Here is a 72,089-nt window from a genome sequence, read left to right on the forward strand (position 1 = left end):
ATGCAAAGTTGGTTTCTCAAATTGAAACAGATTTGTCTTTTTTCCTTAATATATTTCGATTTTGAGCTTCATGTGTTGAATATCAATTCACTGGAGTTCAATCAATGCAAAATTGAGTAAACAAATTAAAAGTTATCTCAAGAGGGAGATGAAATATGTATATAACTTGTTTATCAATCTCAGGCTCTGAATGCCTTCAAATACATGCATGGTTCTTCTGCACATGTTTCTGCATGCATGATAGAACAAAGGTCTAGGAAGTGCAGTCATGGCGGCAGGTACAAATCCTTAGAACAGTTCCGGGAACATCTTCACAATCTCCCCGTGGATGAAAAGAACTATGGTTATTATTGCACAATTTTCTACAACAGGCATCATCACAATTTACGTTGCATGGACCTAAGCCATCTGTGCATCTTTTAGGCGGGTCGATTGGCGTAGAATGTGGATAGTGTTTCACCCACGCCATGACCGTTTTGTTAGCCGTATTGTCACCACAAAAAATCATATACTGAGGTTAGCCAATTTTTGATTTATTGCATTTCAGAAAAGAAAAATGGATAAAGAGTTAATGTTAACTACGTATGAATACTCATAAATCATTCTTTTTCGTTTAAGATACAGACGGGTGTAGAAATTGCTACCGTATGAGTCCACAAGTAAAGCTATATCGTCCTGAGTTTGATTCTTTCTATGAATATTTTGCAAGCAATGTTTTTATACATAGCAGTAATTTTTGTTACACCCTATGTATGTGTATTGAAAGAAATGTATACATCACTACTAGAAGTTTGAGCAAAGTAATTATATTCGAGGTTACGGAGAGAAATAAGTAGAAAGAAGGAAACGTGTATTGTTATAGATGTGTATATATATATATATACACACACACACAAACGTGCACGCGCGTACACACTAAGGAGAACTAGAGAGAGCTAAGGGATCCAAACGTTAGTGTGTTTGGATTGTAAATTATGTGAGATTTTTTACTGTAGCACTTTTTGTGATATGATATAAGTGAGATAAAACGGTAATTGGGAAGATAAAAAGGTATATTGAAAATTGTAATAGTGATGTAAGCAAATAAATTTAGACAAATAATCTCCTGTCCAAACACACTCGTGTCTTGTTATTAGCGTTAGGATTGTCAATGGGGTTGGCAAATCTGATCTCGACCCCGTTCAGTAAAAAAAAGAAGTCACTGAGTCTGAACTTTAATTAGCTTGAGAAGAGTTTAGATTTAAATATTAAGACCCAACTAAATGTGAACTGAATTTGGGTCATATTAAGCACACAAGTTCGATTAAAGTCCGGCCCATATATAAGTGTGTGTGTATATACACACACACATACACATACACACACATATACATATATGCATACTCCTTCCATCCCATTTTATATGTCATGGTTTTTTTTTTTTTTTGGTTCCAAATTGCTTGTCATGATTTAAAATAGAAATAAATGGAATCCAACTTTTTCTATCATACCCTTAATACAAGTCCCAAGGTAAAGCACTTAAGTCATATTCTCTTAATAAATCATGCAACAAATTATCTTTGTTTTAAAGTAGTTGTGACTTTTTTAAAATTCCAAACTCAACTTACAAAATTTTAAAGTTTAATTGAAGAGCAATAACAGAAAGACATTTTTTAGCCTTAGTCAAAATTTATTTTTCTTAAACCGTGTGCAAAGTTGACCATGACATATAAATGGGACGAAAGGTGTATAATAATATTATAATTATACATATTACGACATAAAATGTTAATAATTTTTATATAAATTTGTATTAATTCGTAACTATAATATATATTATATTTAATTATGAATTTGGGCCAAACCCAATTTGAGGCCAAATCTCATATAATAATATGAGCTGATCTTGAGTCTTTTAATATGAATTTGCAATTCAAAATTCATATAATTTGTGAGCCGAATTTGGCCTTATGGAAACCTGATTCAAAAAGCTCAATTGATAAAGCCTAATTAGCGTAGAGAGCCTTAAGGAATTATCAATGACTATTGAGCTGATTTCAGTGGTTATATGCATAGATTAGTTATCATAAAAGAAAATATCTTCTTTTTCCCAGAGAGGCAAAGAATTTACCTGCTGCGCGCAAGAAAAAGAACAAGGACAATGCAGAGGGTAGCTTTCGAAATAGCCATCTCCAAGGAGCAATAAACAAGCTACCAAATGCCTTGGAATTTTTTTTTTCTACTCATGCCACTAAATATAATGGCATGGGTATTAAATAGCTGGGGTATGGTTCATAGTTTCAAATTTTCATTCAATATGGTGGCGCCATGCAAAGCATTAAAGCCAAATTTGGAGCATAACTTTACATTACTGTTTGATGAGGTTCTGTCATTAATCATCATTATTTAGTAAACAAATTGGATTGTAGACAGTGAATTTTTTATTTAATTTATTTAGTTAAGATAAAATAAATTGGTCTTCATTCAATTCAATTAAATCATATCAAACCATGTCAAATCCATTGATTAAACAATGTCAAATTCTTAGAAATAAATAAATTAACCATTGATTTTTTACCGAGGGCATACAAACAAATTTTTGTTTTTTGGCGTACGATTCAAACACTCAAATTAAGAGGCAAAAGTGTAGGTCATTTAACTTGGAAAAAAAGCAGGCAAATAAAACTACAAAAATTAAATTGAATTTGTCTAACAAGTAGTGGGCATTCATTAAGGGGGCCTTGAATTTTACATTTTTGTACAAAATTAAAATTAAATTTAAAAATTGCCTAAATGTTGGGGGAACATTAAATTTAAGTATGTACTTAAATGGTTAGTTTGGAGTACCCTTTTAGATAACTCCAAAATAATTTTTTTTTTGATCAGAAAATTCATATGATATTACATGAGTATCAAGTCTTAAAACTGTGCGTTCGTTTTATAACTTGGTAGTAATTTCGAGTAATATCAGTGCAACAGCGTAAATAGTTGTGGTTAATTTTATACCTCAAGAAAATGGACAAGGAAAATGTTTTTGTTTAGGGCAACGACAATACTTCTACACCTGAATTTAATCTCACATAGGGCAAGACAATCATCTGAACTCCCAACCTTGCTACTCAAAAGAGTCTTGAGTTCAGCTTGTTCTGAGTTGTTTATTTTCTTGATTATAAATTCTGATTTTAGATTACAAAAAAAAAAAGAGTTAAAATCTAGAGTGTGCCAAGTAATAACTTTAGCTAATTCTCATAATCTTTTACAGCCATTTTTTAAAAATCAAAATTTGTAAAATCTAAAGTAAAATAGAACAAATCCCAAATGCTCCCCCTTAGCCGATTGGATTAAGCCACTCCGAGAGAGAGGGTAGAGTCTTCTTTTTTTTTTTTTTCTTTTTTTTCCGACATCGGTATTTTTGTATAACTTATTCTATCTTATTATACAGGAGAGGGAAGTCTAAAGAGATTGTAAAAAGAGACTAGCAGATATACAGATTTGACTAAACTAAAAGAATACTCTGGCACCTCCTTTAAATATTTTCTTTTACTATAAGTAGGATTTGAATTTCCGATCTACAGTTCAAAGAAGGACTTTTGGATAGCACAAATATCTCAAATAATATTTCGCTTGCATCATAAACACATTTCTCAACTCATTTTTTTATATTTTTAATTATCTTTTTATCTCACATACATCACATCACAAAAAGTGTTACAGTAATTATTTCAAATAATACTACCATATCCAAACAAACCTTTAATTTCTTTTTTTATGGCAGCCAAAAGTCAGAGTGGTTGCGAGAGGGTAGAGTCTCACTCAAGTGCTTTCCTTCCTTCTTTTTGTTTTTTTTTTCTTTTTGGTTGTTTTCTCAAGTGCTTCCTCTTTGACCAATTGCATTAAATTACTTAATTAATGAAAAGGGGTTCCAATTGCATCATGACAAAATTCAGATAGCGAAAGGATTGATAAGAGAGAGTGGTCCTGCAAATGAGGGAGGACAAGAGCCAAAATATTCTTTGGCTGATAGTCACAGATGTGCAGATCTTTGCCAGCAGCAGATGACTTCACGACAGTTTGTTTGAATGTGGGACTGCGGCGGTCAGTCTCTGCTGCTGACTGTGCTGAGGCCACAGTGAGTGAGTGAGCGAGCGAGCGAGCGAGGGTGCCAGGCAGGCCAGGAGAGCAGTATCAGGACGACAGGACCCAGTGGTGAGAGCTTGGGGATATCTGCCTGTGGGGGAGTGTCACAAGGCGTGGTCCCCTTGTATTGACTAGCATTCGTCATATAGGCGTGGTCTAAGGGCTTTCTTTTTTTTTTTTCTTTTTTTTTTTGGGGTAAATAGCATGGCCTGAATTTAATCCTCCAATTAGAATTCTTGCAAATTTGCAATCCACATTTTTTTCAAATTTCAGGTTTAGAATTTTGATAAATACATATATCTTGAAGAAAGACCAATTAAAGGTCCAAATTTCAAATGGAGTTGAGTCATATTACCACTACTATTTCCTTTAAATCTCTGAGATTTAATAAACTTTTTCGATTTTGATGTATCTGTAACGTGTTTCAATATATTCTTTTGTCATGTTCAATGTATTTTTTTGTTGTTAATACAAACTTTTAAAAAGCAACTCTAAAAATTATTGAGTTCAAAGTTGACTTGAACGCGTTCATGCTTAATGTATTTTTTTGTCACGTTCGATGTATTTTTTTTGCCATTAATACCGACTCTTAAAAAGCAACTCCGGAAATTATTGAGCTCAAAGTTGACTCGAATTTAAATCGAGCATTGAAAGTATGCAACTCAAAGCTTGATTTCAAATTGAACCAATGGATTTAAGATTGCGCCCCTTGATTCAAAACTTGAAACACTTAGAACTCAAAACTCAAGTCAGCTTTAATCAGTGGCCTTAATCACAGTTGAAGCGATAGGTAAACTAGTAACCTTAATTAGACATTAATTACAGTTCGTGCGAAAGGTAACCAAACCCTTGTTCCAATTCAGTTCAAACAGGCAAGAAATTGTGCACACCAGACAAAAGCTACAAAGAAAATAAAAGCAGGGGGAATGATTTTGACACACTACAAATTCAAAACTATGATCTTCCTCAGATCTAGTTTAAGAAAAGAACCCAAATTCATGGCTAATTTATTCAACCACCTTGCTTCTAGTTGGTTTCTCAGTGATCGTGACATTTTGCATCGAATGGTCAAATCTATTGCCTACAGCCTCTTTAATCATGAGCAGTTAGTTTTGAATTGTAAGCCAACAATGATAGTGTCTTCTAGCAGACATAAATAGACCCTGCACCCACTTAAAAACACAAATCTCCAATTCCATGGACTATAGGCAGGCATAGGTACGAATATAACCAGAGGAGAATGCACGAGAGCCAGAAACCAAAATACACCACATGACTCCATTTATTTCTTGTCTGTTGAGGAATTTTCTATCAGAATCATGAAACATAATCATGACCCACAAGAAAAAAAAAATAAAAGAATTGAAATAAACAAAATTATGGGTAAGGACCAGCCATTAGGCCTTTGTGGGAATTATCAGAAACCCCCAAAATGGCCCATCCTATGAACTTGGATCAGATTTCTCAACCACCTTGGTTCATTTTGATGCAATTGAAAAATGGAAGGCTGATTGAGACCCCAAGGCAAGAACACATCATTCACACGAAAACTAAGAGTATTTCCAAGCAGACGTAGGCAAAACACATCATTCATACGATAAAACGAGTACTCCATGCACGCACGCATGGAAATAGATAGGCAAATAGCTACTCAGGCCATAACCTGTTAAACAAGTAATACAAGGTTTTACCAAAAGGAAATTACAATAACTTAAACTGACGGCTAATGCCGGTCTTAGTACCTAGTTGTCCTTACACAAAAGACCAGTTTATAAACATGAAAGCCAAGCAATGGTTGGAATCATCATCATTGAGAACCTTCCAGGCCACAGCTTGTTCATATGATATAGGTCTCCCCATGCTGGATGAACATACTCCTGCTGGCAAGTAGGCAAAGCCCTGCAGTAAAGGCAAGTACATGTCTCAAAATTTGCTCTTTAGAATGCTAAAATGACTCAGCCCCTGTAAGGTAACAAGACGACTCAAAGGTAGAATCATTTCGATTTGATTCTGGGAGTTGCATAAAATGCCAAGTACCATATTTTGAGACCTACATTCCACTCTGTCCTTTCAATTCTTGTAGTATACTTTATCCTATGATTCGTGTACATAAACTAACCTGCTGCATTATCTTAGAGAACTCTGAAAGGAGAACCTTTCGCCCAGCTTCATCAAGAATCTTATCAAGCATTATATCCTGAAGGGCCACGAGGGTAGTTTCAAGCATGTCAAGGCCAGCCTGGTTTGCAAATGTGAACACTGCAGATGCCTGCAATAACAAGATTGAACACTTGATGACTGCTTGAAAATTTTTGAGCAATCTTTTAATGGAATCCAAGATTTAAATGCGACAGATTTTAAAATGCACACTAAAGCTGAGGAAAAAATTAGCAAGACTAACATTTGCTTTGACAGAACAGCACATTATAGCGTCAGAATGGTGCCACAGCTGCTTCAGAATGGCATCACCTGAATTAGAGTCCACCTGAAGTAGCTCTCCCCCAGTTTGCAACCTTAAACAAGGCAAGCACGCATGTATGAGCTAATAGACAATTGAATATCGAGAAACGGAGAGGCTTAGTTTACATGGTTTCACTTTCAACTTTGCACAGTGCAAGTTGAACCAAAGTAAACTATATGTTAGCCCTCAAACACACCCCATCTTCCCAAACAGTTTACACTGAAACAGAACATGTAAGTTAGTGAGAACCAAATACTTCCAAATGCAACAAAAATTTATTTTTTGACAGCCACTAGGAGTTTAAATGTTGCTATTTGAGCATATGAAACAACAGTATTCGGTTTATAGCTCTCCAAGATAGAGAGCATTTCAAAACCAATGAACCATCGAGCAGGTTAAAAATTAATTGAGCCCCCGTTACCTATAGCTCCTCCAGATCCATCGTGCCAAAGTTACAGCCTCAGGTGAACCAGGTAGCGACTTTGGTACCATCTGGGAGCTCAACCGAGAAGGCGCGATAGCCATTGCAACTCTCTGGACAGAGCCAACAATGCTGCGGATGTATTGGCGTGCCATCGCAGCCACATTCTCGCGATAGTGATTCTCAAAAGTAAACTGGAATGCAATGGTTAAAACCGATCTAAGGTTGTAATTCTTTGGGTCGGCTTCAGCAGTTGAACGTGCTCCACCAGTTCCCACTTCAAGTGCAGAAGCCAAATCCAATGTTCTAGTTGCTCCAGGTCCATCCTGCACCATGCATCAATCTTAATCAGAAACAGAAGAATGACTTGTTACTCATCATGGAGCTTCAAGAAGGAACTTGACACGCAGAAAATGTGCTTTGTTCAATTTCCAGAGTTTCGAAGTTTGGTAAGCAGAATAAAGTGCACACAACAGAAATCTATTTGAAAGAAGATATGAGAGGGCAACACCAGACCAAATGATCTCAAAAAGTAGCAACTTCATTAAAAAGCCTGGCATCACTTTGTACGCTGAAATGATTTACCATTCTGAATGAGAAACAATAAAGAAGAGTATAAAATCTCTTAGAAGAGTGCAGAGATTAAAAACACTGAACTGATTTAGCATCCAATGGTATGACTCGGAAACCAGATGGCAGCAATGGTGCATCATCACCAAAAGATTCATCTATGGGCGCAAAAACAAGCTGAGCACAGGAACTTGCAGCATTCTCATCAACCCCACTGCAAAGCTGCCAATGAAGATAAAAGAGAATTAGATACAAATTTTTCACAACCCACAGACTACAAACCATAAATTCAGATTAACAGACTTGTGCAAAAAGAGAAAGATACAAAACCTGTAATAAGTACATATCACGTGACAGAGCTATATCTTCTGGGGAGAATGCATGACCCTCCAGTCGGACCACCTCCAGAAACTAAATCAGAAGAGAAATAGAAACAAACTTTAATCTCAATCGCAAGATCCCAAGATGGATCCAAAGACAAAGAACCAAAAACTTGATTACCTCCTCATGCTCCACAGTTTGAGCAAGAGGTAAGATGACTTGGCTACTGGGAAAGCTACCAGGCCTTGCACAAGGAATAGCATATGGACTAGCTTTAAGGGATGCAGCAGCATAAGCATCAACCCCATAATCAGCCCACTCAGATCGATGCTCCCTCAGGAAACGAACAAGTAAAGCAGGAGGAACATTCTAGAATACCAAACCGTAGTTAGTTCCCAGCAGATTTTGAAACAACACAGCTATTTAGAATTCTTTACCACTTATATATTGAAAAGGAAATTGGAGGGGAAATTAAATGAATTTAAAGGAAGAGAGCTGAAAATGATAGAAAACTGGAAGAGGCGCATCTATGTTGCTTCAAAACGAGTAAACAACTGATGAAATTCACCTGAAGGAGCATTGATGCCTTGGCACACATGACCCCACCAAAACTGGGAAGCATAGACAGGGTACTGTATTGGGAGCCAAGGATTTTGCTTGGAGAGGAATTTATGGTTATAGTCACATCCTCCGCACCATCACTTCCCATAATTGACCAACCATCATCCACAAATCCATTAACAGCATCATTGAATCCCCTGCAATAAATTCCTATTGTTTTCAGGGACTTTTGGAACGAGACAAATGACAGAACAAGACAAAGAGATCATAACAACTTAGTCTCCCCAGGGCTGCAACTGGACTTCAATAAATAGATCCCTGCCAATTGGCAAAATTGCTTGTACTGACTCCAGTAACAGTAGAAAGACTGGGCGGAGTTATTGCCAAAATAAATTTTAAAAGATTGATGGTAATAGTAGAACTCTACAAGTGAGTTAGTCAAGTCCCTTCACCTGCACAATCTCTGACTCAACGCCCTCAAAACAGCAGGCTGGCGTCCCCCACTGTAGTGAACTTCTCCACTTGTTTCCTGAGCAATTTGGCGTATGTGTCGCAATGCCTGTGTGAAAAAATATAGATGTTTGTACAAGTCTAGAAAAGAACACAATCAGTAAAAAGATACTAAAAGGTACAATAAGACATACTGCCATAGTCATCTTTTGGGCAAGGATTTTGGATGATTCATAAAGGGGTCTCAGAACTTCAGGAACACTCCAAACCTACGTCACGTAGCAGATAAGTTCCAGGGAAAGGCCTAACAAAGAAACAAGGAAATAAACAAGTTGTTGGATCACTCACATCCAAGTCAATGTGATCAACAATGTGAACAATGGAGCCACCACCCTCACAAGGCCTTATTAGGCATCCACTTGGCAGCATTTCAGCTCTAACAAAGCAGGTAGATGGAGGTCCAGTTGGGCCACCGGTAGAAGATGTCAGAGACCTCTCACATATCTGCAGAATAATGCTAGTTACATGGTGCTCTTAAAAGCTCAAGAGTCTAGGTATGAACTGGCCCAAAAGAAAGGAAAAGGAAAAGTGGACAACATAGGACGTCATAAAGGAACTTGAAGACATGCATACTATTCAGCACTGGATAATATGATATTGAACTATGCTTGTCCCATTACCACAAGACTACCATCTTCCAAGCTTGTAGTATATCTCAATGTCCAAAAGTCACGAGCCGACGCCAATGTTGTTGGTGCATAAGTCTAACAAAAGGAAATCTCAAAATCAGCTAAATACTCGAACATAATAAAAGGAACTGCAAGCTTCAGATTGCTCAAAAGTCCGCAATATTTCTGGGGGTCACAAAGATGGCAAACCTGCATATAGATGAGCTCTATAGTCCCTCCATTTCCTGTAGGGATCACACTCAGTACATCAAGGCAACGGCAATCGCGAAACCAAGAAGGACGATCTTTGAGGATTTCAGCGACCTGAAGCAAGATATACAATCACCAACAATAATAAGGAGATTAATGCATTCAAATTTTGAATTGCTTTTGTTCTCAAATTGAGCCAAAATTGGTCGAAACAGTTGTAAGTATACCTTTGTGGGCTCTAGACTCACAAGACCGCAGGCACGTGCTGCTACACCGCTACAGTTGCGGGAAACTGCAACAATGCCAATAGAATCCGGACCAGGCTAGAGATTGCAAGGGATAAATGAATATCAATATTTGCAACTGTACCTAGTACAACAACACATCTAGGAAAAGAATTGCAGTTTCATGTACACATTGAAGCTAAATACCTTCATCCCAATCATCTGGACCCAGTCGACAGCAGTTCCAGTAGCCTTTCCAAGGAACTCTGCCAGGGTCTCCTCAGCCACAGCGAGAAGACTGAGATACAAGAAAGTTGTTCGATTAGCTGAAGAGCCAGCAAGCAATTAAACCAATCAAAACATTTGTGCTACCCAAGAAAGAAAGACGGAAAATATAGGCACATTACCCAGCTGGGTTGTTTGCATCCCTTTGGGGATGTTGAGTTGGGTTTTGTTGTTGCTGCTGACCAGTCATGACCACAGACTCACAGCTTGTATCTGTGGTCGCTGTGCTTACCTGTAACAAAGGAAAAATTTACAAGTATTATATCCAGAGGTTCTCAAAACTATTCTACGCACTGAATTAAAACAAAATTGCATAACAATCAATGGCATTATCTAACTCTAAATGTAGATTCAAAATCAAAGGTTGTCAGTCGTAAAATTCAGAAAGAACAATCAACTTTATTAACAAAAAAATAAAGGATATACAGATACTTTTGTTTACTGTAACAGGATAAACCTAACATGGCCTAGAATTGCCTTTTCTGGCATCCATAGCTGAGATCAACTTACAGTTTGTATCTGCGTACGCATGTAGCCATTCTCGTAGACCAGCTGGGATACTTGCTTTTGTAAGCGGTCATTTTCTTCCATCAGCAGCTTGTTCATGGCAGTAAGCTTCCTGTTTACAGTCTGTAGCCGAGAAGCTTCCTTTCTTTGCTTTTCACGGCACCTGTACAAGATCAGTAAATAGATTACCTTACATTTTCTAGGCAATCTACCATACACTTGTGCCTAAGGAGAGAGAAAAGCAGATAGTAATACTTCATGCATAACTCCATTTCCACAACCATTGTCAAATATATTGAACTCAAACACCTTGCAGCTCCATTTCATGGTTTACCTACCATCTCCAGAGAAAAATTACAGGCAGCTCATAAAATAATTGCTAAAAAGGATCCTTAATAAATACAACAATTCAACTGCTGATGCTATAATGAAAAAAAACAAGGCAACTAGCCTGCTCATAAAAAGATGAACAGTTGAAAGCTCAGAAATCACTTGAGAACATAAAAATTATACTATGTCACGGATTGTACCAAATATCAATTTTTACTAGGACGGAGCAACACGAGAAAACCACCGTGCAAAATTTAAAAATCCAAAACCAATGTTAGCAAGAGAGAAGAGAGCCGCAAAGAATCAGCTAATACTGGAAGCAAGCGAAATGAAAGTTATCTTCTTTACTTCAAAACTCTATTAGGATCATGAAAGAAAATGAAACAATTATCAAAAGCTCGTTGGAAGTTAAAGTTCTGAACAATAAAATGACTCCATTAAGAATCAGTTAGCACTAAATGTGAAGCAAGAAATATATACGATTTCGAAAGACAAGAAAAAAAAAAATCCTAACCCGAACAAGAACTACCATTTCTGGTAGATTATACTCGGTACAACACAAGTTTAGCTTATGACATAAAAAAAATCAGGACAAAAGGGTGAAGTACAAGGAACCAATAGAACAAAAAAAAATCCCAGTCTAGCTCAAAGAAGAGCAGACTCATAAGGAGGGCAATCATTATTACATTAACTTTTTTCTGAAGGAGAAAATAAATTTTTCTCTTGAATGCGAAATCGGAAAGAAACCTAATTAAATGAGGTAAAGAATCTGAAACAAAATGCTCAAGAAAAAACCCCAAAGAAGAATAGTTCCCTTTGCTTCATTTCTGTTAAAGAAAGCAAACCATCCGTTTCAAAACACTAGGACATTCTAGTGACAAGCATACTTATCAGCTCTCCCTTTCCCAAAAAAAGATAACCATAGTTCGAAAAATCAATTACCAAGAGCAGAAAAGAACCAGATACTGACTAATGCTTGTCAAAAAAATGCAACAAAAAAAAACAAGAAACTGCTCATTCTCCGAGAAAAGTACAGATAAGGAAATGTAAAAGCAGATCCATCTCCTATCTCTCTTTCTTCCAACAAAAAGCTACAAAAAGAAAAAAAATTTCACCAAATGGAAACCCTTCATAAGAAGAAACGTAAATTGCAGCAAAAAATTAGCTTACTTCCAAAAAAACTCATTTTTTTTTACCAAAATACTAAAAACAGAAATTTCTGTGCACATGCAAGACAGTAAATGCCAAAAATGAAAATATATTATACCTTCTGTTCTGAAACCAGACTTTGATCTGCTTAGGCTCAATATTAGAAAGAATAGGACACTCCCTAATGAGCTGCTGCCTTCTCAAAGAACTGGGCTTTGGACATTCTGCATATACCCTTTCAAGAGCTTCAACTTGCTCAGGTGTGTACCTCACGTACTTGCTATTATCCATCTGTTGTTGCTTGCTTCCACCACTGATTGAATCTCTATGAATAGAAAGAGCCATAAACAGACAAAAACCACAACAGAACAGTACCAAGAACAAAGTTTTTCTCTTTTCTGCTACTAAAATTTCACTGTTTCACCAAGAAACACACAGAATAGTGAAGATTATGACGATAAATTTTGTGGGTTTTTTCCTTTCTTGCATGTACAGGCAGGCTCTCTCCTCATAAGAGAGCCTCCTCTCTCACTCATCAAGATTTGATCTTTTTCACTCCTCTTTTCCTCTCCTTCACACAATGGGATGGGAAGAAGCTCCAAAGGCTAAAAACTACTGAAAGAAGATGAAAAAAGAAGTCCCTTTGGTCCTTTTATCTCAAGTTAACTCCCCAATCTCGAGAATTTGAGGGAAAGTGAAATTTGGAAAAGAGAAAAAGAGAATGCTACTGTGTAGATATACAGATAGGGTGAAAAGAGCGAGACAGCCTACAAAGGCAGAAGACAAAGTTACAAGACAAACCAACCCACAGAATAGAAAAGAAAGAAAGCAAAGCAAAGCAGAAAAAACAAATAAATCAACAACAGAGGTCTACTGTTAGTCTGTACTCTTTTTCTTTTTTTTTTTGTTTCATAAAAAAAGCAAAATACAGAAGTAATAATAATTGTATGAGAAATTGTTTAGTAGTTTTTTTTTTCCCAAAAATTGAAACACCTGACAATTTAGCTACAGTCATATTAATGCCAGAGCCTCACTCTTGAAACTTCCATATTTTGGAAATTTGTGTTGCAACATTTTAAAAACATTTTTTAATGAATTTTTCTCATAGAAACGCTTTTAAAAAAATATATAAATTATTTTCTGCAAATTTTCTATAAAAACAAAAAATCCTCTGTCACGTGTATGCAAGACACTACAAATGTGTGTTTGTATAGTATAGTCCTCCTACTCCATTTGGTTTTTTCTTGACAATAAATAAGGGTCATGGGCATTTATGAGATACTAATTTAATGAGATTACACAAAACAGTGAAAAGATTTTGATGGAGAAGAAATGGAAAGTAAGGGGCTGTTTTTATTGGAACCAGACTGATCATCAAACTTTTTTAGGCAAAAATTGCCAAGTGGGTAGCTGTTCCCTGTTACTGTTTTGGACTTTGGAGGCTGTAACTCTCTCTCTCTCTCTGTAGCACATTGTAAAAGAGGAAAAAAGTTCACAGCTGCTGCTCTTATTAGTCATCTTACCATAGACTTTCTTTCGCCTCTCTCTCCACTGTCAAACAGTATCATGATGCATGATGTATGGCAGCATGGGTTAAAGTGGTCATTATTCATGAATGGATGCATGCATATGTATGCTAAGAATTGTGTGCATGGTGAGCATTGGGGAGAGGCAAAATTGTACCCCATAAAGAACTACATATGTAAGCACAGTAGATACGGACGAACTTTACGTTTAACGGTACACATGATACAAACAGCAATCTTGTAAGTACAATGGTTGGCACTCGTTATCCTTAGAATGCATTGAGTCATATTTGCAAAAAAAATTTTGATTATATCATAGCACTTGGGATCCTCGGTGACATATTTTCTATGCCAATCCAATGCCATCTATAATATTGTGTCAAGTGTCTTGTTATTATTTACATTTTAATTTTCTAATAATTCAACTTGATTTAATTTAACACAAGTGTAAATAATAACAGGACACTTGGTGCAATACTATAGGTGGCATTGGATTGGCATAGAAAAATATGTCATCGAGGATTCCAAGTGATATCATAGATACGTTGTTTAATCATCTATTTCTCTTTTTAATCATCTTTTTATTTTACGTTTAATTAGATTACAGTATTTTCTTTGAAAATATTATTCCAAATAATATTCAAACATACTCAGCATTTTTCTATGGATACAAAATGTTTTGTGGGGATTTAAGGACTTGGAGTCCTGTGGAGTCAATTCAAACAAGTTTTAGCCTGAAATTGTCACTTATGTAGCATTATTATGTTTGAATGGTGAATATGGGGAGTTTCATTACATGGTATGGTTTTTGAGCTTGGATACTAAAAGGAAATAAAATTTGAGAATTGGGATCGGAATATCACATTTTGAATTATATTATTGACCAAAATACATTTTATCTCAAACGAAAAAACACCAGAGGTACCTCGCCTTTACCTTGCACAGCCAGGTCCCCAAGAAACTTAGTTGAATATATGGTAACAAAGTTTTTGATACATAATGAATATAAATATATGAGAAAAATTGAGTATTAAAATAATTAAATTTTGCTGTGAAAAGAAATTCCATTTATGAAGTTAGCCTCCTATTTATTGTGATTTGAACAAAGATTTTTTAACCAATATTATGTGCAAGTAATGATACCAAAAAAGAAGAGAAAGCAAATCTATTAGGAGTGCATTATCGATTTAATAGTAGTATAGTTTTAGTTGTAACTAATCAAAAAATAGTCATAATGTTTCTAACACTTTCATAATTAGAAAAAATTTAGAAAACCACCAAAATCTATCACAATCTTCAATATTAATAAAACATGCAAACTTGCACATTTTTCTTTCTTTTTGAGCAAAAAAGCGAGTTAATCCATCCATTTAAATCCTGCTTAATAATATTACAAATAAGTGAGAACATTATCTCACAAAATAGCTCTAGAATACAAATAACAATTTTAAATAAAAATATGAATTGTCATGTTTCCAAATCTACATATAGAAACTTGAAACCAATGATGTATTTGATTGCAAAACTGTCTTTTCAATCAAAATTGAATTTTCTAATTTGTCGAGTTGTACTCTAGGTTGAAAGCCTCAATACTAACTTTCACCGCCAACTGTGATCCTTTGATAATCGCAATCATTTTAACTAGTTAAATTAATAAAATATTACCAATTCCTTCAACCAAATAGTAATGATATGTCCAGTTCCATGCCTAGCAATCATTTCAAACTCTAATTACATTATCTATCATTATGAATAATAAAAAAGGATAAGAGTACAAAACCATATAGAACCAATTTAAGCAAAAGATTTTGAAATCTAATTTTATATTTCTTTTACTCTCAGCCTATCATTTGTTAAAACTAAAAATCATGAAAATAAACTACCTATCATGGATACAGGTTAGTAATTCAAAATGAAGAGATACGAAATATTTTCTTCACATCCTAAATTGCTCAACAATTATTTTACACATCATCCACCTTATCTAGTAAATAAACACATGTCACTATTAAGAAACTTTATATAAATCAAAACATCAAAATATAATTATCTATCCATAAATTAAGAGATTTTGATTAATTTTTAATTCAACAGACCTCACAATTTCCTTCCTGATCATTGTTTACCCTACACTTTCACTTATCAGATTCTTCCTCCTCCACACTAGAACTATCACCCTATTATCAAATAACAATTTTAATAAATAAAAAATAAAATTGGAATGAACATGTATAATGGCGTTTATTATTTTATGGGGGGGGGAAATTAGTTACAATTCTTTCATCACTAGTCTGAAGATTCTTCATGTAATCACCACCCATCTTCTTATCAACCTTAGGAAATTTTTTTCCAACAATAGAAAGGCCAAAAAGTAATTTCAGAATAAATAAAATTTAAAAACTGTAAAAAAACATGTTTCTTTAGATTTGGGGGGGAAAAGTACTCACAACATCACATGCAAACTTCAACTTGACTCTTTTAGAAGGAAAAAAAAAGTAGATGAAGGAGAAGGCAGTGAGAAAAAGAAATAAGCAAAAGTTTCTAATCAAGAGGCAAAAAATGGCCAAAAAAAAAGTACATACCAAAGAAAGACGGCAAGGACAGAAAATCATTGAATCATGCTTATTGGACTAAGCAAGAAAGGAAATATCAAACCCATCCTTGATCTCTTGCAACGAAATCATTCATTTAGTTAATTTATGAATTAAATTGAAAGAAAATGCATCAACTAATCCAATAGAGAAAAAACAAAGTAAATGATTAGGATGAAGGAAAAAAAAGAAAGGAATACAAATCGGAAACTAAACAAGGAAGCTGCAATGTATACGAGGGTTTGTTTAGTTATCTTTAACCAAAAAGGTGAGAAGAAATAAGGTGAACAAAAAAAAAGGAAAAAAAAAAGAAAAAAAATGAAGTGTCAAAGGAGGAATGTGCCACGTGTCAAGATGAATGGAAGCCACTTGGTAATCAATGAGGTTGTTATACTAACTCCACTTTCTTCTTATACTAGGAGGTTTTCAACTGTGCTAAGCACAGCCTAAGCCCCCTATAATCTGTTGTCATATATTTTTTTTTATAAGATAAGATTAACAGTAATGTTTGTGAAATATCATTCTTAAAATCATAAATTACCGATCAAACACGTGGCTAACAATATAAGACTAAACAAAATCCGAAAACCATCAATATTGCAAAAGATAAGAGAAGATGACAAAAGATTGGCAAGTAGTTTTACAAATAGTTTGATATCTTCAAGTGCAAGTTAGTCTTACAGAAACGGGAGAAGACATGCTAAATACTTAAGATAAAGTATGATAAGCTGCAATTACAAAATATCAAATATTGAGATCCATTAAGTTGCACAAAAGAACAATTTCTTAATGGATGTCAATATTGTGTCAAAAGATGCAACATTAGCAATTCAGCTTAAAGTGCTTCAAGATTAGCAAGATTAGCAATTCTAAAGGCTTCAAGCAAGTTCAGAGTTCATTATCACACTGCTTCTTCAAGGGACTTCCAGGTGCAAGATTAGTTGGAGCAAAAACTGAGAGTGCATTGGTGGGCAGTAAGGTAGGTGTAATAGCTTCAGCAAAATTTGATCCAATTTCAGGAGGTACAGTTCCAAAAACCAAGGCTCTCTTTGCTGTGGTCACTAGAGGCGGCACTTTGTTTGCAGTAGCAGAAGTTTCAGCGATGGTATCAAGCAGATTTTTGATTGATGGACTGAAAAATTCATTTTTGTTAGCAGACTGCAGCACAGTAGCATGAAGGTCTGGAATTTTTTCATTCGTTTCTGCAGCCGTGATCGCCATTGGAATGTGAGCTGATTCCTCAGTAGTGTATGCCTTGACAATATTATACTTGCCTTCCTTCTGGCCTTAAAAAAATTCTCGAGTTAAAAATTCTTACTTAGCTCCTCTGCTGATATATATGAGTAGGTTTATACAGTATGCCGATATATATATATATATATATATATATATATATATATATATATATATATATATATATATATATATATATGAGCTCTTTGTTTGTTTTAATAACATTTGACCACTACTAACTTCATCAAACAGACCATCTATTGAATTTGAGTGTTCGCTTGTCTTTTTTTTTCACATTCCACGGCATAGCACAGAGGTCTGACTAATGATTAACTAACACAATAGCAACTAAAAGTGCATACACAGTCAGTTTTAACCTGAGCCAAACATATCATGTATAGATACCAAGATAATAACCAAGAACTCAAGCACATACAATAAACCAAACTTACTATCAGATTTTAGGGAGAATACTATATTTTATGTTTCTTAATGGTTATTAATGTTAATAAAAGCTAAAACTTTCCAACAGAAACACATGCGGCCTCTAATTTAATCAGTAACATAACAGTTTCAAACCTCTAAATACATTAAAAAAAAGTGCAAATCAAAAGTATAAAGCTTAAATTTGATCTTGAGTTTTTTAGACAAACCACATAGCAACGTATGCAGACTTGCAAGAACAACACACAAATAGCCTACAACAGAGGCAACTTCAATTTAAAAGAAAATTTTGGTTTTGCAATTAAAACAAAAAAAAAGAACAAAATTCAATGCAGATAAGGGAGGAAAAGTTCAAAATTTAAAAAAAAATATTAATAAATCAATATAAGTAAGCAAGAGAGAATGGGTAATTTATTGTTTTTTACCAGGTGAAAGATGAAAAAAAATAGCAAAAAAATAAGCCATAACATGTGGGGAAAGTGAAGCAACAAGAGCAAAACACCAATTGTTTTTTTTTTCTTATCCTTCTTAAACCAAAAAAATGATCATGATTACTTGTGAAAAAGGCTTAAAGGAAGCATCAAATCTATCAATGATCTCTAGGTTGATCAATGGTTTACAATTGAGAGGTACAATAAAGGTTAGAGAAAGATGGTGTTTTCTCTAAAAGCTTTTCATGCCCTAGACAAGTCTAGACTAAAACGAAACAACAAACAAGGCACACACTAAGTTGCTTAATCAATAGTCATTTAGATGACTAAACAAGTTTTGCCAATAATAGCCTTTCTGCATTGACCTTAAAGTTCTTTGAAAAATAGTTAATCATTCCTATTCCTCATTTAGAACAACAACAGGTCACATATCTCATCTGAGATATTATAACTATAATTCATTCTAAGAAAAACTATCTTAGATTCTGTATAACTTCTTATTTTTATGTATTACCAAATTGTCCATTGTGATTAAAGAGAAAAACACCAGTAGCAGGAGGTTGAAATTAGTTAAAAAGGAACTTGTCATGTAATAATAACTTGAGCATAGCAGCCACAGCCCCAAAATCAGCACAAGCAAAAGTTTGTCTCACAAAATATATTGTGCTAGTGACTTTGACTCACAAAATCTGTTATTGATGTCCATTACTACAATTTTTTTTCTAGTGTATATAGCAATTTGACTGTTTGATAGTACATTGATTATATACAAACCAGTTGGCCAGAATCACATCAACAAATGGATCTCTCCTTTTTGTAGGTATGCCACTCATAATATATTGAGAGCTAAATTGGTATCTTTACTTTTGACTTGTTTTTTTAGGTGAATGGATAGCTGAATGGGTTGCAATAAGACATAAAAGAAGATTACCAAAGGGCTGCAGCAGCAAAATTCCAAATGTATGGGTGAGCAACATTTGGACGGGATCACTGGACTCTTAAAAATGTCATCAACCATTGGAGTTTGGAGTGGATGATCAAGAATGTTTACATCAAGCTTTAAGGTTTTACCAATTTTCTTCTTTATTTGTTGTGCGTTATTTGCAAAAACAGTATGACTGTCAATATTAACAAAATTAGCTACTCAATAAACAACTATTTGTTTCACAAAGGATCACACAAAACAAAAAACACCAGTAAACTTAAAATAGATGAAGCAGAAACTGAAGAAAAACTACTAAAAAGAAAAGGGAAAGGTGAAATTTTACTTATGAAAATATAGTCACAGAAACAAAGAAAAGCTGCTCATAGATTCAAGAAGGACAACAAACTGACCTTCAAGTTTAAGGATTCATTGATTGATGATATGAATCGTAGTAAAAGGAACCTATCAATTGAAACATACGTGTATATTAGAATTTGTTAATCTGTCTATTATTCATACAAGGAAATTTTGATAAAAAAAGGGAAAGATTTTTTTCTCACCAAAGAGACTCCAAAGAAGAAGGTGTAAAGACCAGGATGCTTCTCCTTGCAGTTCATTAGGCAGAGGAGCTAGCGGAATGCACTGATAAATACCTCTATTACACTTTTTTGATTTCATAATTCACTGGAAAAACTACAGCCTAAATGAACAGGAAACCTATTTCTAATAATAACTGTAAGGAAAAAATCATATCTGAAAAGATATTTCTCATCATTATCGTACAGCTAATCAGAATTGAATAGAAAGCATGATTTGAGCAGAAAATTGAATGGCAAAGCTGATGAGAATAGAATGCCATACCTAATCTAACAAAAAGTTCCGAATTTACCTCCTTTGAAGTACAATTATCACGTGAGTGCCCAACAATTCTTGCAACATGAAATCAATATAGAAAGAGTTAATTTGATATTAGAGGAAGAGGAAAACACGGCAAGCGTAAGCAAGAGTAGTTCACCTGCTCGCAATTTTCCTCCTTTGAAGTACAAACACCATGTGAGTAACCAGCAATCCCTGCAACATGAAATGAAGTGTCTGCAGGAGTAGCAATTGACCTACTGGTCACAAATCTTCATAAAAAATCCATCTCCCAAATCATGTAAAAATTCAAACTTTTTGGTCGGAATAGACGTTTCGAACTGGGTTTGGTAGAATAGGCACTTGGAATTGGATTTGGTCAGAAAGGAATTGGAATTGGGTTTGGTAGAACAGGTGCTTGGAATTAGATTTTTGCTCAGAATAGCCATTCGGTAGAGAGAAAGGAAGAAAAAGCTTCAGCGACAACTTGAGAAAGAAACGATTCAATTGGATTTGCTGAGAAAGGAATTGGAATTGGGTTTGGTACAATAGGTGCTTGAACTTGGATTTTGCTCAGAATAGCCATTCGGTAGAGAAAGGAAGAAAAAGTTTCAACGGCAACTTGAGAGAAATGGTTCAATGGCAAAAGAAAGAAAAGGTTTCGGACACTTGTCAAATAATTAAGAGCCACGTGGTAAAAGAAAGAATAGCCATTCGGTACAGAGAAAGCAAAAAAAAGCTTCAACGGCAACTTGAGAGAAACGGTTCAGTGGCAAAAGAAAGAAAAGGCTTGGGACACTTGTCAAATAATTAAAAAGCCACGTGGCAAAAGGAAAGGAAAGCAGTAAACCTTCCTCTTTGCTTATATACAAGGTAGATAACTAGAATTTTGCATGTGTATTAGCACGATCTTTTTATTTATTTATTGTGAATTTATACAAATATAAATAATTTAAATATAAAAACTAACAACAATTCTACATGTTTATCCACTAACTTTAAAAATTTAATGTATTCTGTTGACCTTGGTCGATCAATCCTTGGTTTTGATGATTAACAAACCAAAATGTAGATTTGGACTAATGTTTTTATGTGAGTAATTTGTTAGAACAGATTTTTGTGGCATAAAAGAAGAAGCAAAAACAGGGCACTCATGTCGGACGCTATCGGACGTCCGAAAGAATGAAGAACATTAAGAAGGAAACTCTGTCGGACACTCGTGAGGAAGCATCGGACGTCCGGAAGGATCGGACGCACGCCTCGGACGCACATCGATCGCATCGGACGTCCGAGAAATTTCGCAAAGATTTGATGACTCTCTGCCTACGTTCGGACGCAGGGTTCGGACGTCCGACAGGTGGTTTGGACGCAGGGTTCGGACGTCCGACAGGAGGTCTCGGACGTCCGACAGGCCAACGGCTAGTTTTGACAGCATTTAATATTTGACCGTTGGAGAGCCTTTTGAAACCATTTCTCACCTTCTATAAACACCCCAAAGCACAAGAAGACAAGGGACTTTTGCCAACACAAAATACAAGCTTACAAGTGAGATTTTTGAGTAGAAAGATTCTTTGTTGGTTGTATAAGGGGTTGGGAAAGTTGGGTTGTGAGGTTGCTCAAGTGAAAACCTTGGTGAAGGTGAACCTATCACTTGGAGTGGTAAAACCTTGGTGAAGGTTGCCTCATTTGTATAAAATAGTTCTTAATTGGGTGAATGATCTTTCAAGTGTAGGTTGTTGAGGGTTAACTAGAATTGTTGTAAAACTCCTTGGCTCAACCAAAGAGTATTTGGGGTGAGGAAGGAGTGAACCTTCACTTGTACATCTTGGTTAGCATCGCCATCAATTGAAGAGACTATTGGATTGATATTTGGTTTGCATTTCTTATCTTTTCTCTTTAATTAAGTTTTCTTTATTGTGCTTAAATTTGATATATCTTTGTGCATCATTGTGAAATTGTTTGTACTCATTGGGTTGCACCGGGCATTACAATTGGTATCAGAGTTTGGTCTCTTTTGATCAAGCTTAACCGCTTAGAGTAAAGATCATGGCAACCATAAAAGTTTCTTTTTTAGAAGGGCAATCTATTGATAGACCACCTATGTTTAATGGTTCTCATTTTAGCATGTGGAAACAAAGAATGATGATTTTCTTACAATCCGTTTATATTGAATTATGGTATGTGGTAGAAGATGGTCCTTATGAAGCTAGAATAGTTGACTCCACCACCAATTTGAGTAGATTAAAGACTAGACAAGAATTGAATGAAAAAGACAAGAGATACCTTTCTTTAAATGCCAAGGCCATGTGTATATTGTACAATGCATTAGATGTAAATGAATCTAGCAGGATTAAAGGTTGTAAATCAGCTAAAGATATTTGGGATAAATTGTGTGTATTTCATGAAGGTAACCAAGATATTAAAGAACAAAAGAAATCTTTGCTTGTTTCTCAATATGAATTTTTCAAAATGCATCCTCTTGAAAATGTTGATAAGATGTGTAGTAGATTTTGTGACATTATTGAAGATCTTAAATTGCTTGGAAAAGAATATTCTTTGGGTGAGAAAAATAGAAAGATTTTGAATGTCTTGCCAAAAGAATGGGAAAACAAAATAAATGCTATAGAAGAGGCAAAGGATTTAAATTCTATGTCCATTGAATCTCTTGTGGATACCCTAACCTCTTATGAATTAAAGCTGAAATTCAAAGTGCAAGAGGAAGAAAATGCAAGAATGTATAAGAGAGGCATAGCTTTTAAAGCATCTCAAGTGGGGGATAACCCATCCTTCATGGGTAATGAATTCATGGAAGTGGACAATGATACAACTTCTCACATCAAAAGTTCCAAGAAGACCTTCAACAAGAGATGCTCAAGAGGAGATTGCAAAATTACATGGGATGAATGCAATTCAAAAAGAGAAAAAGAAGAGTTGGCCCAAATGGCACTAATGGCCGTTGGAGAAGATGAGGTAAGTTCTTATCACTCTTCTTGTGATGAAGATAATGAAGATGATGATGTGAAAATTCTTATGATTAAAATGCATAAAAGTTTGAGAAAATCTTATGCTAAAAATAAAGATTTGAAAACAAAAATAAATGATTTGTTGGAAGAAAACTCCAAACTGTTTCAAGAAAACAAATGTTTGAGAATGGAAAATGATGATTTAAAAAATCAAAAAAGTGTTTTTGATTGCAAAAATAATTTGAAAAGGAAGTTAGAAGAGAAAACAAAGTTTTATGAAAAAATGTTGGAGGAACAAAATGTGTTAAAGAAAAGAATTAATGACTTGAACGAGTTTCTCCAAAATGAAAAACAAAAGTTTTCTCAAACAAAAGAAAGCAAATCTTTTCAAGGCACAAATAAGTTTGCTATGATAAGAAGTAAGAAAATTAGTTGTATTAAATCCACCTATGTGCAAAATACTTCTATCATGTGTAATTTTTGTTGCAAATTTGGACATATGCAAAATGATTGCTATGTAAAGAAAAATATGAGAAAAGACATGAAATTCATGTGGATTGCTAGATCATGTCGTATTAACTCCCAAGGACCCTATAAAGAAAGGGTACCAAATGAAATTTCTCATATTTAGGCACATCATGATGATTTGATCCAAGAAGTGCTATATGGTTGTAAGTACAATTGAAAATTTTGATATTCAATATGGTCTTGATTTGAAAAATAAAGGGGGAGTTTGTTTTTGATTGATGCCAAAAGGGGGAGTAGGATTTATTGAAATTTCTTTGTATGTTGGCACTTTCTAAGGGGGAGCTTTATTTGAACTTATTTGATAAAAGAAATTTTCATTTTGTTTGTCATCATCAAAAAGGGGGAGATTGTTGACCTTGGTCGATCAATCCTTGGTTTTGATGATTAACAAACCAAAATGTAGATTTGGGCTAATGTTTTTATGTGAGTAATTTGTTAGAACAGATTTTTGTGGCATAAAAGAAGAAGCAAAAACAGGGCACTCATGTCGGACGCTATCGGACGTCCGAAAGAATGAAGAACATTAAGAAGGAAACTCTGTCGGACGCTCGTGAGGAAGCATCGGACGTCCGGAAGGATCGGACGCACGCCTCGGACGCACATCGATCGCATCGGACGTCCGAGAAATTTCGCAAAGATTTGATGACTCTCTGCCTACGTTCGGACGCAGGGTTCGGACGTCCGACAGGTGGTTTGGACGCAGGGTTCGGACGTCCGACAGGAGGTCTCGGACGTCCGACAGGCCAACGGCTAGTTTTGACAGCATTTAATATTTGACCGTTGGAGAGCCTTTTGAAACCATTTCTCACCTTCTATAAACACCCCAAAGCACAAGAAGACAAGGGACTTTTGCCAACACAAAATACAAGCTTACAAGTGAGATTTTTGAGTAGAAAGATTCTTTGTTGGTTGTATAAGGGATTGGGAAAGTTGGGTTGTGAGGTTGCTCAAGTGAAAACCTTGGTGAAGGTGAACCTATCACTTGGAGTGGTAAAACTTTGGTGAAGGTTGCCTCATTTGTATAAAATAGTTCTTAATTGGGTGAGTGATCTTTCAAGTGTAGGTTGTTGAGGGTTAACTAGAATTGTTGTAAAACTCCTTGGCTCAACCAAAGAGTATTTGGGGTGAGGAAGGAGTGAACTTTCACTTGTACATCTTGGTTAGCATCGCCATCAATTGAAGAGGCTATTGGATTGATATTTGGTTTGCATTTCTTATCTTTTCTCTTTAATTAAGTTTTCTTTATTGTGCTTAAATTTGATATATCTTTGTGCATCATTGTGAAATTGTTTGTACTCATTGGGTTGCACCGGGCATTACATATTTTAAATATTCAATTATTTACTAATTTTTTAAATTTTGTTTACATATTTTCACTATAATATGATAGTATATGTCAAATAATGTATCTCATATAAACAAACTTGGTAGATTTTTTTTAATTTAAATATAAAAACTAACAACAATTCTACATGTTTATCCACTAACTTTAAAATTTAATATATTCTAAATATTCAATTATTTACTAATTTTTTAAATTTTGTTTACATACTTTCACTATAATATGATAGTATATGTCAAATAATGTATCTCATATAAACAAACTTGGTAGATTTTTTTTACAAATGTTTTTTTAGACAATTTAAATTTTTTAGCATGACCATAAATCCAGAACTATATATTCACATTTAATTAAGTAGAAAAACTCAAAAATTCATTTTTCTTCATTAATAAATATTCAGTTTTCAACAATATTGGTAAATCTGTCAGTGTAAGAGTTAATTTTCTTTCTTACACTAAGTTAATTCAAAATTAAGGGAAGAAATGATAAACAATTTGAATACTAATCAACGGTATGGTGATGAAAGGAAATAATTTAGGTATGTAAGATTTTAATAATTGTGATTAAGAAAGTAATTTGGAATATGTAAGATTTTCAATAATTGCGATTTGCAAAAGGTTTTACTATAGTTTTATATGTAATAATTTGATAGAAAGTAGAATCATTAAGATAAAATCAATTGTTTTTAAAGCAATATCATTAAGATAACATTAGTTTTTGGTAAAATTATTTTAAAATTAGAGGTAATTTTGAAACACATAATATAATCCAAATAGGATTCAATATGGGTAAAAGCCAAGTGACCTATAACCAGTTAATTATTTTCAATTAGGCATGCCACATAGAAGTGAAAAATAACTCTAATTAAAATAGCTAATTTCATGTATATATATATACGTAGATTTTCTTATAGGTAGGCAAGCACCTTTTTGATATTTCTACACCAAAATTTCCCAACTGTATAATTAGTTTTTCTTTCATTTTGTCCTTTTTTTTTTACCCTTTTTCACTATCTATTCCTTCCTTATACTATTGTTTGTATACTTAGTTATATTTTTTAATGCGCCCTTAGTTCATTTTTTTGTTGTTGTAGTTTATTTATTTTGTGGAGTATTATTCATTGTAAATAATTCTTCAAACAATTTTACGTTTCAATGAAACACATGTTGCTAGTTAGTAAAGCCCATTTAATATAGTACATACATAACATCATAGAGCTTACTATTAGTCAATTAATAATAATAAATGTACTAAATGGAAAACCTAACAAAAAAAGAGCTGAAGCAAATTAAAAAATTCATCCTATACATAAAATAGCCTTATTCTCAACTAATTTTAGAAATCTAATTTTAAATTTTAATTTTTAGAAAACCATTTTATTGTGTTTTCAACTACTTATTGTATTCTAATTTTTTAGGCTTGAAAGAGTTGAAATTAGAAGTAGGTGTTATGTTGCCTTTTTTATTATATTTGTGGGGTATTCTTTTTTGTAGACAAAAGTACCCTCAAATTTTAAAGATAATTACTACTCAAATTTTAAAGATAATTACTAAGTACCTAGTCCATTAATGTAGCATATAAGTGCAATTTAATAGATATGCTTTTGCAACTTTTTCAATAAGTCAAATCCTATTAAAAAGGAAATTCAAGATTTTAGTGGGAAAAAGAAGAGTAAAAAAGAGGAAAGTGCAAAAAAATAAAAGCAAAGGAATAGGTAATAGCAAAAAAATAAAAGAAAGAAAGAAAAAAAAGAACTAAATAAATAAATAAATAAAACTGTAGGGGCACTCTTATAAAAAAAATATATGAAGGGGGTAAAATGAAACTTGGTATGCTTCTTTAAGGTCTAGTGGATTCAAGTCTTTAATATATTCCATGGCGTTAATATAAGTAATTTACAATAATCCACATAATTATGCCAAATGTTCAAATTTCATCAATTAAAAATGATTTTTACTTTTTTTTTTTAACAAATAGAACTAAATCCATGGCTAAAACATATATAAAATCTAAGTATATTGTGTAAAAATTTTTTAAAATATAAGTTTTTTATTATTTGTGAATACATTCGAGTTCTGCCCATTTATTAAATAAACCCAATTATTGATTGGTGTTCGATTTCCTTACATTTATTAGAGGAGCCGGGAGCGAACCTTTTTGGAGCTCAAATGAGCTATTTTTTCCAAACAGTTGTCAATTTCAATAATAGTCTTCTTACTTCTTTTCCAATTTTGTTATAGGTATTTTCGAAACACGTTGTTGTTTTTTCTTTTTTCAGAACTCGGGTGGGTAGTTTCGGGTCGGGATACCATAGGGGATGGAACGGGCCAACTAGAGGCCCATCACGTGACAATCATTTGGTTGTACCCATGGAGCCCCTTAGGAAACATTGAAGAAGCTCATTGGTCCATCAAAACAGGTTGACCAATAAAACGAAATCCAGCCTTGACCCCATTAATGTTCAATCTTCAACAGTAAAAAATGATTCTAGAAAGTAGAAAGTCTTGCCATAGCATGTCTATGGTGAGGTCAATGTCAAACTCACATACATGATACGTACGAGAATTTGAATACACCCTAATAAGCAAAATAAGCAAGTCCAATATGTGATCACATTTAAGTCAAAAGATAAACTTGTTGTATTTCAAGTAGTATGTGTTGTGTTGGTTTGATTTTATCTTGCCATTTGAAGCACTTGTCGTTAAAATTGTAAAAAATCTTAATCGAGTCGAATATTGTAATGTTACATTTTGATTGTAAAAAATCTTAATTGAGTCGAATACTATAATATTAGATTTTGATTGTATTTTCTGACAAGCGTATTGACTTGATTATTACATAAACTGAAGTATAATATCTAGTTGAGCTCAAACAAACATTGAATAAGTTGACTTATTCCCATGAAACTTCAAGTTTTACATGTTGAACTTTAATTGAGCAGAACTCTAATATATTGTTTGTATAATTAGTTGACATTCAATCTCTTACAAACAATAATTAAGCCAAACTCATGTAAAATATAAAATAATTTGCTTTTCTTTTTCGAGGACACTACTTGTTTTTCATATTTCAATACTACCCTATTGTGCCGCTCTCACAAATGTATTGTAAAAAATCTTAATCGAGTCAAATATTGTAATGTTACATTTTGATTGTAAGAAATATTAATCGAGTCGAATATTGTAATGTTCCATTAAGTTCTTAGGAAAAGAAGGCTGATTTCTCTTGGTTTTGCAGATGTATTAACTAGATCATGTTACGTTAAATTGGCTCCCCTTAGATTGTGTCTCGATTGCACTTTCTGCTTGTTATTTTTAACGCCAACTGTACTTTTGAAAGCAAAGAAATTACAGTGTGTGTGGTGTTATTTTAAACATTTTAAATAATATCAATGTCGTTATGATTTTGTTTTACTCCATGTGATTCTGATAAAACTTATGGGTGGTTAATTTATGTTAATGGGAGAACATAAGGTCATTGACAAACAACAATATAAGGTTTTTTTTCGAACATAACATAATACTATATTTGATTGCATGGTTGTTTTGGGAGGTAATTTTGAGTAAATTTTAATGTAGCATCATCATAATAAATGTATGTGTGAGAGAAAAAGGTAGTTGAAAGTGTTTAATCTCTTAAAACATAGGCCCTGTTTGGAAGCTTGGTTTTTTACCAAGTTTGTATAAAACTAGTTTTTTAACAACTTTTGCTACAGGAACCCAAAAAACTTATCAAAGTTTTTAACCTACACACTTTAAAAATATACAAAAAATTTTCCCTTCAACTTTTCTTCTTTTTCCTCCCCCACCCAACCCATCACATCCTCCGGCACCGGCGACCATCTCCACCACCACTTCCGGCGCCGGTCACTATTCCGGCAACCAGTTCCGGCGGTCCTCTTTTTTTTTTTTTTTTTTTTCTCACCCTCCTCCCTCCTCTCTTCGACTCTGCCTCCTCCGCCACCCTCCCCCTCCCCGTTTCCCTTTGCCCAAACTGGTCTCTGATGCTCTTTTCCTTTTTTTTTTTTTCTGTCTCTCTCCCCCCTCCCCTCTTTCCCTCTGCCTCCCCCGCCACCATCCCCCTCCCCCTTTGACGGATCTGGTCGCGTGACCAGATCGCAAAGGAAGAGAGGGAGGGGGGCTGCGATCTGGTCGCAAGACCAGATCGCAGCTAAAGGAGGGGGAGGGTGGCGAGGGAGGGGAGGAGAGGGGGAGGAGAGGGTGGCGGGGGTGGCTGGGGAGGGAAGGGGAAGGGAAGGGATGGCGGGGGAAGGAAGGGATGGCAGGGAAGGGTGGTGGGGGAAGGAGAGGAGAGGAGAAAAAAAGCAAAAAAAAAAAAAAAAATTTGATTCTCACCTGTTGGTTGCTGCCATGGAGGTACCGGGAGAGGGATCAGGGGAGTGAGAAGGGGAAGAAAGGGAGGAAGGAAAAGAAAAAAAAAAGAAAGAAAAAAAAAAGAGGGGGAGGGGAGGGTGGCAGGGGTGGCTGGGGAGGGAAGGGGAAGGGAAGGGGTGGCGGGGGAAGGAAGGGATGGCAGGGAAGGGTGGTGGGGGAAGGAGAGGAGAGGAGAAAAAAAGCAAAAAAAAAAAAAAAATTTTGATTCTCACCTGTTGGTTGCTGCCATGGAGGTACCGGGAGAGGGATCAGGGGAGGGAGAAGGGGAAGAAAGGGAGGAAGGAAAAGAAAAAAAAAAGAAAAAAAAAGAAAAAGAAAGAAAGAAAATGAAAATGAAAAAAATTTTCATCTTACAAACACCCAAATTTTTACAAAAGTTTTTTCTACAACTTCTACAGTGATCTACAGTAAAGTTTTATACTAACACCCAAAAAACTCACCTTCCAAACAGGCCCATAGTGTGTGTATGGATAATATACCATTTGGAATAATTATTGTAATACTTTTTATAATGTAATGTGTGTGAAATAAAAAGATGATTGGAAAGATAAAAAAGTATGTTAAAAAATGCCTTTGTGATGCAAGCAAAAAATTTGGGGCAAATATTTGCTATCAAAACACACCCTATATAAACATGTACTGTATCTAAATAGTCAAACATCAAGCTAGTTTTTTTTTTTTTTATAAAAAAATATTTACACCATTCTCATACCCTTCCCACCCCTAACTGTCAAGTATAAGATTTGAATATTGAATTTAGCAGCGAAAAAGATTCTAAGAGCCTTCTCTTGACTATTGAGGCAACTCCAATAATTCATTTTTTATGTTGGCTATTAGCAATTGTTTCAATAATAGCAAATTAGTCAAATTAAAATTAGTTAACAAAACTTAGTTATTATACAAATTTGTCTCTCTACCCATCTGCATAGGGTAAATTCTACTATGTTGTAATGTTAAACTATACATCTATTTTAACTTTACAACTCAAATTTTAATTTGGGACGCTTTCTAGCTTTGTAATATAAACTTTTCTAATGTGTCCCACTTTGATCCAAGTATTGACGAACTGAAAAAAAATCGATTGAATGACAGTTAGTTGGGTGAAATTCATTTCTATAAATTGCATTCCTTCATCCAATCATGTTATCATAAGAGTAACATAAAATGGTGAAATATCCATCACTTATAATCTACAAAGGGGAAAATATAAAGTTTCTCGAAAAAGAATAATCAAAAAGTTAGGAATTAAAAATAATACCACATGATGTTCAAGGAAATGATTCAAAGAAATCAAACACAGTAGCCACAAAAATATATACAACTGGATGTTTGGATTGGAAGAGATCCTTATGATTGATGTCACAGCATGCTTCTCTCAACATGATCTCATTATTACGTTCGAAGCACTAATTATTGTTTAGACACTTAATAGCTGGACCCTATTATTTGGAAAATTTTAGCCAAAAAAATGTGATGCCATATTGAGAAAAAAAAATTGGTATTTAACCAATGGATTAGAAGCCTTTTGTTCGGTCTATTTCAATCTCCATTAGAAGATAAACTAGACTGAAAGAAAGAAAGCTAGTATTCTTGGCGCCTCTCCATTTCTCAAATTCTTCTTGTTTCTTCTAATTTCATGTAATCTACTTGAGTTGTCCTCGAGTAATTACTGGCTAAAAGGTAAGTTATTAAAGCTATCAGTAACTAAATGACAATATATTTAGGTAATCTAGACTTATATCTGTAGCCTAATGTGCAGGGCTTTACCTCATCGATAATTACAATTAGTGACTAAGAATCACTAACTGCATAATTTTATACTTGAGTTATGCATAGAGGTTCACCTTTTTATAATTCTCCCTAGTCTAGGCTATTTGACATTTTGCTTTCCGGTAGGCATATATCGATGTAAAAGTCACTTAATGCTTTTCAAATGAGTAAACTTGTTTGAAAAATTAAAAAAAGAATTGAATGAGCAACTGATTCAGTGCTTAACTGTTTAAATCGAGCCGACTAATAAATTAAATATTACCTATTTATAATCATCGCATTACTCATATATATTTTGTCATTTGTTACATTTCTTGGGGTAAATCTTTGTCCATAACTAATCCTAGTGTGTATTTCTCATGCTGAGATTAAGTGTTGATCCGGAAGGTTAATAAAAGCTTTGACTTCTCCCCAAAAAAAAAAAAGGAAGGATAAAAGAATGATAATAACCATTTTCAGGATCTTTTCATCGTCAGACATGGTCCATATATAGCTACAAATATAAAGTACATTTTTTGGGGTTTTATTGCATGTTTTTGACTCTAGGTAGTTCATGTGGTGTAGATATAAGTAACTTGTGTTGCTTGAAGGATTTCTTAACTTTTAAGAGGTTAAGAATGATAGCCAAAGACGACTTGACATCCATAAACGTTTACACAACTTTCTTTATAACAATCTTGATCTGCTCCATTTACCATGCTGAAGTTTTGTTGAACTGCAGTCCATTTTTGTGATATAGGGACCAGACCAATCAAGCAGACAAAGAAATCATAACAATGATAGAACTAGAACTGTACGTGATGAATGTTGAGGATTTGGTTAATCTAGTTGAGAATGAGCACCTATTCATGAGTTGTAACTTGATTATGTAAAATATATATGTATGTCAATTTCTTTCCCTTGATGCGGTAAAGAGATTGGTATATACATCTAGGATTACTAACTAAATCAATTCAATCTTTCATTATTCAGTACTATAGTTAAAGAAGTTTTAATCTAGCAGTTAAAATTGAAATTCTGAAACTTAGATGTCCTCGATTCAAAATCTCTTTTTCTTCTTTTAGTTTTTTTTTTTAAATCCTATCCCTCCCCTGCAAGAAAAAAAAAAACCATAAACCACACTACATTCACTACAACAAACATGTTGATTATGCAATGTAATTTTTTAGTCAAAGTAACTTTAATTTAGTGGTTAATGTTGATATATCAGGATTTAGAAGTTATAGATTCAAATCCCCCTTTTCTCTCCTTATCGTTTCTTAAATCTTACCCTTGCTGTGCTATATATATATGTAATTGTACAAATTCACTCATAAAATTAATTAATTTTATGTTTTGAAACCTATTTTTGATAGTATTTGGTTAAAAAGTTCATTGCATTACAAATTGTAATATTACTACAAATCCAAATTTCTGTTTGAGTATGTTGTCTCCACATTGTCTCATCCAATGAAACCTCTCGTACATACTGTAAATGGAAATCCATCTCGGTTGTGTTCTAGTGAATGGAGATGGATTTCCTCGTACACACATATGTGCCGGCCACTTGAATAGATTATCTGTGCTATGAGATCAAACAATTGATGTCAAAATGAACTGGACTAGAAGAATATATTATTGTGGCATGATATATATGAGGGCCAGCAGCTCATTCTAGTGTTTAAGGATTAGAAACAAATTAATGTATGAAAAGATGATTATTAAACTAAACTAAAAGGTGGGTCAGGAATATTAACAACTAATTGATTTGTGGTGAGTTTCGAGAATAGGTCACTTTATTTGAAATGAATTGCAAAGTGAATATTTAGAAGCATGTGACCCATGTCAACTTTGTCTAATGTCATGAAAAATCATAATCATTAAGCTATTAACTGGTACTGCTTGTAGCCGCTGCTGCAACCTGTATAGTTGGAAAGAAACCAAACTTTGGAATTCACTTACAAAGAACAAAAACTTTTACCAAAAAGAAAAAGAAAAAAGTGAGTAATTGTCAAGGCTTTGCATACCTCAAGAAGGGTTTATTGCCCATTTGCTTTTCTGTGTTTGGACCATGCTCCCACTTGAACTCTCTCAAGTTTCACAAAGTTTATAGCATCTTGTAACTTCTCAATTTGATGCAGGACAGTTGATCTAAATTTGCTAATTACGTATGTTTTCTTCATTCTAATGCTTCTGACTAATAATCTAGTGGAATTATTAGTGCATTAATTCCACTTTGCATCCATTGATTTCATATTGGTTTTAACATTGCATTCTAAGTTTCAATTTCGAATACTTAAATTTTAACTCTTTTATTCGTTCTACTTCAATAACTAGGAGTCGAAAAAAGACGCGAAAGCACATTTCCGGTATTTAACCATAATGTTTCCCATCAGACGAAGAGTATGAAAAATGATTGGAAAATTTTGACAAAAAAAAAAATACCAGTTGGGAGTTGATATTCACGGATGAGGCTTCTGAAACAGGCATAAAAGTCTAACACTTATATATGGACTCAAAACCAATGAGAACAATGGCCTTTCAAAGCCAGAAAATAGCAAATTTTCTGTTTGAGGAAGAGAAAGAAATAATAATGACAAGCATGTATACGTAGTTGACAAATAGGCCTCAAACTCATGTCCGCAAATTTTACATGGAGTGCCATCATGATCTCAACTTGTGCTTTTGGTTGAATAGTTTGCAACTACCAAGTGGCACAAGGACATTAACTTGGAGGAAATGAAATTGGCATCATTTTAATCCAAATTTGGGAGGAAACCATGTTGGTTAAAAGGCTTGAACATCACATTTCTTCCCTAAACCAGTTTGCAATGAGGATTTTTTAACGTAGAGGACTAGCCAATAAAACCTTATACTTTCTTGCTCGATCGAGGTCGGCCAGTACCAACCACCACCTCTTTTTTTAAACAATTGAATGTGTTTCCCACCACCATCCCTTCACTCAAAAGAATCCAAGAGAGAGAGAGGGAATGAGAGGGAGGGAGTTGATGGTGAAAAAAGTGATTGACTTTAGTTTTCACAAGGTTGACATTTAGCAAAAGGGATTTACATTTCGAAAAGCATCCAAAGCATGCAAAACACTTCTCAAGCTCAAAGCTATGGATTCTTATCTGTTTGCTATTCTATGCAGCACATGCAACAATACTAGATAGTAACATAAATCCATTAATGTTATTAAGTGCTAGTTAACACTAATTCAACAATGCAAATAATGCATTGTATGTTACCAACTTATTATGTTGCATTTGATTGTGATATATTTCTTAACCTATATACATCTAGATGTATGACTGGTACTTGTAACATCTCTGTTATGGATTTTTTTTTTTTTTTTGGAAAAAATATAAGTAATGGGGTTATGATGATTTGGAGCAAAGAGTCAATGGATACACAGACTTGCTTGGTGTCTGCTTGTCTCCCTAGCTGCCAATGATGATGATGATGAGGCTCTTTCCTTGCATATACTTCACACTATTTTACTTTTTACTATTGCCTTTACCATCAAGGGGGAAGGAGAGGGGGGACATAATACAGCCCCACAATGGGGTAAGTCCACTGAGGCATGTCCCAAATCCCGTTGCGTGATTTTGCAAAATTAAACAAAGGTGGTAGTCCCTTTCTTTCCAGCCCCAGGCTAAAGCTTATGGCTCAGAGGGGGTCCCAAAAAGGTTTGTGTATGTAGAGGGTGACCCCTTTTTTATCATGCACCAAAAGAATGTTTTTTTGTTGTATGTTCTCGGTCCACAGAAATTGGAAAACAGAACTTAGAAAGAATATGTGTAAGTACCCATGATAACGGACTGTACATGATTATTCACAATGTATGTTTACATTATTGAGGAATTTTCTACCCTTGTATATACCATCAACTCAAGCATTATTGAGGATTGAATTATTCACAATCTAGGTATACATCATTGAGGATTTGAACTGAAAATAGACAGATTGTGTGTATATTATATAGAACATTGTTCTACCTTTGTATGCTATCAACAACTCATGCATGTATGTAAGCGGATTAACACCTGAAAGTTTAGTTGGTCCCTAGAACTTGTAGTTAGTCATACTAAGCTTAGGATCTAGTTTTTCAACGTGGGAAAGGGTCTCTAAATTTTGTGTTCACCACTGCCTGAAAAACATATGCATCTCCTGATTCTTTAAAAGGTAAATGTTTGCCAACAAAACTTGGTAAATCTGAATCCGAGTACAGCTTCAGACTACACCAGAGGTGGCGAAACTGCAAATATGTAAGATTTCTTGATCTGCATATTTGAATAATCAAGGTCTCTCAACAACTAGAAACACAATTTAAAGATTACAGATATTTGTATCAAAACCACCCTAAGTTAAGTACAAAAACTGACGTATTTATGTATTGTTTGTTCTCAACAAAATTGTGTGACTTAAAATTCAGTTTGGAGTTGAGCCTCTTACAAGCCCCACCATGCACGCTTCTCACTCTAGGATTGCGTGCCTTTGCTTCCATTTTACATCTCTCTCTCAATCTTTCACTCTCGCTGTCGTGTATGAACTGGTGGGAATTGGGGTCCATGAATGATAAGGGTTGTAAAGGTAGACATTGAAAGGAAGGCTTGATAGGATGCTCATGCCATGGAAGACCTCAAATTCCATATTTGTATATACGTCTTCTTTTCCTACCAATAATAACACAATATCATAGTATAATACTTGCTATGATTAGGAGTGATATGAAAGAATATGAACGTTATTTGTCAAAACCCTCATAAATGGAGCAAAAAGGAAGAAAGATTGTATGGTAGTAGTTGAGAACGACTGTTCAATTGATGGCATTAGCCAAAGTCAGAATGAAGGCACATATACACACCTCCATGGCCCATGCATTCATATCCTAAACAAAGAAGAAAAAGTGAAGTATTTTTTTTTTTTTTTTTGTATTTATAAATCTACATGCAGATTAGTGACAGTGAAGCTACTCCATTTTGGTTCAAAAAGTGCCTTGGCAGGATTGGTTTTTATCAATATATGCTATCACTTTAAGCATTATAAACAGACAGGTTGCTTTTGGAGGCCTTGATTTTAAGTTCTTGCTCCTCTAAGGGCTGGTAAACTACTCTGTGTCTGTGTGCAGCCAAAATGTCAGCCATTCTGAGAACTTTATGTTGTTGAAGACAATGTCCACAATCTGATTATATTGCAAACATTTTTCACAATAAGCAGACCATAATGCAAATTATATTCTGTTCTCAATTAAAATAATGGGACAATTCTTAGATGGCCCCCGAAGTTTCTAAATCAGTGCCCTTTAATCTTTTGCACTTAAGAGTAATGCTGTGTAAATATACTCCATGTTATTAGCCCTAGATCACAAAATAATCCTCTTCTTTAACGAGAATCAACAACAAGTACATTTATTAGCCAATCTAACTTGGTACATGTGAAGTTGGTGACACAGTGCCCAAATTTTTTTTACAGTGAATTAGTACTATAATGAGATCCCCGCTCAATCACGAATCAATATGAGATTCAATATTATTGAATTTTAAAATGTAAAAGAAGGGTGAAAATGGAAAATTTTAACGACATGAAGAAATTAAAATCAAGCAAGTCAACTTTTCGTCTATAACAAAAGCATAGGTCCAATTTATTGCGGTCTAATACGGGTGTTCCCCTAGTTTAATCCTTAAGCAAGCAAGGTCAGCTGAACCTCCAAGACCAAAAATTTGAGCCCCACTTGAGCTTTCATGATTTTACTGCATACATAATGTATAAGGGGGTGATTTACTAGCAGAAAGTCGAGAACGATTATGGTAAAATTTTTGAGTTTGCAAAATTTTTTTTAAAAATGCAAATACTGATGATTTATAACAAAAAAAAATATGATTCTAGTTATTAGTCAATGTCCTAGAGTCATTTTTTTTAAATTTTTTTTGTAAAAAAAAAAAAGGAGACTCCAAACTTTATACGGAGAAGAAGAGCGACGAATCAGCTAGAGATTTCTCGATCATTTGCTCGACGTCACTATCAGTTACGCTGAGTCTTGTGGATAAACCCAAGTGCCTGTGGGTTTAAAGTGGGAGAGATATATATCCTCACGCTGCACAGAGGGTCCCTTTTCCATGTGCTTTTGGTTAAGTGTACTTTTATCCTTGCATAGTTTTAATTAGAGAGTGTTATCATGTTACGTGAAGAGGATTAATTACATGGCTTCCAGCTTCAGGGAACGGGATTAAGAAATTAAGTATCAGGACAAAGAGTCTACAATGGGAGTAGTCAAGTGCTTGAAAATAAATTTGAGATGATATTGCATGGAAAGATATATAGGAGGGTGATAATTTTGTAAGACGAACGTAGTAATATGATACCGATAGAAAATCACAGCAATTGAGGGCTACAATTTCCTTTTTATCTGCAATAGAAATTGCTCGATTTTACGCGGAAATCACAAGTTTAAGCTCGTTTGTAAGAACAATTTCTTTCGATAATTAAGCCTTAAAAAATGTTAAACCAAAATTTTAGGCCATAATTCTGTTCTGTATATACAGCAAAGTAGGAGAAGAAGAGAGTCAATATCGTTGAACATGAACATCTAGTAAGGTGTCATGCTTCAACATGTGGCCTTTGGTTTAAAAATCACATCAAATATAATGATGTTTAGAATCCGGACCCAAAATGTCCACCTTCTTCAATTGCAAATAGTCCAAGAAGAAGATGATCAATTGTTGCTCTCTTTCCTGCTTGTACGTATTATGGGGAGATAATTTTTCCTTTGGTTAAAACTTGGCAATAGACAATGAGGCACTGATGGCTTACCCAAATTCCCAAAAGAGATGACAAAAAATTGTGCAAGTCCAAATGAGACAAATTTAAACATGGAGATTTTAGCCAAAAGCGAAATCATATCGGGGTAGAAAACTTAAAAAGGAATGGATAACATATTATAAAAAAAAAAAAAAACAAGAAAAGTGAAGTAATTGTGCTGTGTTGAATTTTGTGTATTACGTTGTCATGGAGAGATAATTGGCACATCATGCTCTTTGAATACGACATGTATCAAATTGACAAAGGTCAACATTTGAGAATTGATTTAGACATGAGAACATTTTGCCTAATCAATTATCTTAATTAACCACTGGGCCAATGGCTCAGTGGCCCTCCTTGGGCTGTAGGTGAGGGTTCAAATCTCACTTGCAGCGAAAAAAATCTAAGGGTTGTGCCATAGCACTCCCTTGGTCTAGTTGGATCTGTATACCCACTCGCTCCTTACCACATCCTCTTTAGGCTTTCCCTCCCCCTATATTAGAATAGAGTAGGTTATACAAATGTATCGTTGCTGACAAAAAAAAAATTATCTTAATTAACTAAGTGGACTGTTCTTTCTTCTATCCGGCTATCTCTGGGATTAGCTTGTTTCTGTAGAATGATATGTTTACCTTTTGAGCCATGAAGTTTCTATTTTTGGTCTGTCAAATATAAGCAAAGATATCAATACTCGAATTGTGAACCTCATGGTATGCATTTTCACAAATATTGAGTAGGAAAATAATGTCGAAAATTCGTAACAATTATCAATTTTACAAATTTCCATTTAACAAGTGGACAACTCTGGATTTATATATATATATATATATATATATATATATTTACAAATGTTTCTTTTAAAATGTAGAGCTATGAACCAAAATAGACAACAAAGCTTGCCACAATGATTAGGAAAATGAAGGAATATTTAAGTGAATTTCAAAGAAGAATGAGTTTCTTGATAATACAGCAAAACTTGAGATGCAAGTATAATCTGCGGAAGAATCTCACTTTATCTATCAATTTTACTTAATGATAACTTAAAGAGCGTGAAAATTTGATAGAACTCTGGCGACTAGATCATCAGATACCAAAGAAGCCATTACGTTTAGGTTTCCTATCCCGCCCTTAATGTGACTTCAGATAACTCCCCTTAAAGAAAAATCAGTATTAGTCGGCCCATGGACTACAAACCATTTCAATGGCCCTTTACAATCATCAAGTGCAACTTCTAGCTTGGGTTAAACTTTAATAGTAACGCACCTTTGAAGCCAGTCCTTACCTTGAATTGCAAAATTAATCAGTTAATGTAATTAATCATTGTGATTTATTTCGTTGACCAATTAATCCTAAAATTTTAATGTCTACAGATGTCCACACGTCAAATTTTGGTGAAAAACTTGCAAGGATGGTTGGTGAGGCTTGAAGTATTCAATTTGCTTTTACTTGATCAAGGCCCATTTGCGAAACAGCCAATGGATAATATTACATTAACTAAGCCCATGTGCAAGTCGTCCTTTTAATATTACGGGCGGGGTCATTGTATGGTATCACACGAAATCCTAGCCCAAAGATTCAAACAGAGCTAAAATTGCAATTTCCATTGCATTTGCAAGACTTTTAGGATGTTTCTGATGAAACAAATGTATAACTTGTCACTTTTTCTTGATGAAAAAAGATAATTATATTTCAATATCTGCAATGACAGCATCAAACATAACATAATACATATATGTAAAACAGAAATATAAAGCGATAAACTTGATCATAATATTGAATCGCCAAAAGTATCTTCCACCATCAAATTAATATCACTGCAATCCAATAAATCTGTGCGCATGTTTTTTAATAATTAAATCCGGTAAAAATTGTGTCGCGCCCCATTTTTCGCGATGGAAAATAAAGAGGTTTTTGTAAAAGATGGTGATTTTGTTTAAAAATAGGTGAAAAATGACCTAGAATGGGACTTAAAAAGAATGCGACAATTTGGGTCCAAAATTTAGTCTAAAAGGGTTTTTAAAAAAAAAATAGGAGTCGCCACTTGGTATGGAGTTATGGTGTGTTCAGTCACCCAAAAAATATTTCTTAACAAAAATAAAAAAAATTTAAAAAAAAAACCCTTTTCACAACTCCAGGTCTTTGAAAACAAGAGAAAACGAGTTCGGGAATCGCATTTGAAGAAAGGGAAGGCAAATGTTCGATTAAGTCAAACCTAAGGCACCCTTTCAATCTAGTCTAAACTAGTTGCTGCATGATTTAGTTAAATTTTCTCTAATCTAACCCTTAATTTTATCACATTTGGATGTTTTCTAGATGGATGCAAATCTAAATTTATAAAAAAACGTCGACGAAGTACAAAATATCCATTCAAGAATTTAATTGATACCAATCACATTAATTGCGAAGGCCAAAATAATTTCTCGAAGGGGTCACGAGTATGTGAATGATAAAATTAAAAGAAAAGAAAGTTAAATTATATATATAGGTATAAGTAACCAAAGAATAGGAATGCAACATAATAGGTACGAGAGACAAAAACTCGTGACATGACTTTCTTATATAGGGATTAATGGGTATTTAAACTAAAAAGTTATAATCACCCACTTCGATGTTCAAAAGTAATTCTCCTAATATGAACAAGCAAATGAACTAACTTATTCTACAATTTCTTAAATGAAATGCAATTCTAAATGACATGATTAACACATATAGAGGGTAGAGGGTAGAGGGTAGAGGATAATATAATAGAAGATATCATGTAAATGAGAAAAGATTCTAAAATAAAAATATGCATGAAAATTTAATGGATATCATACAAAAAATGAATCTAATGCATGAACGATCTAAGGGTCTAGCGTTAAACTAGCACATTCCTAAAGAATCTTACTAGCATTGAACTAGCAAGTGGACGGAGGGAGAAAAAGCCACAACTAGCATTGGACTAGTGTGGTGACGTCATGCATTAATAACACATAGTAAAATAAATAAGGTATAAATTAAAATAAAATAAACATATAAAAGCACGTAGCACGTAACACGTAAGTATAATATCTATATGCAAAAATCCTAAGGAAAACGGATAAAGCATATAACATATAAGCCACATAAACACATAACCTACCTATTACATCGGGGAGCCTAACTACAATCTAAATGGGGAAAGTATGATAAAATAAACCTACCTATCCTACCCATTACATTGGTTTATCTAATTATTTTTGTAAAAAATATTACCTATCTATTACATCTTGAGGTATTTAAGCACCTCTCAAATAATTAAAAATTAACTAAACAAACATACGAAAATTCAAATGAACATTTAAATCAAATAAATAAAGTATAATAGAAATATATAAACGCATAGAAACACGAAAGAGCACGTAATTGATATTGAAATAATAATAGGGGTACCTCCCTTTTGAAGTGGTGACTAAATGGAAGCCAAATTGCCCTATTTATACTCAAAATGAACAAAAGAATCATGACACCAATTTAATTAAAAAAACAATAATAATAATAATAATAATAATAATAATAAAAGTACTAAATTCACCTTAACATGTCAAAGGTACAGAAATTTAAGAACATCTAAAAATTACAAGTTAAATATACTCAAAAGTAACATAATTAGCTATTAAAGAAAAGAAATAATCATAATAAAAGTAGTCAAAATTCACTAGGGACTGAATTACAAAAATTGAAAAATTTTTGGGGTAAAAATATAATTTTTCCAAAGTTTAGGGCATGAAATTAAATAAAAGATAAAGTTTATGGACCAAAGTGCAATTAATTTAAACACCTAAGTGAAAGAAATTTAAAATGTTCTGAGCCACAGTAAAACTACTCCAAAGATCAGGGGTAAAGTACCAATTTCGTTTCTGGCTTGGGCAAGAAAAATGCCATCAGACCATCATTTTATTTGTTTGGGCCGAACACTACCTAAGCCCAGTCAAAAGTCCACGAGAAGTGAGCAAGCCAGCCCGTCTTTTATCACTCAAACCCAACCAAAATAAAGCATGGGCTCTGACCTCCTAGCCCAACCGAAACCCAAAAGAAATAAACCAAAATCCATTCTCAAAACCCAACCAAAAAAATAAACTCAAACCCACCAGAAAAAAAATTAGCCCATTCTTTTTTTTTCTTTTTTTTTTCTTTCTTTTCCTTTCTTTTCTTTTTATTCTTTCTCCCCTTCTTTTCTACCGAGGAGCTGAAGCTCCCTTCTGGCTGGCGGTGCCACCATTGGACCGCTGTCGGCCGCCAGCAATTTTTCCGGTCACCAAATTTTCTCAAAATATACCCCCATTCTATTTTTCGCGTAGATTCCATTTTCGGAATTATTTTTTTACAAAAAAAGACCCGAAGGTGTCCAAAATGCCAAAAGACAGTCCAGTTTTTCATTTTTTAAGACACTCTAATCACCACTAAAAATTATAAAATTTATACTATAACACTCCTTACAACTCTTACAATACAAATATGATTTTATTTTGACAAGAAAACAACATAAAAAGGCTAAAATAAAGCAAAACAGCCTCTAAATGAAGAAAAATATTCTAATGCTTTTAAGACTCAAAAATCCAAAATTTTGGACAACCACACATTTTCAGACCTTTACTAGCTTCTGGTCATCTATTGTTGACAAAAAATAAGCACAAAAGATTCACTAATTTGATTTATTTTTCATTTTGGCATTTTCACAAATACTTGACATGCATTCACAAGACCATCTCCCTTTCCTTAATGTCATTCATATCTTACCCCAAAAAAAATTCAACAAACACCAGCAGCAACAACAAGAAAACATCAGCAATAACCAATCATACATGAATTTAACATGATAAAGAAAAATCGGAAAATAGTTCAATGAAAGTGTTGATACCTCTTATGACCTTAGTTAAAAGTTTTGATGAAATTCCAACCTCCTCACATTTGATTGCTTGCCTTCTTGTGTTTGATTCCATGTGTGTATATTGGGAAAAGGGAGGGAGCCGAATGAAGCCTTTCTTTTGTGTCTTATGAATTGAGAGAAAAGCAAGAGAGGGAGCCGAGAGTGACATGGGAGGATGAAGAGTGTTTTTTTTTCCTTGTCTGACTTCTTTTCTTGCCTTTTGAGGAAGAGAGCCGAGAGCCTATTTAGCCAAAGTGGAGTTTTTTTTTTTCTTGTCCCCTTGGAAGCAAAAGAAAAGGCCGAGAGATGTATTAGGAGAAAGAGTGTTAGGTTGGTCAAAAATCATGATTTACCAAATGACAAGAAAGGTGCAGAAAATTGAGTGTAGGAATGGGCTGAATGCGCATTTGGTGAAAGAGAAATAATTAGGGCAAGATTTTATCTTCTATTTTTCTTTTCTTTTTTTCCAAAACAAACCTGCAAAAATGAGAAAATACACATTAAAATGCAAGAAAATAAACAACTCATTAAATAGAAAAAATTCAAGAAAATATTCAAATTTGACAAAGTTTTGGTGTCTACAGCTTGCCCCTCTCTAGAGTTTCAAAGAAATTTAAGACAAAGACGTAGACACCAAATTACTTACATGTTTCTTCTAACTGCGCCCAAAATAAAATAACAAACCAACACTTAGCTATAATTATTGGGCAAAAGATGTCATGAAATTACAAAAAACGTGATCAAACTCATGTAGAGTTGCTTATGTATCCCGCCATGGGAAACAGGTCAAACGTAGTTCGAATACAAGTGAACCACAATGAAACAAGTGCATTGACCATTTGCTATCTTTGCAAAGTCAAAGAAGTTTGAGTTCTCAGAACTTCTAACTGAGAAAGCACAGTTATTAGTCAAAACAGTCAAGAAAAATATATTGTCATAATTAGAAAAAGATGCGCGGAGGGATGCGGTTACGTTCCAAAAAGAATTTAAATACGATTGTCGAGAAGGGAGGTAGAAGGGTGTGCGGCGGGCGCTGAAACTCACTAACAGGAAATTAAATTGTCAAGAAGGGAGATAGAAGGGTGCGCAGTGGATGTTGAGACTCACCAATATGAAATTAAATTGTCAAAAAGGGAGGTAAAAGGATGCGTGGTGGACGCTGAGACTCACCAACAGGAATTTAAATTTGTTAAGAAGGAAGATGGAAAGATACGCGATGGACGTTGAGATTCATTAACAGAAAATTAAATTTGATCTTCTGATCTGTCAAGAAGGGAGATAGAGGGTGCGCGGTGAACGCTGAGACTCACCAACAAAAAATTAAATTTGATTTTCTAATCTGTCAAGAAAGGAGATAGAAGGGTGTGCGGTAGACGCTGAGACTGTGACGTCCCCACTTCTCCCAAGAGCGAATCCAAGGGTATCGGCGGGACGCCTGCCCAACTCTCGCTAGAACTCGGTACAATCCATAATTCAAAAGTTCGGAATACTTCAAATAACTTCAATACATAATTAAAACACTCCAAAATATCTCACACTTACAATTAGTTAGTTTTCAAGGTTAAATACAACCCAACGGAATATATACTATAACCATCCGTTATAATATAACTTAAGGTCTTCAAAAAGAAAATATCTAGTACTATTCACGAACACTCTAGATCTCAAATCCTGTTAAGGAAAACAAAAGCGTGGAATGAGTTACACAACCCAGTGAGGTTCCAAAACACTCTAACAGTTCTAATAAATCAAGTAATTTGAGCATACCACACGTATGGTTCAAGGTTTCACATTGGTACATTAAAATGAGACGGTTATCATGTACAAGTAATTTGAGCATATCACAGGTATGACTCAGGGTGGCATGTTAGCACATTAGCATGAAACGGTTATTATTATGTGAAATAAACACACATTGAAGAATACGGTGTTCCAGTGAAACCATTTCGGTCAACTGCACCTTATAACTTCAGAATCCCCTCGGTTTGTCTGGCCATCACCTTATCCCTCCAGTGGTAGTACTCGAGTATACCGAAATGGTGTTCCAGGGTTCCAACCTATCCGACCGAACCCAGTCTTGACTCGAGTAGGTCAGTAACCAAGGGCAGGACCCAATTCAGTTTAGAACTTATAACATGCACAATTAATCAAGAAAATCGGTAAACGGTAAAAATTTATCAATTTTGTAGGTCGAGTGAGATGAAATACACACTCACCGTAAAATTGTGAAAAAGTTCATGTGAACACGTAATTTACGGTAATCACATAATCAAATAGTCAAGTAATCAGGTAAACAGGTAATTAAGTAAATAATCAGGTAAATGGTGAGATTTATCATTTTAGTAGATCGTTCATTGGCCGTTTCCCACTTTTACCACTTAAGAGTCGAGAAGATTCACTCTAATTGACTTATGCAGTCATAACATAATTAATCATTGAAACACTTCACGTAAATATGCATTTTAAGTATTTTATGTCGAATAATTCAAATACATTTTACTTAAGTGAGAACGAGTGCGATAAGGTATACACTCGACTCAAAATGGTGGAAAAGTCCATAGAAACAATTATCGGTAGCATTTAACAATTAAACATATAATGACCATAGAGTAAATATGTCATAAAACTATTCGAATCACGTATTCCTATATAGAATACTCACCAACCAAAATAAGTGAGTAAAGAAAGTCGTTAATGATCCATTTCGAGATTCTCTTCGAGACCTTGTTGATCGCCTGAAGAAAAGTGACCAAATATCACCCTCACAATTTAACAAATTTCTTATTAAACAAGAAAGAATGCATACTTGTTTTAGAATTCAAGTCAATATCTTCATAAGAGTTTTATTTTATCGAAAGTTAAGATTCAAAATGATTGGTATAAACTACTCAGGTGGAACTAGGACGTGCATTTTATACCGTTGGAAAGTTAGGAATGTCTAGTTTCCAGTATCGCAAACGACACTCAATTTCGACCTTGGAGCAAAAAGTTATAGCCAAAACAAAAACACTGCCAAAGCAGTTACGAGAAAATTTCTAGTTTTTGCTGACTTCCAAAAACACATCATTTGACCAACCAAATCATGAAATTTTTTGATAAAACTTTCTACACAACCCACACAACATGTATACATCATAAACAAGTCAGTAGAATCACAAAATTTTGCTCTAAGGGTCACGGATATTCATAGGGACAGAAACGGAAAGTTTTCCATCTTCACTCCCTTTGAGTTTTTATCTATAATATCACTCATTTCTACTAATTTAAGCACTAAACCAACATTAATAACATCAAAACACCACAAATCAGTCCATATATCTATTGTGGAATTTCATAGAGCCCACTTCAACATTTTTCATCCAAATAACAAAACCCACATGAAGCTACAAACTTCATATCAAAGATCCATCCACTAAAACCAAGACTAGAAGATTAGATGATTACCTCCTAATTTTTGAGATGAAACCAGAAATTTTGCACATCCAAGACCCAAAAAAAACCAGCAAGATGATGTCTTTCCCTCAGTTGAAATTGCTCTACAAGTGAAGTGGAAGTTGTATAATGATTTGTGAAGGTTTTGGGAGTGAAATGGAAGCTAGAAGATGAAGTTTTTCCTTCCCTTTGCTCCTTCTTGGTGGCTGGACGAAAATAAGAGGTAATAAATGAGAGAGATGAGGGTTTGCTGAAGGTGAAGCTTCTTGGAGAATTAATGTGGCACAAAAGTCAACTCTCAATAGTGCGCATACGTGCGCGTTTCGTACTCGTTTCCTATCGGGTTTGTTTCACTTGTGTACTAAATCTCTAATGCACTTCCTTTAACATTATAATTATTCACTTTTAGTAGTCTAGTATAAGTTTCTTAAATCTCCGTTTAACCATTCCAACTCGATATACGCAAAATTTCAATTCGTGCGCAAGAAGGCGAAATTTACGGAAAATTCATATAACGATTATATAATTAACTACTACTAATGTAATTAATTATAAAATAACCATTTTAGAAATAAAATATGAGTCCTCAATCCTCCAAGATTATTACACTCTCGGATCGAATGTAGTCTCGAAAAATGTATACTCGCTATTTTTCACTAAACGAGCCCTAGAAAATTAAATTTCCTAACAAAACGGTTTAAAAATATAATTGGGATATTAGTCCATATAAATGAATTTAAAATGATTGAAATAAATTATTCGGAGAAAATGAGTGAATAAATAATTAATTAAGCCATTAAAATAGAATTATAAGTGAGAAAAATTCGGGTCCTCACAGAGACTCACTAACAGGAAATTAAATTTATCAAGAAGGGAGATAGAAGAGTGCGCGGTGGACTCTGAGACTCACCAACAGAAAATTAAATTTAATCTTCTGATCTGTCAAGAAGGGAGATAGAAGGGTGTGTGGTGGACACTGAGACTCACCAATAGGAAATTAAATTTGATAGAAGGGAGATAGAAGGGTGGGCAGTGGACTCTGAGACTCACCAACAGAAAATTAAATTTGGTAGAAGGAAGATAGAAGGGTGCGCGGTGAACGCTAAGACTTACCAACAAGAATTTAAATTTGAAAGTTGTTCAATGGGACTGAATCCAGACCCAGACCTCTGTTAAGAGAATAAAAAGATGCTCGAAACTTGGTGGACTTGCAACCTTTTTTTTTTCAAACTTTAGAAGAAGAAGAAATGAAATAAACACTCATTTTTTTTTTTGAAAAAGTCAAATGTGACAAACTTTAAAATTTGAAAAGTATCAGTGACAACTCTCTCCTCAAGGGATTTGAGAGGCACATACATATTTTACTAACTGTTAAATATTTTTTTTACAAAGATGATTTGGAATGCATTGCCAAAATTGGAGCTCATTCCTTTTGATATTTATCCCAGTGTAAATCATATTTAACAAAAATAATATTTTTCATGCTTTCGAGAAGGCAGAAAAAGTGATCACATAATATTACCATCATGTGATCCCTTGTAATCTCTTTGACCTTGAAAACCATGCAAGCATAATGTTTCGTTGTCAAAACTGCTCCCCAAAAGTTGTGCTGAAACTTGTGTTGAATCTTCTCAATTTTCTAGTATCAGTCAGTCATACTTCACTTTGTATTACAAATCAACTTTTTCTGATGACTAGATTTGAATGAATGGCATTTCAAGTTTCAAGATCCTGCTTTACGTTTATGATTCTCTTGTGCTCCAAAACCTCATCTTGATAACCTTAACTTTTCGGATTTTCACTAAGACCACCCCTTTTTTTCTTTTCTCTTTTTTTTTTCTTTTTTTTCTTTTTTTTCTTTTTCTTTTATTTTGCATTTTTCTCTTTTTCTTTTATTTTGTTTTTTTTCTTTTTTTTTTCTCTCTCCCTTTTTTAAAGATGCCCTTGCAGGTTTTCACCTTGAGACATAGACAATACAATTTTAAATCCAACTGTATCAATCCAGACATATTTTGACAATTAGTAGCATCAATGAAACGATCCTCTCTGGCATGCTTTAGAAAAGTTTGTATTTACATTATTTGCCAATTTTTTTTTTTAAAAAAATACTGCAAAAGAAGAAGGTTGGCACTATTTCAGTTTTTGTAATTAGGGTCAGGTGAGGTATATCAAGAAGATTAGGATTAAAAAGCAAATCTGAGTTTGGAATACTTTTGAGATCGCATGCTTTCAGAATTTTGCTCGAGTGTAGGGCTGATAAGAAATGAAAATTCTTCCCCAATTTAACTCTAACCAAACTTCTTTTTTTTTTTATTCTTGTATTTTTTTTTCAAAAAAATAAAATTGCCCCAATATGGAGTCAATGACCTTAAGGGGTTGCCAAACAGAAATGGATAATGTTTTCTGAAAAGTCAAAGGGGGAAAGATATTGAAACGGAAAAAGGAAAGAAAGTTTGCCTTAAACCCATCTCTTGCAGTAATTTACAAATTTTTTTTTCTTTTTTATCATCAAATGATTTTTTTCGATTTTGACAGGTATTACCACTTTCATTCGAAGCATAAGAGGGTAAGGTGTTGCCTCAACTTAGAAATTTAATCTCCAAGTGAAATGCTCCCAAAGTTCAATTGCAAAAATTTGCAAAATTAAATGAAAAACTCTTGTCTTTTTTTTTTTTTTTTTCACTCCCCCTTTTTCTTTTCTCTTTTTTTATTCCCCCTTTTCTCTTTTCCTTTTCTTTTTTTTTTCATTCCCTTTTTTTTCTTTTCTCTTTTTTTCCAAGTTGGCTACCAAAGCATGTACTCCTTTTGAATAAATAGCCAATCCTCCACTTTGCAAGGTAGTATTATCGCTCCCTTTTATTTGTGATTGACCTCCAAATTTGCAAGATTTTAACTTGCGTCTTTTTCTTGATCTTAACCATAAATACCTCCACAAGGGAAATTTTTCAAAACACTTGAATTTTTTCATTCTTTTAATTTTTTTTCTTTTTTTTGAGCAATGATGTAACAATTAAGATTAATGCAAAGTGTTGATTTATCAAGATTTGAAAAATATATACTTGAACTTGGACATACTCGACAAATGTATTATAAACTTTTGCCTCAATTTGAACCTATTTGACAAAATCTCACAAATATATTACAAAAAAAAATTGTTCCAGTTTGGGCTTATTTTAGTTGCAAAATAATCACATACAATGTGAATAGAAACTACATTTTTCAAATGAAAAATGTAAATGTCATATCCAAACTCATATAGAAGATTTCATAATAAATCTCTTAAAATAAGATCAAATTGCAAAAGATCTCTTTCTCATTTTGGGATCGGTGTTGAGGGAAAAAGGTCCTCTTCTTGTTAGCTCATCTTTTAGGACCAACCAAATGGATATTATTCAGGATTTTGATGTGGTTCAGGGAGATGGTATATCAGGATTTGTCTTTTTTTTTTTTTTTTTGTATCCAAATTGTACCTAACACATTCAATATCACATTTTAGTGAAAACAAATAATTTATCACTCTTATTTCTTGAAAAAACTTAGTCAACATATAAGCTCTATAGGCTTGTAATGTATGGATAGAAACGATAGCTAAACATATGAAAACAGGTTATGATCTTATGATCATGAATGATTGGTAGATTCCTTAGAAATATGATCCTTACTTCAAGTTGTCATAAAAGATAAGTCAGTGATGGACTTTATGAGCTTGTAATGTGGTTTGACAATGATAACTAAAAGAAATAAAATTCTCAGGAACAACGCACTTAAGATTGCATTCCTTTTCAAAAATTACCCCAGTTTTGAATTTAGGGTCTGTTTGGTTGGAAGTAAAATGTTTTTCTTGGGAAAATATTTTCCGTGGAAGTAATTTTCCATGAAAATCATTTTTCTTTCATCATTTTCAGGTATTTGGTTAGTTTATTGAAAATATTTTCTTACTTCATTTTTCTGGTGTTTGTTTAACTTTTGAAATATTTTCACTTTTATCTCTAACTTTACTTTCTACACATTATAACTACATACTTCTTCCCATGCAAAATAAGAAAATTTATCTCATTGTTTAATTTTAAAAAATCTTGGAGAAATGTATATATGAATAAAAAATATCTCCTTAAGCAATAAACAAATTGCTGGCCATTTAGTGTCAAATATCAATCACATGCAATGCTTATTGTGATATATATCTTGCACTCTCACTGCTAAAAATTTCTCTAAAAAAGAATGTCCCTATTATACATAATTAATTACTAGTATAGGATGAGCAGGATGAGATTTTTTTTTCTTTTGAATATACTAGGGGGAGGGTTGGGTTGGATTGGGTTGGGGTGGTACGAGGGAGGGAGTGTAAGGAAGAGATTTTGGGTTCGAATCCTTTTGTTTACACTAAAAAAAAAAAAGAACATACAACAAGATGTTTTCAGTAAATTTGGAACATACTACAGGCGGGATACATGCATTTCGGAAAACAATTTCAGTAAGTTTGGAAGGGAAGTTGTTTTCCATAAGATGAGTGAAAATATTTTACATAGGAAAATATTTTTAGTAACTTTTGTGTAACCAAACACGGGAAATTAGGAAAATAGTTTCCTGAAAAACATTTTCACCCGAAACAAACGGACCCCTAAAATTTAGGACTCCATTTTGACTCCTTTTTTTATTAATCTTTTTTTTTATCAATTACTAGAGGGAATTTAGCATTAGATGTCTTTGCATTTTTCTTTTCATTTCATCATTTTTCACTTTTTTCACATTTTTCTTTGTTTTTTTTTTCAATACTGAAATCCCACTTGTCAATGATAAAATTAAAAACTCCCTAATTTTGAAGTATAGATGACCCCTCTTTTTTCCAATATTGAAGATCAAAATAACAATGGTAGACTCAAAATCCCCCAACTTGTAGTTTTTTTCTATTTTTTTTTCAAATCTCCTTCTCTAGTGTGGGGGTGTGATCATAAGTGCTTTTGAAACGAACCACCAATTTAGGCTCAAATAAAGATGCAAAGGATAAAATATGTTTTGATGGTAGAAACGATGGCCAAAACATCATTCTTATTTCTCATGACAACTAAAGTAAAGAATCCGTTGGAAAAATCTATTTTCTTTTGACATTTGAAATTTTTCCATGTAGGTTCATGATCATTGAGACTTTTAGTGAAAATGAAATTCTATTTTTTTAAAGTCTCAAATGGGAAAACAAATGATAAATCTGTATAGATAGAGAAACGAGAGCCTAAAGTATCATTCCAAATTTTCAAAACAACTAAGAAATAATATACATTTTTGCTTTCACTCAGATGTGGATTGAATCTGGTTAGACACACTAGACATTTTCTTGGTAAAAATTGTCTCACTTTGAAGCTAGTCAATCAATGCGACTGACTTTAGAGGTTCAATAGAAGTGGACAAAAAAAAAGAAAAAGAAAAAATGTCGGGGTTGATCTTTTATGACAAACTATCAAATTTGTGTGATCCCTTTTATTTTCGACTACTCTCATTGAATAGTTTATACCACAAATTTAGTGTATAGAACAATTTTTGGGAATTGGACATACACTCATGAATTTTTAAACAAAAGGTCGAAAAATCTCAATTTAGTATTATTTCTTAGAATTCATTATAAAATCTCCCAATGAGTAAATAAAGAATGAATATATACAAAATAATAATTATCTAAATAAAAACTTTATTGTTCAAATGTTTGAAAATTTTTTTTTACTCAAATATAATACATATGAGAAAATAAAAATCTCGAAAGAATGTACCTTAAAAAATATACGCACTTTCTCTTTCTATCTATTGAGACAAAATGTATTAGAAACAGTAAATCAAGAGAATTTTTTAAATACTTTAAACTGGCATTTTCAGATGAATTTTTTATTTTTTTTCATTGTACGATCTGTCCAAGAATCAAGTACCACTTGTAATTTTCAAAATTTATCAAACTAAAAATATTATCAGATATAGGAAAAATATTTTTACCTTGTTAAAACAACTTTAATAAATGCAGGAGAGGGGAAAAAATAAAAGAAAAAATACCCAAAATTAGTAAGTAAAACTGTAAAATCGGTATACATGTCCTATGGAAGAGCCCTTTTATGCCAAAGATTGGCCTAGCATGAAAAATACAATTCTCTGGGATAGGCACCATACATTACCTGATGGATCCGATCGATTTATTGAGATTCGAATAAAAGACAATTTTGAAAAATATGACTAATTGGAGTGACAAAAGACAATTTGTCCTAATACAATGAGGACAAAGTCCAAATGGATTGATTGCTTTAATTGACAAACAAAGTGATATTAAAAATCAATTTAGTGTGAAAAACTTATTTTTTTTAAAAGGATTGAAATGTCTCGACTAATTTCTTTGGTGAACCGTAGATTGAAACTTTAAAAGAGAATAAACCGGTTAAATGGAACGAGTGGAATTGATGGTTAGTTAAAAAATTGACTGAATTATCCTAAAATTGAATAAAACTGGTCAAATGAATTAGATAAAATTGAGAATTCATTAAAAAATTGACTGAATTGTCCTAAAAAAGAATAACGAATTGGATGAAATTGACGATTTATTCAAAATTGACTGGATTGATCTAAAGTGAATAAATTGGTCAAAATGGATTGGATGGAATTAACGGTTTATTCAAAAATCGACTGGATTGCTCCCCAATTTGTAGTTTCAAAACTCATAAATTTTGTTGCAATGCATTAGTCTATGAACCTTTTAAAATCAAGATTTGGCCACGATATATTTATCATCTCAACAATGAAGAATTATTTGTGAATTTATTCAATTTAATATCCTTTATGCAAGGGATTTTTACCAACTCTGATAAAATGGCCAAAAGATGATTATTAGATGCTCTTATTCTAATGTGTAAAAGTTGTTCCATCATTCTCAATGTCGTCATCGTGAAAGGGGCCAGATCCTACCTTACCTTGTGCACTACCCCTTTGGATGATACAAAAATATAAACGTACAAGTTTCATTGGATTACATATCCGAGACACAGGGTCGCTTATTTCTAACGTGGGATTTCCTATGTGGCATTTCCCTTATGGTTGATGCATGATAACAGTTTATTAAAGCGTGTTAAATATATAATGCAATAATCAAAATATGACCTTGAGTGCCCCATTTAAATGCTGAGATAGACCTAAAATGATGTGCAATACATATGCGTATGCAATTTAAACGTGAAGGTGGTCTTATCCTAAACGAGTACCAGGCCAGGACTCTTATTTCTAAGGTTTGTGTATGCAGAAAAGGAGAAAACAAGAAGAGATTAGTTCAACAAATAACACATAGCACGTTGGGACAATAAATTATACAAGAATGGAAAGTAAAGAAAGCGAAGAAAGAGGGATGGAATCCCTCCCCTCGTGTCTAGTGTAAGTTGACTCTATCCTAGGTAATTTCTAATATGGATGCATGAGATTTGGCTTACTAATGCATCTAAATTCGATAAGGTTTCAGGCTTCCAAACCTTCAGACCAAGAGATGAAAGGTCATCAATTCCAAGGCTTTCGATTGGTGGTTTGAGTGATCCCTTAGGCATCGCTATGGACGTATGGCACACCATCCGCATACCTAAGGAAATCGATCCTAGTCCTACAAGGAAATGTGGGATGGCGCCCACGAGAAAAATAAAAATAGGGTGAAATTAATGCATGCACGTATGAAGTGCTTCCTTTGAGGGGAGGGATTAATATTAAATGTACGTGAAGACTCTAAGGTAATATTTCCCACCCTTAATGCAAAGCGCGATATGAATAAGTAAATAAATAAAAGTAAATAAATAAACAATTCATCATATACACGAGGAACGATGAACAAATACGAGTGTGAAATGCAAAACATCTTAAAAAAGAAAAATGCAACCTAAAACATCCAAATATGATAAATAAAAGGGTTAAAAAGAGAAAAGACAACTAAACCAAGTGCTTGGACTCTCTAGCGTTCCCCAGTGGAGTCGCCAAGTTGTCGCGGCCCATTTTCGCGATGGAAAATAAAGAAGTATTTGTAAAAGATGGTAATTTTTTTTAAAAATAGGTGAAAAAGGATCTAGAATGGGACTTAAAAAGAATGTGACAATTTGGGTCCAAAATTTAGTCTAAAAGGATTTTTAAGAAAAAATAGGAGTCGCCATTTGGTATGAATTTTTGGTGTACCAAGTCACCCAAAAAATATTTTTTAACAAAAATAAAATAAAACCCTTTTGACAACTCCAGATCTTTGAAAACAAGAGAAAACGAGTTCGAGAGTTGCGTTTAAAGAAAGGAAAGGCATAATTAGCTAGGGTACAGAAATAAAAGTACTAAATTCACCTTAATATGTCAAAGGTACAAAAATTTAAGAACATCTAAAAATTACAAGTTAAATATACTTAAAAGTAACATAATTAGCTATTAAAGAAAATAAACAATCATAATAAAAGTAGTCAAAACTCACTAGGGACTGAATTACAAAAATTGAAAAATTTTTGGGGTAAAAATGCAAATTTTTCAAAGTTTAGAGGCTGAAATTAAATAAAAGATAAAGTTCAGGGATCAAAGTACAATTAATTTAAAGACCTAATTGAAAGAAATTTAAAATGTTCTGAGCCACAGTAAAACTACTCCAAAGATCAGGGGCTAAATTGCCAATTTCGTTTCTGGCTTGGGCAAGAAAAATGCCATCGGGCCATCATTTTATTTGTTTGGGCCGAACATTACCTAAGCCTAGCCGAAAGTCCAAGAGAAGTGAGCAGGCCAGTCTATCTTTTATCACTCAAATCCAACCAAAATAAAGCATGGGCTCTGACCTCCTAGTCCAACCGAATCTCAAAAGAAATAAACCAAAATCCATTCTCAAAACCCAACCAAAAAAATAAACTCAAGCCCACCAGAAAAAAAAAACATTAGCCCATTCTTTTTTCTTCTTTTTTTTCTTTCTTTTCTTTTCTTTTCTTTTTTCTTTCTTCTTCCTCCCCTTCTTGTCTACCGAGAAGCTGAAGCTCCCTTCTGGCTGGCGGCGCCACCGCCGGACCGCCGCCGGCCGGCCGCAATTTTTCCGATCACCAAATTTTCTCAAAATATACCTCCACTCGATTTTTCACGTAGATTTTATTTCCGGAGTTATTTTTTACAAAAAAAAAAAAGCCCGAAGGTGTCCAAAATGCCAAAAGACAGTCCAATTTTTCATTTTTTAAGACGCTATAATCACCACTAAAAATTATAAAATTTATACTATAACACTCCTTACAACTCTTACAATACAAATATGATTTTATTTTGACAAGAAAACAACATAAAAAAGCTAAAATAAAGCAAAACAGCATCTAAATGAAGAAAAATATTCTAATGCTTTTAAGGCTCAAAAATCCAAAATTTTGGATAACCACACATTTTCGGACCTTTACTAGCTTCTAGTCATCTATTGTTGACAAAAAAGAAGCACAAAAAATTCACTAATTTGATTTATTTTTCATTTTGGCATTTTCACAAACACTTGACATGCATTCACAAGACCATCTCCCTTTCCTTAATGTCATTCATATCTTACCCCAAAAAAAATTCAACAAACACCAGCAGCAACAACAAGAAAACAGCAGCAATAACCAATCATACATGAATTTAACATGATAAAGAAAAATCGGAAAATAGTTCAATGAAAGTGTTGATACCTCTTATGACCTTAGTTAAAAGTTATGATGAAATTCCAACCTCCTCACGTCCGATTGCTTGCCTTCTTGTGTTTGATTCCATGTGTGTATATTGGGAAAAGGGAGGGAGCCGAATGAAGCCTTTCTTTTGTGTCTTATGAATTGAGAGAAAAGCAAGAGAGGGAGCCGAGAGTGACATGGGAGGATGAAGAGTGTTTTTTTTTCCTTGTCTGACTTCTTTTCTTGCCTTTTGAGGAAGAGAGCCGAGAGCCTATTTAGCCAAAGTGGAGTTTTTTTTTTCTTGTCCCCTTGGAAGCAAAAGAAAAGGCCGAGAGATGTATTAGGAGAAAGAGTGTTAGGTTGGTCAAAAATCATGATTTACCGCATGACAAGAAAGGTGAAGAAAATTGAGTGTAGGAATGGGCTAAGTGTGCATTTGGTGAAAGAGAAATAATTAGGGAAAGATTTTATCTTCTCTTTTTCTTTTTCTTTTTTTTTCCAAAATAAACCTGAAAAAATGAGAAAATACACATTAAAATGCAAGAAAATAAACAACTCATTAAATAGAAAAAATTCAAGAAAACATTCAAATTTGACAAAATTTTGGTGTCTACAAATTGCTTCAAATCCAAAGGAAAATTTGGATCTTGCTTCTATATTTGATTTCTGAGATCTATCAAATCTCTAATCTCTCCCACTAAAACAAAGATGGAAAACCAAAAAAAAAAAAACTTTCACAAGGATATCCTAGGAGAGAATAAGACTCCCACTAGAAAAATATAAGTGAGAAGAAATTTTCACTAGAAAACCTTAGAAGAGAACAATCTCTCACTTGGAAACCATAAAAGAGAATTTATTCAAATAAAAGAAATAAATTTAGGGAAATGGCCTCCACCCTTGACGAAAGACCATTATCTAGTCTCTCTCGTGGGTGTGTGAAATGAGGTTTTGGTTGGAGGAGTTATGATGGCATCTACGATATAATTGTATGAAAAGAAATTTGCCTTTTACATTTTTTTGGTGTTTAGTGAGTTTAGGATACTTCAATAGGTTTGTTTGTTCTTTTCCTAAGTTTATATTTTACTTTGAATTTTGTAGATTGATTTGGATTTATCAATAATGGTTTTGACTTTTTATTTGTCATCAGGACAAACTCATTATAAAGATCATATGTAAGCATTGTGACAATTTTTTTCTAAATTCAAATAATAAAGATTTGCTTTGATTGTTGCTTTTTGGGAGTGGCTTTTGAAAATATTTATTGTGTATATATTTTTTTTAAAAAAAAAAATTATCTTTGAATACTTATAAAGAGTACAAAAGATGGAAGAATTACTAAGAATTTACACCTCAAACTCAATTTTTTCCCCAAAACCAATTTCTAGATTTAGATTGTCCAAAAATGCTAGAAAGGTGACGAAATGATCATGCACAGTGAAAGGAGTAGAGAAATGAGATGGTGAGATTGGGGAGAGCAATTTGTACTTGACAGGAAGTTATGATTGTGGGATGAGATAAAAGAACAGTGGATAGGAGATAAATAGGGCTACAGGGAAGGGTGGGAGGTTGGGATATTGGGTAGAGCAAGGGAAGGAGATAGGGCAAGAGGAATGGAAATGGCTGCAGGGATAGGAGAGGCAAGGCTATAGGCCAGAAGAGAGGGTAACAAACTCATTTTTAAAAATCTTTGAAGCATTAGGGCAATATTTTTATTTAAGGGATAATTTCATAAACCTCCCTTGAGGCCTTTTATAATTTCAAACAACTCCTCTCACGTTTTAAAAAGCACACATACCTCCTCTAGAACATAGGTTTGAGTTTCACCTTGATGATATAAGACCAAAAAAGTATACGAATGCCCAAAATTGCTCTTATCTAATTTTCAAAATATGAATAATCATGAAAATTTTTTAAAAGTTAAGAATACACTTGTATACTACCAAAATTATGAATTTCATTGCTTAGCCAACGTCCTAATGTTTTCCATCCGCATGGTTTTCTACATCTATCCAAACTTTCAAATTCTTATTACTTCTTCTTCTTCCAAATAAACTCATTGTCTTAAATGCCAAAATCCATTGTTGTAATTCTTACCTTCACAATCTTTACTTCTTTATAGTTTTCTTTCATAAATTGCCTACCAAACTGTTAGTCATAAAACTTACAATTCTTACCTTTTTCCCACTCAAACAGCCAACCCCTCAGTTACCAAAATTCTTCTAACCTTTACTCTCAATATTTGGGTTGGTCACCTTAAATTAGCTCACATTTTTTTCTCTAAATTGGCACAATTTTATTTAGAACAAGTTTGAGGTCTATTACAAGGAACTAGACAATACATCAACAAAGTGCAAGTTTGGGGTAATAGTTTAGTACAATCTATCAAGTTATACTTTCCCGTAATCCACTAGTTTTTTTGTGCTCAATGATATGAACAATTGGGTTGTTGGCAGTGATAATTGCTTCCATCATCATCAATAGCAGTAGCATGACAATAAGATTAGTGAGATAAAGGATTTTAATGGGTTTTCCGTATGAAAATTTTAGATTTTCATTCTATTTCGATTTATGGATAGTGATACCAATGTTGTAATGAGTAGGGTGGCGAAATAAAAAAGAGTTATATGTTTTAGATTAGCTTTTAGGAGATCAAGAATTTAGGAGACACTTTGAAAAAGGTGGTAGGGATGATAATAGTAGGCTAATGATAAGGAAGGAGACATCTTCCTTGATCAGCATATTTGAGTGATAGAAAGTTACAATTGAATGGCCATGGCTGAAACAGTTTGGCTATAATATGTGGCCTGGTCAAGAAGAATTGTTTTTCTCTTTTCTTTTTCCCTTTTTTGTTATCCTTTTTCCCTTTTTTTATCAATGGATTGTCTTTTGAAAAATTATGAAGGTTATTATAGTCATTGTTTATCATCAAGGGAGGTAAGTATAATATTAAAAAACACAAGGGAGTTTAGTGAAATTGTCAGAAATCTCAGTGGAGGTTTTTGAAATTATCCCTTTATTTACAGTGTTTTGATTGTTGGTTATTGGGGGTAGCTTTAGAAAATATTTATTGTTTATATTTTTCTAAAAACTTTTGCCAAACACCTATATAAAAAAAAAGATGGCAGAATCACTTTGAAATTATGCCTCAAACTCAAAATTTTTCCCAAGACTATGCTGTAGAATTACTAAAAATACTAGAAAGATGAAAAAATGATCGTGTATAGTGAAGAGTATAGAATTGGTAGAACTTGATAGTACAGAGGGCACATCAGGAATGGTTGGAATTGGTAGAACTTGATACAAAGGAATGTGGAATGAGTACAAACGAAACAGCAACCCTTCATGCACCCATACCACAGTTACATTCAGCATTTGGGACACTGGAAGTGACGGTAGGGGCAACTTCGAACATGAACAATCACAACATGGGTATTGGAACTGTTATTAATCAGCCTGATCAAAGATTACACAGAGGGTGGGCACTTCGAGCAAGAAGTTCTGGTTCAGCACTGCTGGACGAAGCTAGTGCACTTAAGCTGGCCATGTGTAAGATTGGCTCTATGCCAGTCCGGACACACATCAGGGAAGTGCAGTTCCAAGTGCAAAACCCACAATTTCTCAGCCAAATTCGCACTAACAGCGTAGGTGACATTAGATTAGCTACTGTTGTGGATGACATTGTTCATTTGAGAGAGCTATTTCCTATGTGCTCCTTTTGTTTAATTAAAAAGGATAAGACTCAACTAAGCTCCAAGCTTAGCATTCATGCCTTGGGCATTATTTTTGATGAGGAACATTGGTTTCCTTAGTGGTAGCATTGCCACTTGTAAAGTTCAATCGAGTCTTTGCTCGCACTTGTACAGCTTTTGTCTAGTAATACAATCATCTATCGTTTAAAAAAAAAAGAGTATAGAAAAGAGAAACTGTTAGGCTGAGGGGGAGCAATTAATCATTGAGAAAAAGTTGTGATTGTAGGATGAGATAAAAGAATGGTAGATAGAAGATTAGGGATGGCAACGGGGGCAGGCACCCGCCCCGCGGGGGGTCATTGGGGCGGGTGTGGGGGTGGGGGTGGGGGGAATTTTTCCCCCCATTTAGAAATGGTGCGGGGGACGGGGGTATACTCTCCTGCCCCACCCCCGCCCCGCCACCCGTGTGAAAATATATATATATATATGTGTGTGTGTGTGTGTACATAATTATAAATATAATGATATTATCAATTATATTACTAATTATACATGTCTATTAATGAAAATTATTAATTATTTATACTAAATTTATTAATACATTTATGTTAAATTTCTAACTACACTTAATATAATAACACTTTTTTCTAAAAAAATAATAATAATTTAGTGATTGTATTTGTATCAAAAGTGAAAACTTGATTATTTTAGTTATATTTATTTTATCATATTAAATTGTATTCAAATAACCTTTGTTTAATTATTTGTATGAGTTTCAATTGTGAAATTATAATAAATAATAATTTAGTGATGTGTTAATATTTTAGTATTTGATTATTTGCTCAAATTTAATTATAATAAAATTATATAATAAAATTTTTTTAACCCTATGGGTGCTCCCGCGGGAGAAGCGGGGCGGGGCGGGGACGGGTGGAATTAAAATGCAACGGGACGGGGGTTGGGGGAGGTGTCCCATTGCCACCCCTATAGAAGATAAATGGGGTATGGAGGGGTGGGAGATGAGAGTATTTTGTAAGGAATGAGAAGGAAAGATAGGGCAAAGAGAATGGAATGATTGCTGATTAATGAATTCCTACAAGCATATAAGTTCGATCAGAGTAAAATCAATTGGAGTACTCCAAAAGTCGAATGCACAGGGACAAGTTAATTTTCTCCACTTTAATTATTATAAAAAATAAAATTTAAAGGATTTATTTTTAACTAATTAAAGAAGAAATCTAATAAAGGTGAGAAAACAATTGGCCAAAACTAGGGTTTCAGATTTTAATCCAGAGTTAGAATTAATTATCCAATTAATTTTTAACAAGCCAAGAACATATCATGCAAAGGTACTTTAGATTATCTCTCATCTAAATTGTGTCTAATTAAATCTCACATTTCTCTCGAAATCATAAGCATTTAATTAAATTCTTTAAGATCCTAGGTGATATAATTATGTCATACAAATCTCGATCTACTCTCATGATTAAACTATGTATATTTATCTATCTAGTGCATGGCTGTATATCTCTTCTTAGTTTAGTACAAACACTAAGAGTATGTCTATGGTGGCAAAACACAAACATGTAATTAAATTAAGACAAATAAATCAAGGCAAAAGTTAGTAATTTAATTTGAATAAATAATCAAAACTCTTTTACAAAACCCTAACCCCAGAAAAGACTTAGTTCATCATAATTGGAAGAGTAAACAAGATTTTAATATTGAAAAATACAAGATTTAGAATAAAAAGCATGTAGAACTGCCCAGTTGACGAAACTCTAAATCCCGCACCTTGATCTCCCACTCTGATTTTTGAATCTCAAAAAAAAAAAAAAATCCTAGAACTGGTGTCTAGACAAGTGTTTTTCTAACCTAAAAACGACCTAAAGTACTCCTATTTATAACTTTCTAAAATTGTGACCCAAGTATGGTAGGATTAGGTTTCGAAAAGTTGCCAAAAAGTCAAGTTTTGGCATGTTTTCTAATGAAGTCCAGCTCAAAGTCCAACCCTAAGTCTAGCCTTGAACTTGTTTCGATGCTCATGAACCATCAAAATCTGAGAAAGTTCGGCGTGAAGTCTCTTTCAATATCTGGCGTCAAACATGGGATTCACGGGCAAATCTATAAGGATTTGCGTGTAGATCATTTTTGGAGCCAAATTACACTAATAAAGGATGTCGAATCAACTTTTTCACAAAACATTAAAGTTATAACCCTTTGAATTAACTTTCTAGTGCCATAAGAATCATGTCATTTGGAGGTCTGGGCGCTGAGATATATCCAAAATTCTGAGAATTGGTCAAAAGAGCATCGTAGTGAAACTATACTTCACTAATTAGATTTTTGGCCATGAAAACTGGACTTTGATGTTTTCACAAGAATTGCAGGTCACTTTTTAACTTCAAAATGAATCAAGAATCATATTAATTTGATTTTAGTAGCTCAAGTTATTGGCAAAAAACTAAAGTATGTCATTCCTACCAAACCCTTTTTTTTTCACTTCTTGTTCTTCCATTGCTTCTTCATGTCACATTTTTGGTCCATTTTCTCTCCAATTGAGCTCCATTTATTAGAATAATATAAGACAAAAATAAGCATTTTTCATTCAAAATAAGGCTCAATGCACTATATTTTACACCCTATCAGTTGTAGGAATGGGAGAAGGTAAGGCTATAGGTTGCGGAAGAGGGTAATTGAGGATAGGATAGGATAGGATATCCACGATGGAAAGTGTGGCTATGGGATGGATTTATGGGATGTAAAAAGTAGTGAGGGAAGGGAAGAGCGGGGTTTTGATGATTCATGCATTCAATGTGTTTTTGGTTTTTTTTTTGTCTATTTTGGGTTTTTATAAGATATTTGGATAAATTGACTAAAATAACACCCATAAAATTTTTTTTAATATTATATTGTGTTGATGTAAAGTGTAAATCGAAACATAGCACGAGTTAGAGTGATAGCGTTACATATTTATATATGAAGAAAAGAATAGTTCTTATATAAAATAATCAATAACACCTAAGGCTATTTTAAGTGGTTGGGTTTTAGATTCTTGTTCAAACTTGTTAGGGTCAAATTTAGGTCAAGTATATATAAATAAAATATATATATTTCAACGTCAAATATTCATTATCTCTCTCTTAAATTAAAGTATGTTACTACTTCTTTTTGTATTTTTGGTAGGACCGGTACCATTTTCACTTTATTTTTCATCAAAATTAAAGATTTTGAATTTAAAAAATTCTAAGTTGAAGGAATAGTAGGGTTTGGTTTTTTATTTAGTGATTTCACTAGGATTAATAAATGGTACCTTTATTTATGTTTTAAATCAATTAGCAATGAGTATTATTTCCTTTTCTTTTCTTATATAATTTGATCTTTTAGTTACGATTCCTGAGTTGAACGGTACAATATTATTATTGCTTTGGATAAAATGCAAGGAACCCCTGAGTGGTTTCGTAAAAAGACATCTTACCCCCTATCATTTAAAAACCTCCACATAAATATCCTTAATTTCATAACTAAAGTGAAAATTGACCTGTAACTAGGCGTGCGACCTAGTGGCGAAGGGTACGCGAGGTTCCTTTGGAAAGATCTTGAGTTTCAGTCCTAAGCTACTCTTCAGTTGCTATATTGAAGTGACATATTAGGGCATAAGACATTTGAAACTATCGAGGAGTCAAAAGAAAAAATGGAGAAGAATTAAGAGCAAAAAATATAGGAGGATTGATGGATCTTGGGAAGAATCGAAAGTTGCCATGTTGATTACTTCAAATTTTGGAGGAGGTTTGACGGATCTTAAGTATGAATGATGTCGGTGCTTCTGCAAGAAAAGAGCAAAAATCAAGATCGTGGAATCGAATAAACCTACAAAAGGTAGGACGTACTACGTTTGTGAAAATGAGCCTACTCTTTTTGGGCATGGTGCAATCCTATAAGAAAGGAAAGAATGGACAATGAATCTACTAGTCAAAGTCCCGAAATAAGAGTAGACGAAAGTTGTGGGTTCTCTCCAAGAGTGAACAGTAATGAAGATATATTGGCTATGAACAATGGTGAGATTTGTTGGGGCTGCACACAAAGTTGAGCACGGTTGAAAGTCTTGTGGGGATGTTGAAAGTGGTAATGATTTTGTCCTTTATCGTTTGTTGTTTATCTCTAGTTATTGCTACTTATAGAAAATAGTAATTTGGTTAGTGGCAGCATATGATGTACCAAATAATGTAATGATTTTGGTTTATAAAAAAATTTCAATTTTTGTCATGATTTGTATTCCTTAATAAAAGAAAGATAATAGCTATACAACCTATTTACTCATAATTAGTAATTTGGATAGTCATAATATGATAACCACAATCCAATATATGGCATTACAAAAAAGAGCAATAATGCCAATAATGTCACTACAAATAATTAGCAACAATCCCAATAATGTTAAAGGATTAAAAAGTTGTATCACTTACAAAACGTGTTAATCCATTATATATGGCATGACTAAAAGATAGCATATATGCCATTACAACCTGTTTACATCGACACAAATCCTAAAAATAACATCCATAAATTCTTGATCCTAAAAAGTTGTATCACTTACAAAACGTGTTAATCCATTATATATGGCATGACTAAAAGATAGCATATATGCCATTACAACCTGTTTACATCGACACAAATTCTAAAAATAACATCCATAAATTCCTGATCCTAATTCTTCTTAGATCTTTTAGACCAAGAATTGGGTTGTTGTCACTAACTGCAGCAGTGTTGCTTTACTAAGATGTTTGATGTATTGGTGCTTCTTTGGTTGGGGCTAAAATGGATGCTGTTGTTGTCCCTTGCTGGTTATTGTTTGCTCGAGCCTGCAACCAAATAGAAAATTTACTGCTGGAGTAATTATACAACATTTACTTTTACAATCAAAAGTACATAGTGTTGAAAAATTCATCTACTTAAATGTACCTTGTACAGTTTGGACTTGGGATGAGGAGGTTCCTTGCAAGTTCTTCTCTTATGGCCAGTTTTTAAACACCTCTTACAGTATACTGTCAAGCCCTTTTTGGAACTTTTCTGTGGATCTCTCAGTTCATCAGGATCTCTTCTCTTAAGTTTTTTAGCTCTCCCAGGTTGCTTCTTCACAAATGGTGGATTCAATAGCTGCATTCCACTTCAATCCAGTATTTTTTGGATGGAACAGCTCCAATGCTAAAGCATATGCCCTCAAATATGCCTCCTTACTATAGCAGTCATCAACATAGTTCTCAACCTTCATTCGCATGTTTTGAATAGCAGAAATAGCATGCACACATAGGATTCCAGTCAATTGGAATACACTACATGAATAGGTTCTACGTTGCAAATTCACAACAGAGGTCCTATTGAAACCATCAACCTCAAATGAGTCAATACCATCAAATACAGCAATACAATATCTGCTCTTCTCTACACTCTTGGCTAGCTTCTCAATAATGTTTGGGCAAAATTTGCCTTCATATTTCGTCATGGCTTGTCTCTTCAATGTCAGCTATTGCATTAACTTTCTTCTAAAAATTTCAAGAAAAGTCACAATTGGCTCATCTCTTGCTTTTAAAATGTATTTGTTGAAACTCTCATTCAGGTTGTTAACTGAAATATCAGTTTTAACAGCTATTCCATAGAGTGCTCTAGACAACAGGTGATATGACAACTTTTTTAACCAATTAGCAGCAGTAAAGTTATCTCCGTTCTGTGACTGAGCTATCTCCAAAGCATTCAATGCTCTCTTGAAGTCATCAATATTAGTTGTTGATGCAGTAGCCTAAATCAATTCCCTCAATTCACTATCTTTGAACTTTGCCTTAAAATTCTCAAGTAGATGCTCAAGGCAAAATCTGTGTTTTGCACCAAGAAACAGCTCCTCTATAGCATGTACTAGGCCTTTTTGCTTGTTAGAAATAAAGGTATAAGGCACTACATCGTCCTTTCCAATATGAGTAATCAGCTCCTTCAAAAACCAAGTCTAACTATCATAGTTTTCTGCTTCAACAATAGCAATGGCTATGGGAAACATATTGTCATTCCCATCTCTTCCAAGAGCTGCTAACAACTGACGTCCAAAGGGACCCTTTAAAAAGCAACCATCTAGACCAATGATTGGTCTACAATCTATAAGAAATCCCTTTTTAAGAGCACCCAAACCCAATGTTTTGAAACTTGGACCGTTAGTTGAACTGGTGAAGTGATCGGATTGAGATTAACCAATCGGATTGGTTCAATAATTATATATATATGTATGTATAGAGAGAGACACACACGCATACACACACTTGTGAAGTGGGCGTTAGTTGAACCGTTGAAGTGATCGGATCGAGATTTAACCGATCGGATTGGTTCAATAATTATATATATATATGTATGTATAGAGAGAGACACACACATATACACACACCTATGCACAGGCTAAGATATTCCATAGATATCACATAATAAAAAGTTAAATATTTTCAAACACACTTTAAAAATATAAATTCAACCAAATAAATTCATCTCAATTATACCTACCATAAAAAAAATTTTAGATCCTACACAAACCACCACCATATTTTGAAATTAAATAAAAGTCATTGAAACTTCTGAAATTAAACAAAATCCAATGAACTACAAATGCTAAAATCACAACTAATATAAGAGCAATATTATCCAAGTTACATGCCCAATATTTTAAATATTAGAACTCACAAAGAACAATATAAAAATTCATATAAGTCTAGAAAATAGTCAAAAAATCCAAGCAAGTCTAATTTTTGAGCCTCTTATCATCTTTTTCATCATTCTTGAACAACAGAGTTTTTAAAAAAAGCCATCTTGACAAGTCTTCATCATTGTCCAAGAGTATAATATAAACCACTGACAAAAGTATAAAGTTCATATTAGTTTCATCACACCAACAAGTCCAAATATTAAAAATAGAAAAAATAAAAGAATACAAATAATTTTCATACAAATTACCATTTGAATCTTTAATGCCAATCATCATCTTCATCATCATTAAAAAAGTTTCTACGTTGAAATGCTTCAAATCAACATCTTCCCCTTCATCTTCGTTATCTAAAAAAAATCAACATATTTAATTATACACACCTTGAACAATTAAATATAATATTAACTTTATTTTTGCATCAAACTAAAAACCAATTTCAGTTGAAAATGATAAATAAATTATAATTTCAGCTTTTACTAATACATTAAACTAACCTTCGAGTTGTTGAGAATTTGAACATTGATCATGAATTGGAATTTTTTCAAATTCTTCCTCTAGCTCATCATAATCAAGTTCCCCTTCCTATTCTTGTTCAACCACCCAAAATTCTGTTTAATCAATTGACTCATAATCAACGGGATCATAAAACTTTTTTTCGCTGATTATGGCTACAATATTTACACTTAATTAATACTAAAATATTTTTTTAAAAAGAATGAAATGTCACTTATACAAAGGAGCCATTTACATATACCTATACTACAAATGCAAATTATAATGCGCATATACAAGATCGTTAAGCTTTTGATATTTCAACCTATTCCTTTTCTTAGTGTGAATACATTCAAAAACACTCCAATTACGCTTACATCCTGAAGAAGAAACTGTTTGACATTGTAAGCTTTTGTGAATTTGGAGCATCACATCCAAAGAGTTCCACCAATTCTCTGTCATTTTCAAAATTATAATATAAACAAAATAATCATATATGTAATATATACTTTAGTGAGATTTAAATATTAAAAAAATATAAATTGCCTGGCCTGTCTTTCTTACTAGTGAGAATAGCAAGTTTTTTGCCAAAACTTCTCTCTTGCTCTCGATATATTTCAATTTCCTTTGTTAAATTTTCACACTACACCAATTCACTTTTGATTCTATGTAATCCAACAAATCATTTGTAATTTTTGGATGTATAGAAAATGTGGCAGTGTGATGCTGAAAAGCAGGATTTAAAAAATAGGCTGTAGCATGCAAATTTTTCCTCAATATTCTATCCTACCGGTCATTGATGATATCAATGTAAAACTTATACTATCTTTCATTATTTTTGAACAATTTCTTGATGCCAGTAATTGCTCTAAACATACCTTCATAAACATATCTCAAAGAAAGCCTTTCATCAGTATCACAAACTCTTAACAACTGAATAAGAGGACCCATTATTCTCACCGTAATCAAACAGTTATTCCAGAATCTATCATTCAAAACAATTTGTTTGACCTCTTTTTTCTTGCTCATTTTCAAGAACATTTTGTAATCTCCACTAGTGACTAAAGATTGTAAACTATCTTTGTGATCATATAAACTCTTTAGTGCAATAAAAGTAGTGGCAAATTGAGTTTTCCCAGTCAAATAATCTCCTTCTACCCATTAGTTTTTCTCAACCAATTCAAAGTAAATTTATGATTATACACAAAAACAGTTATTGTGAAAGCAAGAGACACCAGAGATCTAACAGTAGTCATTTCACCAATATTCTTCAAAATCAAATTGATACAATGGGCAGCACATGAAGACTAGCAAATAGTTGGATATCTTTCATTTAATAAAGTTTCAACAGCCTTATAATTGCTAGCATTGTCAGTGACCAAATGCACCACATTCTTTGGACCAACCATTTCAACAATTTCAACAAACAAATTGCACAAATTTTCTACATTTGTCACAATGTCAGAGGCATCTATAGATTTAATGAAAGATATACCCTTGGGACAATAAACTAGAAAATTGATTAATGGTCTTTATCTACTATCTTTCCACCCATCACTCATTATAGTACATCCAGTTTCAACTCAAGTGTTTCGAAATGAATTAACAACCAATTGGACATCTTTCTTAGCATCTCGCAACAAATTGACTCATAAAGAATGATAAGATTGAGCTTTATAACCATGACCCATTGATGCTATTTGATCAATAGTTTTTTGGAAAAATGGAGAATTAATAGCATTCATTGGAATACATGCTTCATAGAACCAAAGAGCAATAGCCACATCAGTATTTTGCCATTTATCCTTACTTTACAAACAAACCTTAATAGTAGGTTGAGAACTATCACACCCACCCTTAAAGAAAGCATGAATACTTGTGGGAGTAGTGGCTTTTCTTTTTCTTTTACTAAATGATGTACTAGCGTCATTCATTGATATTTCCTTTACTTGAGGAGGAGGAACCTCTTGCACTTTATCACCATCAAATTCATGCACTAGTCGCCCAAGAGGATTTTTCACCCCAAAGTCTCCTCTCTTTTCTTTAGATTTTTTTTTCATTCTCTTGTAAAGATGATAATATTGCAAGTCTCACCGCTGGATCAATCTTTAAGCATAAGGTAACACTGCCTGTTACTCCTGTTAAGTGTTTCTTCATTCGATAGATGTCACCCCCTTGAAATACTTTAAAACAATGAGTGCATGTCATGGTTTTTCTTTCTTGTGCATTTCTACCCTCAAAAACATGTCCCCATGCTATATCTATCTTCTGACTATGACCATGAGATTGACTTGCAGATTCTTCATTATTGAATGCTCTAGATGGTGAACATTGTGAGTTACTACCACTACTGGCATCCATCTTAAAATAAGATATTTAAATACAATTAGTCAAACAAATAAATTAATTAAATGGTTAGTTCCAAATTGAACAAAATCTGATTAATACATAGACAAAAACCTGTTGTGTTCATATTAGTCAATCAAATTAGCAAGTTTATATTAGATAAGAAAAATGATGCAGAAAATGGAAATCAACAGTTTGAGTAAAAATTTAGTAAATTCAAACTGCCTTTAGATATACATACTATATTGAGATGACAAAGTTGAGATACGTGGAATGAATAAGTCATTTAGGACATGTAATGATTTTTGGCAGTCTCAAAGCATGTATTTTTAAGCCTTTGAATTAGTTATGCTTGTGCTAAACACTGATTTAAATAAACTAAAAATAAACTTTTTTACTATATTAGCCCTTAAAATGTAATCCATTAGATGTTTTGCCAACTCCATATGTAATACCTATAATCAACATGGTTGAATTTATGATCATATTTTCACCAACTAATTAGCAGCAAGGTCATGAAATTGGACTTTACCACTATGAAAGGAATTGAGAACTAGAAAAGTGATTCACGAAATATCTATATAGATGCTTAAGACATATATACATATAATATATCAAGGCATTATGTATTACCAAGACAAGTACTAACAAGAGATAGGATAAGGCTGCAACTATGACATCATCCGAATTCAACCACTATAGATTCATTTTCTAAACAATTCAAGTGCTGACCATGAACAACAAGCTATGTAATCATATCATTATAACGTTTAACAAAACGGGTCCCTCTCAAGTAATTCATCAAACAACTGGCGAGCCAACTTGAGACACCCACATTTCACTAAATAAATGGAATGCTTCTAGCCAAAGACCCAACAAAGACATCATCAATTATTGAAGTTTCACAAGAAATACAATAAAAAATTGAATTTTTTTCTGAAGATTATATAACAATAGTGGACATATTTTAAAATCAATTCAAAATATTTAATTTAATCGATAATTCTAAATTAAATAGGAAAAATACGGATCATAAAAATACACATCAAGTAGCCAACCAAGAGCAAAAAAAGGGAAGAAAAGGTAAAACTAACTTGGTAATAGCTTGAAATTTCAGAGCTAGCCAGCTAAGCCGTGCGTTTCAACTTTTGCAAGAACAACTGGTGCTTCAACTTTTGAAATGAAAACAAAGAAAATTGGAGATCGAAAAAGGGAATTGAAGTTGGGACTTGGAGGAAATTGAAGTTGGGACTTGGGACTTTTGTCTTGAGAAGGAAACAGAGATACTTGGGAGTTGGGACTAAAGAGTAAGAGAAGAGAAGGCAGTGATTGTATTTGTGGAATGTGGAGTTAGTCTTTACTCTTTAGGGTTAGACTAAAGAGTTGACCGAAAAAAGAAATCAAATGTTTTAAAAAAAATCGGTTCAGGGTTTGTATGGTTTGAATGGGTTGAATGGTTTTTTTTTTTTTGGTTTTGACTGGTTCTTGTGTCAGGTCAAACTAGGCTATGAACCGGATCGGAGTTATGACCGGGTTGCAGTTCGATCGATTTGGTCTGATTTTTAAAACATTACCCAAACCATAGAATAGCCTTTGAAATATTGCCCTTTACTCAATAGACCTCCTGTCTATTTATATAATAATATGACTGTCTAACCATGGTAGCATAATCCCATAATCGTTCATATTGCTCTCTGTCACAGCCTTTGATTGCCTCCCTGGCCTTCCTCTTAGTCCTATATGCTTTTTTGTTGCTTATACTAACCATGAATCTTCTCCTGACATCATTAATAATGCCATCCAGGCTGCAAATAGGGTTATCTCGAACCTTCTCTTAAAACTTTCTGCTCAGTTAAGTTGAGGTTGCATGCTTGTTAGTGTACTCCTTGCCGCAATAGTGCTCTCTCTTTAGTGTTTTGATTTGAAAAGTGTCAGTTCCATTAACTTTGCTCACATGAATCCTCCAATAACATCCCTTTGTACATTTGGCAGTTATCCTCCAGCTGTCATTGTTGACATATAAAACTTCATATCTGTGAGGACTCGCAAAAACTATTATTTTATGCCTAATTTATGGCTTAATAAATTATTTAATTTGGATTTTATTTCCAAGGAATATTTTCTAGTCTTATTAGACCTAAATAAGTGGTAGTATATCTTCGTTATATTTTTAAAATGATTCGTTTCGAAAATTAATTTCCTAGAGCGCGTTTAGTAAAAATAGTGAATAGTACTTGGAGATTTTATCCGCGTAGTAGCACGATAAGCTTGGAATATTGGAGACTTGTACTATGGTCCTAAAATAGGTAATCTTATGAATAAATATTCAAGTGATAGTTAGTAGTGCAATCGTTATAAGAATTTTTCGAAAGTTTCGCGTTATAGCGGTAAAATTGACGGTACGCGTTTTCACACGCGCGACTTCGATTGGGAGACTTTAGACCCTTATTTCGGGACAACTAAGAGTGAATAATATTTACGTGAATATATATGCCTTGGAGGTTTAGTGCACTAGTGAACCAAACGTGCGAAAAAAAAATCGAGCCGTAATCGCACCAAACGGCCCCTAATGAGAGTTGACTTTTGGGTGATTTTGCACCACACATTGCACCTTCTCTTGGAAGCTAACTTAGATCAAACACACTCTCTCTTCTCTCTCCTCATGGCCGGCCAAAACACTCCCTCTCTCTAACTCCTTGTTCTAAAATTTCTGCACACTAATCCCACCCAAAAACCACCCCAAATCACCTCCAAATTTAACCAAACTTGCACCACACCTAGCTTGACACTTGAGGAGCATT

The 72,089-nt window shown here is 33.7% G+C and overlaps 2 protein-coding genes and 2 long non-coding RNA genes across 8 annotated transcripts in view; 1 reads left to right on the forward strand and 3 right to left on the reverse strand.

Moving 5' to 3' along the window:
• Nucleotides 1–5,689: 5,689 nt before the first annotated feature.
• Nucleotides 5,690–13,220, reverse strand: LOC113709332 (homeobox-leucine zipper protein ATHB-14). Its single transcript, XM_027232079.2, has 18 exons — nt 12,392–13,220; nt 10,798–10,957; nt 10,410–10,519; nt 10,210–10,300; nt 10,006–10,101; nt 9,779–9,892; nt 9,581–9,664; nt 9,249–9,404; nt 9,095–9,169; nt 8,903–9,009; nt 8,458–8,647; nt 8,070–8,258; nt 7,899–7,979; nt 7,656–7,790; nt 6,999–7,324; nt 6,518–6,629; nt 6,236–6,385; nt 5,690–6,015 (listed from the first exon to the last, which is right to left on the reverse strand). The coding sequence occupies exons 1-18, from the start codon at nt 12,616–12,618 to the stop codon at nt 5,869–5,871; spliced, it is 2,550 nt and encodes an 849-aa protein (XP_027087880.2). The 5' UTR covers nt 12,619–13,220; the 3' UTR covers nt 5,690–5,868.
• Nucleotides 13,221–17,025: 3,805 nt separating this feature from the next.
• LOC113733765 (uncharacterized) lies at nt 17,026–21,013 on the reverse strand. Of its 4 annotated transcripts, none has more exons than XR_011821013.1 (5): nt 20,439–21,013; nt 20,285–20,352; nt 19,984–20,065; nt 19,834–19,885; nt 17,026–17,671 (listed from the first exon to the last, which is right to left on the reverse strand). XR_011821013.1 is itself a non-coding variant. In XM_072064855.1 (3 exons), exons 1-3 carry the CDS (start codon nt 20,501–20,503, stop codon nt 17,279–17,281), a joined length of 498 nt encoding a protein of 165 aa, XP_071920956.1. In that variant the 5' UTR covers nt 20,504–21,013; the 3' UTR covers nt 17,026–17,278. The 4 variants fall into 4 exon arrangements, 2 of the variants coding, with proteins under 2 accessions (XP_071920956.1, XP_071920955.1); XR_011821012.1 differs by having other exon boundaries at nt 17,026–17,676; XM_072064855.1 differs by lacking the exons at nt 19,834–19,885; nt 19,984–20,065 and having other exon boundaries at nt 20,313–20,352.
• Nucleotides 21,014–41,047: 20,034 nt separating this feature from the next.
• Nucleotides 41,048–56,381, reverse strand: LOC140014380 (uncharacterized). Of its 2 annotated transcripts, none has more exons than XR_011821153.1 (3): nt 56,044–56,381; nt 45,606–45,678; nt 41,048–43,420 (listed from the first exon to the last, which is right to left on the reverse strand). It is a non-coding gene; the product is annotated as an uncharacterized lncRNA (long non-coding RNA). The 2 variants fall into 2 exon arrangements; XR_011821152.1 differs by lacking the exon at nt 41,048–43,420 and adding an exon at nt 44,431–44,614.
• Nucleotides 56,382–72,029: 15,648 nt separating this feature from the next.
• The window catches only part of LOC140014072 (uncharacterized), a 2,800-nt gene continuing 2,740 nt past the window's right edge, over nt 72,030–72,089 (forward strand). Inside the window, exon 1 of the long non-coding RNA XR_011820953.1 lies at nt 72,030–72,089. This exon is cut by the window's right edge and continues 81 nt beyond it. This is a non-coding gene — a long non-coding RNA (uncharacterized lncRNA).

This window comes from Coffea arabica, chromosome 9c (assembly GCF_036785885.1).
Source record: "Coffea arabica cultivar ET-39 chromosome 9c, Coffea Arabica ET-39 HiFi, whole genome shotgun sequence".
Lineage (NCBI taxonomy): Eukaryota > Viridiplantae > Streptophyta > Magnoliopsida > Gentianales > Rubiaceae > Coffea > Coffea arabica.

Bases quoted from the DNA above. Each gene is read 5' to 3' on its own strand.
- LOC113733765 (XM_072064854.1), bottom strand. From the start codon at position 20,503: ATGTTGCAGGGATTGCTGGTTACTCACATGGTGTTTGTACTTCAAAGG. The intron at 20,353-20,438 runs GTGAACTACTCT...TCATGTTGCAAG, and splicing joins AGGAGGAAAATTGCGAGCAG to AATTGTTGGGCACTCACGTG. The intron at 17,677-20,284 runs GTATGGCATTCT...AATTTTTTTAAG, and splicing joins GGAACTTTTTGTTAGATTAG to GCCAGAAGGAAGGCAAGTAT.
- LOC113709332 (XM_027232079.2), bottom strand. From the start codon at position 12,618: ATGGCTCTTTCTATTCATAGAGATTCAATCAGTGGTGGAAGCAAGCAA. The intron at 10,520-10,797 runs GTAAGTTGATCT...CCTTTGTTACAG, and splicing joins TGCGTACGCAGATACAAACT to GTAAGCACAGCGACCACAGA. The intron at 8,648-8,902 runs GTGAAGGGACTT...AATTTATTGCAG, and splicing joins TTGAGTCAGAGATTGTGCAG to GGGATTCAATGATGCTGTTA.